The sequence below is a fragment of the Melospiza georgiana genome, chromosome 6 (assembly GCF_028018845.1).
Source record: "Melospiza georgiana isolate bMelGeo1 chromosome 6, bMelGeo1.pri, whole genome shotgun sequence".
Lineage (NCBI taxonomy): Eukaryota > Metazoa > Chordata > Aves > Passeriformes > Passerellidae > Melospiza > Melospiza georgiana.
The window spans coordinates 11,334,894-11,395,841 of NC_080435.1; the positions used below are offsets into that span (position 1 = coordinate 11,334,894).

The window sequence follows — 60,948 nt, forward strand, 5'->3', positions numbered from 1 at the left end:
AGTGATTAGTAAGATTTAATACTTTTATTTTTTCATATGCAAGTTAAGAACATCTTAATTTTATCACAGCCATTGTAGTAGTCTTTTCCAAAAGGGGTTTTTGAGAATATTATCTGACAAGACAGCCTGCATTTGAATGGCTAAGTATGAGATTTCACTCTAAATAGAAATTGTGGAGATAAAACTATAAGCAAAGACCCTGTGAGGAATCCTTTCTTGACTTCTCATCACTGCTTCCAGCTACCGTGTGATGATTTCTGTTCCAAATTCCAACGGAGAGAAGTTAAGTCAAACAAGACTGCATTATATTTTTCCTTGCCCCTAAAATCACAGTATGTTTTCAATTACTTATTTTAGACTCATATGAACTTTCAACACTTTCAGAACAATGTAGTGAGCATTTCAGTGTAGCAGGCAGCATATGTTCTGTCTCACAGAATGGCAGCTACCTCTGCAGACTGCCAAGTCCCATAAATTTAATGGTGCAGCCTACAGAAGGCAGGATCCTAATGGTTATATATATACATAGACAGAAATTCATGGTGCCAGAAAGGCCCATTCAATCATCTAGTTGGACTTCCTATATATTGAGGGGCTCTTAAATTTCGCAGTGTAACCCACTGTGTTGGAATAAATACACAGCTAGTCATCTTCATCACCCATGGCAGCTCGGATTGAGCTCCCAGCCTGCAGAGCCTGCAGTGTGCACGGGGCAGGACTGCCACAGCTCCTAGGACAGAGGCAGGGGGTCAACCACAATGGGTGCTTCCCTCTAAACCCGAGCCTTCCAGCCACTTTCTGTCACACCTTTGCTGCTCCCACATAAAGTCTGCACCTTGTGGGCCTGCAGCCACGAGAATATACAGACAGACTGGCTTCCTCTGCAGCCCAACAAGATGTAGCACTTGAAGGCAGAAGACTTGGGGTGAAAACAGTCAGGTGCTATAGGAAGAGAAAGTAAGATGGCAGGTTCACATTTCTGATGGTGGAATTTTTTGGGATTTTGATGGCCTCCACTGAGCCTAAAGTTACCACTGGTGTCTGCACAGGCTGAAATTCGTGTGTGCCAATCACAGCAAACAGTAAGGCAAGTGGTGTCAACACAGAACATTTCACAGAAAACACCTGACTTGAAGGTCAACACCTTTACAGTGTAAATTTGTGCTCATGGCTTTATGTGTGTGCGTGAGGAGATAAGGATGCCTTTCCCAAAGAGCCAACATGCAGCAATTCATTAGGAATGCACAGACTCAAAGACACTGAGTTCCTTCACCTTTTCTACTAATCCATATTGCAGAAATGGGATTTAGCACGATGAGACATGGACACTTGATTTAAAATGTGATAGAAACTCACTTTGTAATACTATACTTTGATGTGTGACACCTCTAACATAGGAACAGACTAAGATTTGCTGAACTCGGCCTCCCATGCTGTTTTTGATTGTAGGCATAACTGGCCTGTTCTGATTTATACAACTGTCCCTACAAAGACAAGTACATGTACACCTGACTCAGAGACAAGCTATGAATGCATAGGGGTTCCTATATTAAATACATTTGCTATATGCTGTTTTCTGTCACTACAATGCCTTTTTCTTCATATTTTGCATTCATTTCCCTCTTTCATTAAGCTTGCTTTCCAGATAGTTGGTTAAGTTAATGTATTTGCACTTGACTCATGCATTAATCTCTGCAAACTACACGACATTTTGCATACTGCACACCTTGTCATAAATTATTGCTTGTAGTATGTATAACTCTATTTCCAGCCACCATATATAAAGGTAAACCAATGCCTCAGCCACTGCTGCCTCACAAAATAACGTTGACAGAAGGAAGCCGCTCACAAACAGAGGAATAATGAAGATTTCTTTTCAATCTAATGGGCATTATGGAAAATATTTTAAAGTTCAGCAAGTAGTTGGAATTTTAATATATAAGTTTACTAACCCAAGTCCTAGAGCTGGCCACGATTTCTAAGAAGGATAAGAAAATGTCACTGTGCTATGAGATAAGGAGTCACTTAATCTTCCCTCTCTTATTCCTTCCTTTGTTCAGTTTTCTTTTATTAACACAAGAACAACAGGTTCCTATAGGTTTTGAATTATTCTTATTTATCTCTCTTTGCTGAAGTTCAGTTCTGTAGTTGAAAAACTAACTAGCTGGGGGTTCACACAGTGTCTGTCACTCCTTGCAAACCGCAGCAGCAATATGAAACAAAACGAGGAGTTTTTAATATATGCAGTGAGGAAAGTTAGATAGAATTTCCCTACCCTTCAAACTGGAGGCACAGCACACCACTCCTTGGATACAGATTACCCCAGCCTCACTGATCCTCCCTCTGGAGTTGTGGGATCTCAGAGTCTGTCCTCATCAGCAAGACAAATTTTCTAGAATCACACCATGTTCCAGTAGAAAAATTAAATTACTCAAAAAAAGCTATTTTCTGGCTAATATGAAACCCTTCCATCATCAAGCAAACAAGAAAATTTAATTAATCCTGACACTCTTTCATTCAGGCATACAGTGGTTAAAGGCAAGAGTTGCAAGCAAAGCTATAAAGTCTTCCGGACAGCAACAAAAGCCTTTTCTTCTCATCATAGCTGCAATAAGATCTGAAATATTCTTAAGGTTCAAATGGCTCTTCTCCTGTCTGATTTCTTGCGTACTACACTTGCACCACTGTCTGAAGGTTGCTGTTTCTCTTTCCCATTTTTTTTGAACTAACACAAAAATGTAGCATGAATATAGCTCTCGTAGAAATCTGCAGCTGTGAGCCCAGAGATGCCCAGGTGAAAGATGCTCAAAGGAAGTTATAAGAGTTTGCTGGGAGTGGTGCTCAGAGCTTTCACTGCGGATTCAAGTTGCAGTAACAGTAACAAAAACCTGTTCAACACATCAGGCAGTAAAAGAAGGTCGTGGGAGAGCTGCAGTTTGAATGCAAGTTTGTGTGTTCACATCCACTGTATATTTTCAAGAAGCCTTTTTTTTTTTAACATGAGGAACATATCTGCAAAGCAGGTGTAGTAAGACTGATGTAGTATAGAGTGACACTGCTAAGCTTGATACTCCAGCAATGAAAATCTAGTCCAAACAATAAGGAGGAGCCAGTCTTTCCTAGGGGCAGAAGACTTCTTGCCAAGTTGGAGAATGCTACCTACCTGCTGTGACCTCCTTGATGTCTGCTCTGTATTTTCCTGCATTCTGTGTGATACATTGATCTGCCACGCTGCCAAGGTGTGGGATAAATTTGGCACGCCCTTGCTCCTCACCAGTATTGATGCAGTGGCTTTTCTTACACTCGCTTTCCTGAAGGAATGCCTGTCCTCAGCAAAGATCTACTTCCTCCCTTTCTTGGTTCAGCTTTGGAATACAATCAAAACTTTGTTTGATTCTGTGGATTCTCCCACATAAATTTCTTTTTATTTCAGAAGTCAATTATATCCGTTAATCATAAAGAATCTGGCAATATTATGTGATGTATGTGTGGGGCAATATATAAATGTCAAATCTTGTTGCTGCAGGTTAGAAAGGAAATGCTGTTAATGAAATATGTTTTAGGAACTGAAAAGACCAGAGCATTTCTAGGCTGGAGTTTACCAGCAACTTAAGTACTCCTGTGCCTGAAATTCAGGTGACACATAGGCTTAAATCAGAGTTATGCCATTTGCAATTATTTTCAAGCAAATACATGTGCCTTCAGACATAACATTTAAAGAAAACAAATACTTAGACAATAGACTACTCTTTCTGTTTTTCAAATATTTGGAATGGCAAAAATCTTCTATTGCAAAGACACCAACAAGGCATTAATAAATTAAATTAAGAAATTAAGTGGGTTTATAAATTAAGAGGTTTTATATTATCATGGAAAAAAATACATTATTTCTTTGTTATTGTTGAAGATGTTTTTTGTTAAGGAAGTCTACATTTTAAAGGGACGGGATAGAAGGCTTGACTTCAAGCTGGGCTGAATTTCTGTTATGTTGATAATGTCAAAGTCCCCATTTTTGACAGAAGTCTGGTGAACACCCAGGAGAGCTGGTTACTGGCAAATCCCTCCTCATGTGAATTTCCTTTCCCTCTATATTTCTGAATTTCATCTAACTGATGATTATTCTATTTTCAAGGGAAAACATTGTCCTCTGAGTGGTGTTCTGGCCCTTTTCTACATTTAAAGCATTTCCCAGCATTGCCACCAGTAAATGTCACTATCAGACACATTCTTTTGTATTAGATATTAATTAAAGAAAAAATGGGATCATCATGTGGTAGGCAAGGAATCTGGCAGGGAGATCGAAAACACTGGTTTTTTAGCCCACAGAGTAAAACCTAATATTTTTTTCAGTAGCAACAACAATGTTGAACATGAGGGCAAAAGCATGATTGCTCCTGGAACTGAGAATCTCAAAACAACGGCTTCTGGAGAAGAAACAAACCCCCAGTGATTGCAGTAAAGTGAACCAGATACACTTAATCCCAGAACAGCAAGAAACAAAACAGACTGAGTCACAAGCTGAGCAGTAAGGATTTTTAATAAATTTTCAATTTGGAAAATATTATATGACTGCAAACAGAAAGATAATACCTTTATGGAAGGAGTAAAATTACCACATGCTGCAGCTGCTTCACTACTCTGACCTCAATAGCACACTAGAACAGATTTTTGAAGTAAGGAGGGGGAAATGAGGTCTGCATTTTCTTTAATATGAACTTATTTTCAAGATAATAGGTTAATATGACTGGACAAAACATCTGTCATAGAACAGCATGGAAAATGTGGAAATACACTTTAAGCATCTTGCAGGTCTCCTGTACTGCTGCAGAAGCCCAGACCACCCAAAACAAGTTGCTTCCACTGAGAAGTAATAAAACATGAAAAGGAACTTCCCCAAAGACAATGAGATCTCAAATGGTGTTTGCTACAAAACAGATTGCCCAGTGATTGCAGAGAAGAATAAAGTGAGATAATCAGGATAGCAGAGCCATTGTCCCCACTAACCATTTTCTAGCCTGTGTCACTCCCTATGAGGACAAACTGGGTTTAGTTCCTGGGCAGGCTGGACAATTGTATTTCCATGGTCCTGTCTAAACTACTCTGTGTTTTTGCTTCTAGAGGAGCTTATATCACATCTGAAACCCACACAATTAATCCCTTCTAGGGTGCACTTCATGGAAGCAGGACTTATTTCAACATGTAAATACGATGTTCACACTTTTTCCACGTGTTGCTCCCACAGAAGAGAAAATATATGATGTACTATGGACTTCATTGCTTGTTACCATCAAACCTTGACTAAGTAAAATATTGGGGTTTACTCTCCTATCAGGGTAGGAGAGTAAAGGTTTACCATCTCTGAACTAGTGATGAGCATTAAATATCACAATCTCTGTAACTTTCTAACCCTCAGTCAGTACCCCACAGCATCTGCCTTTACTATCTATAGCTACTGCATTTCTCTTCAGCATCTTTCCCTTGCTGAAATACTTCTGGCTGCTCAGTGGAAATAAATCTGCACACCAATGAAGCCTTGCTGAGACTCCCAGGGACTTAAGGCCTTGACTGCAAAAATAACACTTGTACTGGCTTTTAAAAAAGATTGGCAGAAGATGATGCAGAAGATCACCACGCCATTAATGCAAAGTGGCAAAAGCACAAATTTTTTAGAGCAACTGGCAAATGCTTGGGCTTTTAGCACTTGTTTGAGATTAGCAGATATTTTACTTATATGTGAGAAAACAAGCAAAAGCCAGCAAGACTTTTTAAAGGATGTTAATATCCTTCTTCCTAAATTACAAATGTTTAGCTTAGCTATTTCTCTGCACTTTGCAGATGACAATTTTTACAGAGGGATTTATCATTTTCCTACTAGTAGTGTTTGAATTTGTTTCTGGCATTTTCAAACTCGATTTAAAACCAAAGCAGAAAGATGAAGGTAAACTAAATCTCTGAGGGAAACAGGGTGGTGCATTTCTTTGCCCTGTAACTGCAGGCAGCTGGGCCAAGGGCTCCTAATGAAATTTCACTGCATTGTTAATCTCCAGCAGTGTGGGTTAAAAAGCAAAGAGCACAGAAAATCACACAAAGTAGTACAACCCCGACACACTATTGACCGGTGTTGGCAAGTGGGGACCTGGCAGAGGCTGAATAGGGAGAAATTAAATGAAATAAAATAGGCACAGGCTATGGGAGCTATCATAGCATTTCTGAGTCAGGGAGCATGGCAAGTCACAAGAATCTTCACCAGCAACAGAAAGAGGGAGGGTAATAGGATTGAAAGATTAGGAACTGTGTCAGTCTGGCCCAGGGAGTCAGTGGCACAGGCAGCAGGTCTGGTTTGAGTGCACAGTTTGAATTGGGACCTCTACAGTTCCTGCTGAATCATTCAAGGACAACACATTTTGAGAAAATTCATTACCATGGATATTTCTTCTTATTTATTTCTCTTTCTAAGAAACACTGACAGTAGAAATAATAATCAGAACATATGGGCTATGTTACACATTTGAAAAATAGTTGTATGGCACTTTAGTTTCCTCCCTCTATACGTGTCTGAAGGTTTCCAACTCGGTTTTTGGATGCAGGGAGAAGCAAGTCATACCAAAATCCTGATTAGCTGTTGTTCATTTCTCTGCTATTGCTGCATCAATTACCTCAACATATTTTCAGTGGTTTAGGTGGTTTTTATTTACAATAACATTAACAGCAACATGATACAAATACTTGTTTTATTCTAAATATTTTGGTTTTGCTGGTCTTTGTGAATATGTGTTCCTCACAAAAATCAAGCTGTACCAACCAGTTTGAATGCACTTGTCTCCCAAGAATTGAATCTAAGGAGTTGATTGAACGTGGCTTACTTGGAGTGCTTGCTCCCACACTTGGATATTTGCTTTTTTAAATTTTAGTTTATGGTTTTGCCTGATAGAATTAGGAGAAGGGAACAAAGCACAATGTTGCCTGTTAGCTGAAATAACCTGTATTTTCCTTCTTGCTCTATAAGAAGGCATCTTGGCATCCTGCAGCTTTGTTTTTCCTCTTGGCCTCTCCCACTCAGAGAGCAAGAAAGCAGTGTGGAAACGGTCTGGGGATACCTGCTGACTTCATTGCTGCTGCCATCAAGATCTAGAGTTAAATCCAGACCCTTTAAGGAGAATTAGAATAACCAGGCAGTGGCTGATACCATGCCTACATCTAAAAAGCCGAAACAACAGAAGCAGAAAAAAACGGATTCATCTTGTGTTGGTGGGATGGAAATCAGATTAGCCACGACAGACACAGTGAAAGATTTGTCTGCCAGGGCATAGAGATCATTAAAAGCAGAGGAACACCAGGGAAGGCTGTGGCTTGGGAACTGAGTTGCTAGAGCTGCAGCAGCTCACCAAAAGCAGGACAAATGTGAAAGACAACAGCCCCAGGGACTGAAATACTCGGCAGTGTTGCCTTTGTAATGCAAGTACGCTCCTACTCGGTCTGCCTCTGAAGGGCCCTCCTGTCAGGCTGAACAGAGAAGAAAGCCAGAGGTACATGAATCCTTGGCTGCTCTGCTGCAGTGATCACTGAAGAGTTCAGCCAAACCACACAGGCTCTCAGGGGTTTGTGCTAAGAGCCATCCACGGCCACTGAACCCAGGAACTCACATGTGCCTGGGATTTCTCCAGCTAAGGAAAAGTTTCCTTCCTCTTCTTTGAAGACATTTAGGAAATCTTATATTTAGGCTAGAGATGTTTTTGAAAGAGAGAGTTCAAGGCTAGCTTGTTTAAATAGCAAAGCCTTCTTTTGAAAGCGAAAAACCTTCAGTTTCCGATTTCTGTGCGTGCCTGATGGGCAGAGGGTTTTATTATCCTAAGTGCTCCTCTAAGGCAGGTGTACTTGGTTTATGGAACAAAACTAAATTGTCATATCTTTTTCCAATATCAGCTACATTATTTCTGCAAAACTTAAACTCTGTATCTCTGTGCCTAGGATGCATGCAAATAATACAGAAGCAGTAAAAAAAAAGGAAGAAAAATTATTTTTTCTATACCTTACTCTTTATTTTACCAGAAAACACAATCAGTGCTACCATGTATGAGTATGATATTCCCTGGGTAAAGCAGCACTCTACTGCATCTATCTATTTATTACACAGTAAATGAATATGGGTTGGGTAAGTGCCACATGAGAGCTGCTCAGAAGCAGTGCAACATTGCCACCGTGTGCTCTGCACCGAGAACTGGTTTTATGGAGTCAATAGAGTTACCCTCCTTTCTGAGTCAGAGAAAAAGCAAAAAAAAAAAAAAAAAAAAAAAAAAAAAAAAAAAAAAAAAAAATTAAGGGTAAGTAATTTCTCCTCAACAAAAATTTTTGTTTTACTGTGGGCTGAGGCACTAGGAAACTATGTCTGGAGCATTGGCCATCAGCCACCAGTCTCTCTACAGAGTCAGCCAGCAGGCAGCACACCTGGGAGTCTCCTTTTGGTCTGTTGTTCTCGTGGGGCACACGAATTGCATTAGGAATTAATGATCCCAGGCTTAAGTGGAAAATTCAAGGACTGAAATAGATCAGGAGGGAGTGTTTTTTTCTAAAAATAACATAGTTCTTTAACATTTTTGCTGAAACTGCCAAGCAGCATCTTTCCTAGAGTAATCCAATGAAAATCACATTCTAGTTACACTAGGAATGATTAGCCATACATGATTGCCTTTCAGGATCACTGACATTTTCAATCACCTTTGACACAACCTTGTTCTTGTTCAGAGGGACTAGGTCTTGAGTAAGTGTGATGCTGATCCCAGCACGAATAGAATTCACAAACAATCTTTGCCTGAATCTTTGCTAGAATGTATTTTTATTCCTCTTGATGAAAAAGGCTTAACATTAAACATAGAACCTTAGTGCAATCAAGCTACAGTAGAGTGAAGGTATGATATGTTTTTGGTATTTTTCACTTGGGAGAACTGGAGGAGTACATAAATGTATAATGTCTGCGATGGTGGGAAAGGCAAATTTAAATAACAAAGAAGAAACAAGATGTTTTTCTTTCATAATCTCAGTTGATGGGGAGGTGGAGGGCTACATTGAACCATTCATGCCACAGTTGGAAAAGGTCAATATGTGATTGTATCAGCAGTGTGGATACATTTACTGACTACACACAGTCAATTAAGCTTGACCACCATGTTCAAGGTCACTGAAGCCACAGTCCTCAGCTGCTCCAGAGGATGGGCAGCAAACCTGCTGGAACCAGGAAGGGACAGGTACTGAGCTGGCCCTTTCACCCTGTGGGAGGCCCTGAGGACACCCTCAGTGAGCAACAAGCAAATTTGAAATGTATCCTCCAGGAAGTGAATTTTTACTGAATTAACTGGCACAAATTGCACCTCTCTACCTAATGCCAGGCATGTCATGCAGCCATAGTGGTTCCTGGCTTTGCCATTCTGGTCAACACTAAATATTTTATTGGTACACAAGACTAGAAAATGCATCTGACAGCATTCCTTGCTTAATATTGTTTTCCAGCCCAATTCTGTCACAATTCAAAATGTTAATTATGAAATCTAAGACTTCTAATTAAATTAAATCTCCAAATAATGAAGAACATTCTAAATCAGAACTTACCAGTCCCGTGGTACAGTGCTCACAGCCACAATTTTGCACCTCTGAAATTAATTTCTAGTAGAGATTCTCCTTCACACTGCTGCTGGAAGTCTTCGTATCTTGTCTCAAGTCTTTCCATAACCACAGTTACTAGCTTCCTTTTATAAACAAATCCCTCATCAGCTGGCCCTTCTCTAAGAACACAGAAAGATCAGAGAGCATGCAATGACAGTACTGTTCCTCTTTTGTGCAGCTTTATATTTTTCATTGTTTATGGCCTTGAGACATCAGAAAAATCTGTGATAATATTTTATCTGAGTTTAGACAGTTATGAGTTAATTCATGAGACAGTCTCGGGTGATGGAGTCTTTCATTTATTACTCAGCTCTTGGATATTTGATTCTACAGCTCACCAGAAAAGACCTAGCCCACCTCAGCATGAAAAGCAGGATGCAGGCAAATACATTTCCAGCAGATAAGATCCATCAGGGAAAGTGATGTGACCCTGCTGTACTAGTCCAGCAAGACAAGAACATGTCCAATATCAAACAGACATATGAAAAGATTCCTAATGTTATTTTCTTTCAATAATATAATGTAACATCATTACAAGAACATGCACAATTTGCAAAAAAAAAACATGTTTGTTGTTTCGTGTCATATTTAGAACATTTAAATTAAAATTGTCACTTAAAAATCCTATTCTCAGCACATACAACAAATGTAATTTTTTTCAGCTTGAGGCAAAATTTGGTTGCAGAAGCAGCTAGTGCAGCAACCACTCTAGATGCTACTACAAATTTGCTATCAATTGTTCTTAGCTGCACATGATTTTGAGGATTATGTCAGTACATGGCTAACAGACAATCATTTCCACTCCTCATTTCAGAGAAGACAAATAGATAGAAAATAAGACAGAAAATACATCTAAAGCACTCCTAAAGTGGAAGCTGTCTTAGGGCTTGAGGGTTTGGGTTCAGCTTCCAGTACAGGCTCTGAACTTTCCCTGACTCTTCACTGAAATGGATTTTTGTTTACTCCATTCAGCCTCTCTCCTGTATAAAAGGGCCTAATAACTTTTTAGTCACATGCTCTGCGATGAATGGATAATTGCGTCAACCCAGCAAGAGCATGACTCACTAAGTGAGCAATATCCATTTTCAACAGGGAAAAAATATCAGTGTAGATCCACTTAATTGTTCCATGATACAATTTAGCACTGCTATAGCATGTATTAAATTAATTAAAAGACTTTCCTTCCCGTCAAAGGTATAATCAAGGCAATTTTCTTCCAAACATAATCAGAAAACTATGCAAGGAAAGCTTTGCAATATGAGCTATTTTTTCATGTGGAAATTTAATTGATTTTCTATAATTTTTCCCCTTTGGGATTCAAATGAAGCTTTACAGAAGTTGTTGCTCTTTTACATGTAATTGGTCCACTTGAACTTTTAGAGCTTACCTGAAACTAGGCCAGCAAAGTACTTCTTTTCTCCCCTTCTTCTGAGACATTGTATCAACAATCATTAAAAAAAATGCCTAGAGGTCACAGAAAACTCCAGAGTGCTTAAAACAATTAACATTTATAACAGAGAAATTTTACTGTGAGGTAGCAATCAGTTTCCTCTCCTGTTGAATACATCAGCAAACATCTTTCTGAATCTTAATAATAGAGGGGTGGCTTGAAGAAACATTTTTTGTTTCCAAAACACTTGGCACCAGAGGAAAAATTCTATCTGGAAAGGAAAGGTTGGGGAAGGTGAACGGAAAAACAAAATTGAGCACTGTTACACCAACAAATAGTAATCAATCCAGATGCTGGTATTCTCCTCTAGTCATTCCTTCAGGGAAGGCAGGGTGAAGCAGGATTACATGGAAGATTTTTGAAACAGAAAATAAATGAAAACTTCATGCTCCTCTGGGGAGTGTCTTGGTAAGCTGCAGCTCCCAGAGAATTGGCAGCATTATACAAGAGCCCAACTGGAACAGACAGGGAGTGTCCATGTGTTTGCTGTGTTGATTCTGATAGAACTAGAGTGGCATGGGAGTACTAAGAGGAATTTGTAACGGCCTAAAGACAATTTTGAAGCTGACGGACCTGAATTTTGCTCTTAATTATTCCAACCAGCAGCACCTCCCTGATTTGGGCAGAGCAAATGCTTCACACAAATACCAGCTTAGCCCAATATGCATCTATTCAAATTTACAGATGGTCAGCCAAAGGGTTTCAACAGCTTCTTCAGCTCTCAATATGGAGAAGATTCCCTTTTCCTACTGAAAAATGTAGCAATGCCATGGCTGGTTCTCTGTACCCTATATTATACTGATTGCTGTATAGTAGCAGCTGAGGCCAATAAAGGCAAGGAGAGAAAACAGTAAAAGAAGAATGCCCTGCAAATAGAGATTGGACAGACCTTTTGGATTCTGGAAAAAAAAACCAAACTTCACTTATTCCAAAGTAAGATCAAATGTGATGTCATTTACTTCAGCAAAGAGCTCAAGGCTGAGCCATGCAGTCATGAACCAAAGATTACATATAGACACAGGTTTTCACGAAGCCCTGATGGGGTTGTGATCCAGCATTCCATTTCCAAATTCTAATCTAAGTTACCTTTTTAAGAACATAAATAAAAAGGCCATCTCCTATCTTACTGTGCAATTGTAATGCAGTGAGACTGTTCAAAAAAAGCAGAATATTTAAATAATATATCATTGCTCGTTTTTGCAAATGCTGGCAGTGATGCTTCACAAATGGGCTGCCAGCCTGTGTACAAATCAAGAGTTGGTAGAGATGCTCCAGAACTAAAACAATCAGACTGAACCTGCTTCACTAAATTGAACCATCCTTTTTCCATTACAGGAATTGGAACTCAAGACAAAACAACCTTAACAAGCAAAATTCTTCAAACCTCAACCATTCATTCTCATGTACCTTAATCTTAGATGAAAAATGTTACTGAAATCCAGCTCCTCTCTGATGCACCACTGTGTCCCTATAGCACATTCTCCAATGTTTATTTCCAGATTTCATTTAATCGACCTTAGCAAAACAGCTCCAGCAACTTCTCTTTGTGGTACTTGCAGAGTCTAGTGAATCTGAATTTCAGCATGATGTTTTTCCTAAATTTAACATTATTTAATTTTATTTCATTTTTAATTTCATCACTTCAGAACACTCGAAGTCATGATTTTTTAGTATCATCTTTGAAGGATGTCCTTGATCTGTTGACTCTCAAGCAGTGAGTTAAAAGCATCAAAAAAATATACATTTCAAAAATTAAATTTAGGGAAGTATGGGATTACAAACAAAGCCAGATAAACACTCATTAGCACACTTGTGAGCAGAGCCCAATCCTGTCAGCTGGGAAATGGTATCAGTCGGCAGCACCTTGTAAAACACACCTTGTAATGTATGCAACCCTATTTCTCTTGAAACAGTTGCCAGCTGAATTTGGTTAGCCTGCTTTCCAGCACCTTCATACCAGGGGGCTTGGGGGTGCAGTGGGGAGGGTGTTATTCAGCTGGCTTTTGACAACCAAGCTTCTCACACACACATTGCAAAAGAATCAAAAGCAAAACATCGAGCATCGCATTCGGAGCACAAGCAACGTTTGGCTGCTCAGCTAACCCCTCTTCCCACTGCATCTCTTCTCCCTGCTGTCAGCAGAAGGATATCCACTGGGCCACTGGGGGTTTGTACAGTTCACAGCACTAATGTTCATGAATGGGGAATAAATCCGTGGGATTCAGGCAATGTGTCACAACCCGAAGCAAAGAGCCTTAAACGGATCACAATTTTGTTGTGGGAAATGTTGTTCAGCCATTGAAAGCTGTCAGTATTTTTGGCAGTCTGGATTTTGAAATATATTAGTTAACAGAATCCTTGGTGAGCAGAGGAGACAAAGTGTGAGCAGCTGATTTAAACAAAGGCAATTTGGAATTAAACTTTCATCCAATAAGTAAGCTGACCATTATTTGTATTTTCCTGATTGTTTTGACAGCTTTGCAAATTCCAAGCATGAGCATGAAATGCTAACCATGCTTTGATGTTTCCTGGCCCACACACCAGCCTTCCATCTTTTTTACTTTAAAATTTTATCCAGCAGGAAAGTAGCTCATTGGATTAATGTAGTGTCAACTTCTGGAAAGCTAGTAGCAAAACTGACATAGAAAAGACAAAATCAAATATAAGGAAAAGAGGATGAAAAATGCACTCCAGCATTTTTCTCTCAAACGCCAAATGTACAGTCTGCAGCAAATCTAAATGGCAGAATCAAGACTTTAGGTAATCAGTAGAATTTTTCCTCTTGCTAAGTTATTCTGAGGAGCATAAGCAAGATCATAAATGACACTTGCTTCTTTCTAAGAAATAGGCACATCATATTGCACCTTTCAAGTTCTTATACACCTGGACATAAAAGCAGATGGATTCAAGAAAACAGAGCTTACTTGCTACAAGTTCACACCTGCTCTTCAGAAACTGCCACAAGAATCCTCAACCACAACAGCCACAGAAGAACAAACTTTGTTGTAAGATATGATAGAATGAGGCTAAAGCCTTAATTTATGGTGCCAACACTGCCACAAAATATACTGAAGAATCTCACACAAATTTTAATCTCATTTTAATGGCTCAAGAGATAACTGTTGTATATCCACACGAATTACAAAACGTTTACACTAATTTTTCAGTTGGGCATTGAAAGGCTTTCAAGAATTGCATGAAGTTAACAGAGTATTGCTCACTCTCCAGAAAAATAACATTTTTCATTTAATTCTACTATCTTTAGAGTCCTTTTATCCACGATCTTCATACAGAGTGCATTATGCCAATTTTCACATTTCATTGGTTCTTTTTATATAGGCAGGTCTCTCACTGCTTTGGGTTTTTTAGTCCAGATCAGTACTATGTGGTTGCTAGAGAAATGTTTGATTAGTGATTTTTAAAGTTAAGCATCTATTTCCCCAAAGTCTGGGAATATTCAGATCAAAGAGAGCTTTGAATATCGAGTTTCTACAATCTGAAATTCAGTGTGAAGTTAGATTCAGGAATGTTGTTCAGATCTATCTTTCCTCATTCTTTTGGAATGTTTATGTGGAGAGATGTACTGAACAAGATACCACAGAGTACATAAAATTTTAGATCATAAATCAGGAGAATTTTATTATCTGTCCTTTTTGGAAGTGCTGTAAATGAGACAAATATTTCTGCATTTTCATAAGGCATTAAAATTGATTTTCATTTTAACTGTGGGGCACTGCAATTGCAAATAAAGCAGCTTGTCTATAAAAATGACAGTACCTTTTAGCACTTGCTGTTCTTCTTAGAAACTTGTCACAGCCAAGCCCTAAAACCATTTTCAGTCCAATTTGCGGTATTTCACAGCCCGTACACCTGCAACGCTGGCTTCCAGTGTCTTGCCAGCAAAACACAAGGTGCCACCAGCAATCACAAACTCACCAAACTCGCCGTTTTTGAGATGATCTACAACTCAGCCCCACGGCAGAGAAAGCTGCGCGCCGTGTTTTCCCCAGGGATGAGCAGGCTGGGAGCACCTGGGGTGGGTGTGTGTGCCGGGACGGGCGGAGGCGGGCGGCTCCCAGCCGGGGCCCGGGACAGGCGCGGCCTGGGCCCGGGACAGCCGCGGCCTGGGCCCAGCTGCGCCAACCGACGGCCGCCACAAGAAAGCGCCGCGCGGTGGGAATGCCATTCGCGGCTGCCGGCAGCGCCGGCTCTGCGGGCAAGGAGCCCCGCACCGAGGCCAGCAGAACCCTGAGCACGGCTCTGCCCCGCTCGGGCGCTCGGAAAGGCAGGGGCTGAGCGGCAGCCCGGCTGCCTGCTCAGCACGGCCCAGAAAGGGAACGGAGCCCAAGGAATCCCTGAGCCAAGCCTTGTCCTCAGGAGCTGCAGCAATACACATCTCACACATCTGAGCAGGGGAGAACAGCCACGCCTGGCTGAAGTGTCCCGGAGTGTGCAGGGAGCCCCAGCACAAGGCTGTGCTTCAGCTGCTTCGGTCGGTGTGACTGACCTGTCTCACAGTGTCCTGTGAACACTCAGACCCTGCTGGGACCGAGATACTGCTGAGACTCCTAAGGAAAGTTCAAGGTAGAGGACAACAGGATATAAATCAGCCTGCTATCCAAGCAGACACTTTTGCACCAAATGTGTGTTTACCCACACTATGATGTAAATGAAGTTGCTGAGCAACCAGGAATTTGGTCCTATTTTTACTTCTGCATTTAGAGTAGCATCACTAACTCAGAGTCTACCTTTATACGAATGTGTATGTTTTCACAAAGGACATCAGATATTTCAAAAGCAATTCCAAGATAAAGCAAAGTCCACTTCCAATCCTTGTCAATATGCAGAGGGGAAAAAACCACGTTAATGGAGATCAGAATCTTTAGTAGTTAGGTGTGTAAACAAGTTTCATGATTTGCACAAGACTTCAAAATATATGAGATATTTTTGTTAAAGCAAAAAGCAATGTTCTAAGCACCCACAACTACAGAAACTTCAAAAGAACCTGTGTAGTATTTGAACAGTTACAAGATATGTTTTTTACATTTCATTTGCATTGGCTCTTCATTTAAATCTTTTTAATGATAATGGGTCGTATACATAACTATATATTCAGTGCAGTTAAATCAGGAATTGATTTGGCTCCATATTCTTTCAGCTAAGACTGTAAATACCAGACTCCTGTCTGCTCTGTATGAATACAAATGGCCTCAGTGGAGTTCTGCCAGTTTATAGCAGCAGAAAATGAAGGCCAGAGGATCAGTCTTTTCCATAAGTGCAAGGATTTGTTCCCACGCCATCTTCTTCATAAGGTTCTGAATTATCTGGTGGGTACTCTCCATACCAAAATTATTTTCCTTCAGTGGCATTGTGTGATACAAGTGTATGCCAGGATACCTCTGGGCATTAATAGAAATATACCCGTAACTGTCTGAGTCAGATTTGCCTGCATATCTTTTCATTTCTTCAGTCTTCATCTCATTCTTCCAAAACCATTACCTCAACAGATAATTACTGTTCCCTTCACAGTCATGAGAAGTGAACATTAACCCTGAACATCAGCAATATCCAAACTTTCACCTCAGTCAGCCAAGGAAACAACCCTTCCATTTCCATCCCCAGAGGAAGAACTATTTTACACCTCAGAAAACTCAAAGAGTTCCTAAAACAAATGGTCCCTCCCCATAACTGAGGATCCATCAAGACTGTGGAGAGAAACACTCAGCATCCTTCTGGCAACACCAAAGGCAGTCACAGGTTCAACACAGATAAGCTCACTGACTGATAAGGATGCACGTCTCTGCTGCACTTTGGACATCAATGAAATCATTAATACAAAGGGACTGGGGAGATGCATCACACAGACTTCATCTCCCATGGGTTCACTCAATGTCAGAGATTTGCAGTTCAAAATCATTGTCAGTGTGATAGGGAGAAAGCTGTTCCCTACTGCCGCAACCCCTAAGTCAATCCCAAGTAGCACTCCCGATTTCCTGCTTCATGTGAGCGTTTTACCTTTAATTCTTTGGGAAAACAGGAAAAATGTTTAGAAAAGGCCATAAATAGAAAAGATTAATGTCCCTTGCCAACCCCTGCTGAAAATATTAAATATTAAACAGAATACAAGCTACCAAGAGGAAAAGATATATATTATTCAGACTTCAAACCACCTCACAAACACTAAAACAATTCCAGGTAACTAACTCCATGAGCAAGTATAAAATTTAACATGCACATAAAGTATGTTCTTAAAAATGACAACCTGGTAATGGCTAAGAGGAAAATATGCCTCCTCTGTGAAAGGTAATCAAATGAAAGGTGCAAGCCAAAAACAACCACAGGGGCAGGCCAATAAAATGTCATGTACAGAAAATAGCCTATATTGCCTAATCTTCACTGTGATATTCATGCCTGTTAACAAAGACTAAAAATCTAACTCCTGAGTGGTGTAAATGTAAGTGAATTATTCCCATTTCTCTGTGTAAGATGAATGTCACTAAAGAGTTCCAATTTTGTTGGGTATTCTGCAGCAAAGTGTTTCTTTATATCAAAGGAAACCATATAATGACTATACTGAATGACACTTATGGAGCATAGAAGGCACCCTGAACATTTGGTAAGAATCATCTGCTTATGAGAGAAGGAACTGAATGGCTGGATGTATCCCTAATGTACAGTGAAAAATTGATAATGAAATGAATAGAAAAGGCACTTAAGAGATTCCAGAGCTGATGTGGCCTGAAGAAAATTATAAACCCCTCGACAAGTTTTCTCATCAACTCTACAGGCAATAGGATTCCCACAGGACTGATCTCTAGTTTGTGTGACTCATGCCTTTCTAAAAAAACCACACGCAAGAAGCACCTAATTCACCGTTCCACAAAGCCACAAATGCTCACCCTTAGGGCTGATTCTCTGCCTGCAGCATAGCACACCCTGTACAGAGAGGTCTCTCAGACAGAAGGCTCCTTACTTTATCTTTCCTATACATACATATGTTAATGAGGTTGTCTCCCTTATTTTTCTGTTGAGGCTTTCAAAGGCTGACCTTGCTATCACTATGCAGCACTTCTCCGTTTCTTTCTCCCAGATTTGTTATGGAGCTCTTCCAGAACTTACTTCTTATCCTTCTGATTTATACACATTATCTGTATCCTTCAGAAGAAGATGAATTAATAATCAGATCTGTTCAGAAATGTTTAACTTTAGGATTTCAGTGGAAAACTCCAGTTGGATCTAAACCATTTAATTTAAAATACCTTGGGTCCAACAAAACCGTTTATTGAATTAAAATAAATTCACATATAAAAAAGCTTCAGAAAACCCAGCAGAATTGCTACACAGCCAATTACATTTTAAAAAACATTTTAACTACAGCACAGGCATTTTTTTGAGTGTGGGTGTTAAAAAAAATTCTCATTACTTTCTACAAGCAAGGTCCTGTACAAACCAGTTTTTCTATAGGACATACTTGTAATTTTGTATCAGTCTCCTTAAATATCTTCTGTGAGAGCTCTTTCTTTTCTGGTGGTTTGGTTTTGTTGTTTTTTTTTTTCGAATCTCACTCTTAAATTATATCCCCTAATCAAGGTAAATGCCATTCCTCAAAACCAATGCTACTCAGATTTCAGTGGAGCATAATTATGGCTTACAAAATCACTAATCCTGAAAATCTCCTTTGGAACATCAGAAGACCTTTCTTTGCTTTTACAAATTACTGACAATGAAGCAGCCAACCAGCCACAGAAAATTCATCCACAACCTTTACACAAACCTATGGTTTGGTGCCCTGTCAGTCTGCTCAGGCAGATAAATTAGCATTTATCATGCTAATCACCCACTGCAGAAATAACAGAGAGAGGTCAAGGACAAAATGTTGGTCAGCAAGGTTTAGTGAATGCAGTTATACCAGAAAATGACCAAAAATACAATGCAGCATTGTGATGTTAAACCAAACCTCAATGGCAAAGCTTCTACAGTTACTGAAAACAAAAGATTCTGAACTCTTCAGAGAAGGTGTACGTACTACCTTGTATCAGAGGTGCACTCTCTTCTCTCCCACCCATATAGCTGACTTTTACTCAACTCCAGCTTGCTGTATTTCAGTGATGCAGAGTGTAAGCTATAAGCTGTTATTTGGAATCATCTCCTGTGAAAAAATCTAAAATCTGACAGCCTTTCAATGCCAATTCCTTTAATGGATGAGATTGCTATTTTTGCCTGTGTGGAAGGTGGGGGGGGGTGGTTTGAGCAGTTACTGTTTTAATTTTAGGAGTTGTACCACATCAATTTTGATCAACACAAGAAGTTTGTTGGAAACAGGAATATTTATTTTTTGCAGAAGTGAAGTAACTCAAAAGACAGAGAAAAAAAATATTCCCAGATTTATTCACTCATATCTCTATACATTTAAAGAGCTCATAGACTGATGTGTCAGCTGTTAAAAAGCTCTTAATTGCCTTACTGAAAGAACGAGGTAAAAGGCAGCTTTAGGACCAGCTTTGTACTACTCAGGAACCAAATCAGTACCAGATATAAGCACGAGTAGCCACGATGTTATTCTGAATTCCACCAGCTTGCTTTGCTCCTGTGGAGAAGTCACTCCAGCACACCTACCCTGAGCCAGTGCAGGATCCAAGGCACCTTGACAGAATAATGACAAATCTCAGGGATGCCACTCACTGGCCACGCAGGTAAGAACACTACATAAGGGTACAACAAGGAGTTACATGCATCCCATGAAAAGGTCATTCCAACAGCCCTGCACACAACACCTTTGACTCAGTCTTCAGCTGGTGCTGATTTGACATGTGTACCACTTTTCTGTTCAAACAACTCTGTAAGGGCCTTCAGCTCAGCTTCAGAGAACTTAGGGGTCAGTGCCACATTGTCATAATCAAATTCTTCATCAAGGGAGAATGGCTGAACATCATCACCCAGTAGCTGTAATGAGGAAAAACAGATACATAAATAATATTGCTGAAGGTGATAATAAGGAAGCTCAAAAATAAACTTCTAATTAATATTTAATTAAACTATTTTTTTCTGACTCTAACACTCTCAGCTGATTAAGCTCTTTTTAAGTAAAAGAATAAATTCAATTATTCAATTTGACCTAATTTAAGCCATTTAATGTGCCCCATTTGTACTGTACTGTATCTGAATGAATATCATTAACTAATTTTGCTCAAGGCAAGGAATCTAAAAACCTCCCTTGCACACATCTATTATATTCCTGCCACTTGCAGCAGCAAGGCTGGGGGGGATATGGACATGTTATATGCAGCTATGTTAAATTTCAAAGACAAATTCCATATTGTCAAAATTTGGGTTAGTATTACATAAAGGCACAGCATACATGCATCTGATACTAATGTAACATGCTTCCCAGAACTCAGTTTCAGTGAAGAAAAGGCCTGCAATGAGCAAAATGACACCTAATCAATTTTCATACTCCAATAATTTTTCCACCATCTCAGAGATATGTGAGCTTGCATTTCTTGCATGATGAACATAAGAATCTTACTGCATTTGCCAATAAGTGCTTTGTTGACATACTGTATTGTATTTCTGCATTGCTTCTGGTTGAAATATCTTAGAATAAACACTCTGCCTATAAAATAAAACAATGAAAACAACTATGGCAGGCTCCATGCTGATAAGAAACTGCAGGGGGCCATGACAAGAAAGGTTTATGCTAAGCAGTTACATAAAATGAATTCCAGGACAACACAGGAGACACATCTTCAGTATTAAACTATGTAGGAATGCTCCCTATCCCTTGAGAAGTTAATATAAATTGTCTAGAAATATATTTCAAATATTTAAGTACTTCAGCACCAAATAAGCAAAATATTTAAACACATGCTTATTTTTTCAAGCTTTTGACAAGTCCTCAATGAATCCCGTGACTACTGATATATATGAAATTAAGAATACACATGTACCTGCTGAAAAGCAGGAAGAACACTCAGCATCCCATGATCACTGCTCAGTTTAGAAGGCATAATCCTGCACAATTTGATGTGACATTTTGGTAAGAAGAAGCATTGACACAGTTAATGCCATCTAATAAGTCAGAGAATTGGTAGCTGGATTCCTCTCTGGTGGCCGAGTACTTGACAGACATGGGAGAAAGCATCTGGGTAGTATCTATATTCTTTCTTAATAAACTGTAATTTGCATGAATAATCAGGAAATAGTTTTTCTGGAGTTATGTAACTCTATTAATCATCTCTACTGCTCAGTTTTCTAGGGATCTGGCTTACATGCTGGAGCTGCCAAATAATCCTGGATACAGATGAGTAGACCATGGGCATTTATAAATGGGGAGAACTTTGTAGATAGAGTTGGTCTAGAAAGCATTATTCATTCTGCACACAAAGATTATCTTGCTTATGTCCATAGACTACGTCAGCTGAACCATCAGTAACCTTTATAAATTGCCCACTTGAAAGATGTTAACAGGAGACAAAGCCTGCACACAAACTCTCATTCCCATTAGAGATAAAGCCAACTCCTTGACCTCCTCAGCATATTCATGTTCATTTCCATCATTTTCACAACCAAAGCCTTGTAGAATTCCTCGTGAGTAAGATTACCAGCAACTGTGTAACAAATGGTAGCAGTAAACAGGGTTCTACTACCTGTCTTTCATTTGCAGAAATCCAAAGCACTGTTCTAAAATACAATTCAAGGCATGAATATTTTTCAGTTATTTTGGTTGTAACAATATTTTTTACAACCTTGTGCTAGTTTTGGCTGGAGTAGAATTAATTTCCTTCACAGCGACTGGTATAGAGCTGTGTTTTGGATTTGTGCTGAGCACAGGGTTGATAATGCAGAGATGTTTTTGTTATTGCTGAGCAGGGCTCACACAGAGCCAAGGCATTTTCTGCTTTCCATGCTGCCATGGTAGGGAGGGAGCTGGGGGTGCAGGGGAGGAGACACAGCTGGCACAGGTGACCCCAGCTGACCAAAGGGGCATTCCACACCACATGCGTGTGGAATCATCAGTGCATAAGGTGGGAGGAAGAAGGAGAAAGGGGGAGTTTGGAGGGATGTCCTTTGTCTTCCCAAGTGACTGCCACACGTGGTGGGGCCCTGCTCTCCTGGAGGTGGCTGAGCACCACCCGTAGGAAGCAATGAATTAACTCCTTTGCTTGTGTGTGAGGCTTTTACTTTCCCTATTAAACTGTCTTTATCTCAACCCATGAGTTATTCAGTTTACCCTTGTGATTCACTCCCAGCCCTGCTGGTGGAGAGCAAGTGAGTGGCTGTGGGGCTTGGTGTCTGCCAGGGTTAAACCACGACACACATCTAAGGTAACTGAGCTAAGAAGAGTTCAAACTACAGTAAGCCTTTATAGGGATTTTACAAAAGCAAATCTATTTTCCCCTGCCAAAAGAAAGTATACACATCCACTCTGACCTTGTCTTGGCATTCATGTCATTCCAGGAACATTTTATGCAGACACAGCATAATACTGGAAATTGTTTACTAAACTTGACCCCACAATGGTAACTGAAATAAGATGCCAAAATAAAACATACCCCACTTCACTCTGTTAACAATTTCTCTGTTACCCGCTTATTGCACATTTGAAAAGTTTATTCACACTGCATATTTATCAGTGTGCTTCATCTCTCAAATGAATACTCAAATTAGGGATTCCTTTTTATCTTCTTCCGTGAAGCCATTGACTTCAAACTTCGATGAAGACAAGCAATCTAAAACTTATAAACTGCAAACTGCAATTTTGTTCTGTGTCAAAAGGAAGACATTTTATGATAGAACACTGAATTCTCTGAGCTGATCAAGTTATTACCTTGTTATTTTTGCCTAAGGAACTGAGAGAAATATGTGAATTTCAGGTGTCTAATTTAACATCTAATTGAAATCTTTTTGAGAGCTCTCTGGGAATAGACTCCTGCTCTATTAGAAAACTGCCAGTTTGCTTAAGATTGCTTCTGTGATTTACTCTCTGAAGAAAAAAATCACTTTCATTTACAGTTCCTGCATATCCAAATTAAAGGAAGGAAAGAATGTAATATTCCTATTAACTGAAATATTTTGCTAGAGGTTGTTTTACCAAGTAATATTGTAAATAAAATACCTTGAAGTTGACATTTTCAGAAGTCTATTAATAATTGGCAACTCAGTTCTTTTATTAATCTGTGAGGAGTTAAACTTAGCAGAACATCTTGTCTCCGTCCTTCTAAAACTTGTATTTCTATGTAATTACGGCACTCTATGATTCACTTGTTCAAATTATGTAAAGCTTGCACGTACACTCACCAGTGATTTCATTGCATGCTAAAGGGAAAACTTACTAGTTCACAACATTAAATAAATAAAAAAAAGAAGTGGGGGGAAGGCATATGTGCTATGATCTCATATAAGCTTAGTACAGCCTGAAGTACCTGGGAGAAAAAAAGCTTGTTTGAGCTTGGGGCACTGGACTAGAAGTCAATAAATCTTGGCCAATTTTCCACTTCTGCTTCATCATTCTGGACAAGTCATTCAATCTCTGTGTCTTTACTGGCCTCTGAGAAGATATAACTCTTCCATCTTCTTTGACTTAGTCAATCCTGTCTTTAAGTTCTTCCGTGCTCCTGTTGCATTTATGCATAGCACGCAGCAGAAACAAACCTCAGCTGAGGCCGAGCAGTAAAACTTTAACCAATGGAACTCAGTGGAAGTTGTATTTTAGGGGATAAAAGCTGCCATGCCACAGATTAAGATGAAATGACAGCCATGCTAAGTACTTTTTTGAATGCTCAAACTACAGACAAATAAAGAAGAACAGAAGGGCAGACTTCTTCTTTCTTAATCCCAGCCTTACAAAAATTAGTTTTCTAAACTGAGGTAGTCAATTAGCCAAAAATAGCCCAGGCCAAGCTTGTGGATGGAAATATATTACATTTTGCAACAAATTCCTACAGCAAGGGGGATTAATCACTTTCTGCAGTTGCTTATTTCTGCCTCTTGGTGATTGGAGGACTAAAACTACATTTAAAACTCAAGTTAGGTGAGATGAATCCCACTTTGAATGCATAATTGTAGCAAGTGGATGAAAACTATGCAACTGCACTCATGTGTACCCAGAAAAGGAAATAAGAATTAATTAAGACACAAGGAAGCAGGAATTAAGACATAAAAATACATAAAGATATTAATAAAAATCCATACCTTATATGGAAAAATATATTAAGTAGAAATAAAGGAGAAAATAAATTTCTGGGTATTGGAGGGAAATGTTCTGTGATGATGTACTTCAAAGACATAATGAATGCTGGTTCAATTTGCAGTGGCCTGTGGGAGGTCATGTATGCTCCACTGTTGATACTGAAATCCTGAAATACATTTATGTCTAAAGGGAGGAAAGAAAGATGAAGCAACACTGGTGGACCATACAAATAATTTGCTATGTCATTCACTAAGCCACTTCCTAACACCTTTTGACAGAAAAACATTTTCAGGGAGACAAGATGTTCTTTAACAATTATCCAAGTTATAAACTGGGTCTTAGCTGAGCTTCTTTTTTTAAACTTTCCCTAGCAATATGTTGAGAGATGCACAATTTGCCCTAAAGTGCCTCACAAGTGTTTCCATAGCATAGACATTTCTCATCCTGTTATTTTTCATACAGAATGGTCTTCCATTCTCTAAGAAAACCAATTAGGCAGCCACATTATGTTGCCCTTCCCTAACAGATTTGTTTTGATGGACAGAGAACAGTCTCATTTTAAAGCAGAGATGTCTGCAGGGAAAATCTTTTTCTCTTTCTAAACTAGTCCTGCCATAAGCAATGCAAGACTTAATTTTCAAGGCAATGACAATTTGAAGCACTGAGGGACTTTAAAATGGACCTGTTCAGTCTTGACGGTTCTAAAAATCAGGCCACAGTTATATTATCTAAATGAAGGCAAAAATATGTTTATAATTTAGGGGAAAGGCTGCCTTCATTTTAAGTAGCCTGGCACCAACCAAATGGTTGTGGAAATTGTCTTTCTTCTTGAAAAATGCAGCAACTCATAGCCAATGTAATAATACTCAGTTTCTTTCATAACCCAAATTTCCCTCAAATGGAAATGAATTTTGCATGCAGTCAGATCTTTATCTATTTTTCATGAACTATAGTTTAAAGAATCATATGCAGTCCTTTATGAACACTGCAGGCTGCTACAACCCTCCATCTTCTCTACAGAAGTTATGAAATAAGAAAGTTATAAAGCCTCATTCTAGTTTTTTGGGTGTTATTTTGTGTCCAATGGATATATCTAAAGGCAAAACCTTGAATTATGTCAATCCTTAGGGAAAAGAGTGAGTATTTTTATTCACAGAATGGTAGGTATTAAAGCTTGAAAGGTCATTTTAGAACGTCTACTTTTTCCCAAAGCAGACTTGCTCCTTATAGTAAAGAGTTTATTGCAAGGAACTAAACACAACTGAGCCCAGGAAAGGAGGCACCATATGCAGTGCTGTAACACCAAACCTTCATTGGTCATGCGTCATTTATAAACTTGATTTAAGCCTCATGGGAGCATCAATAACCATATGAAGCTATCAAAACTGGCCCACTTTAGCTGGAAGCTAACTTCAGCTTCTATTGCAATGATCAGGCAGGGGAAAAGAGCAATGAGGAATTCTCTGCAAGAGAAACACCCCCAAAGTTAATGCTCACGCTGACTGTTTGGATCGGAAGCTTAATGACTTAAAATAAGCCTGTGAGCAATCCACACCTTCTGTTGCAGTTTGAGAAGAACTGAATTTCTGAAGGAAGACAGCAATTCTAAATTAGTCTGCACTGACTGTGTTTGACTAAAAGGCTCAGAGGCCATAAAGCAAACCTCTCCACACCAGACCCTGACAATGCAGTTTCTCAGCAGCATCTTGCTACTACTCAGTTCCAAGGGACCAGATCTTAATTCTGACCACAATATATTCTAAAATCTTTTTTTTCTTTTAAGTGTCATGTTCAAGGGATCATTTCCTACCTCCCTGCTACAAAAACTGGCTCCTATATTAAGCCAATGAGTATGCCATAAGATCATGAGATCACTGGAAAATTAAATGGTCCATCATTCTACATAAGCAAGGGTAGCTAAAAGGCTTAAAGGGCAAAGGCTTACTTGAATATTCTGTGAGTTACACAAATTAAATATTAAAAAGCCCACATACCACTTGAAGTATTGAAGTGCACATTTTGAAAATGTAAGATTATATAGCAGCAGTGTGCAAGATAAAATAGTGTTTATTTCAATTCTTAACATATTTAAGAATTCATTATTCATTTAAAAATTAATAATATGCCTTTTTAACTCACTGCAGTTTCACATACTACATCTACACCCCTCTGTTCTTGTGGAAATAACAGTAGAAGCCAACAGGAAAAATAAAAATACCCCAAACCCCGAAAGTCTGAATGAATACATCTGACCTCATACCTCTTGGGCTTTGCTGTCTGATGGCTGGGGAACTGACCAGGCTCTGAACTTTGGCTGAATAGGTTTATCAAAGAAGGGTGTACAGCAACTCACTGTCTCTTCCACCTCTCCAGGAAGAACTAATGACCCTGCTGAATAAAAAGGAGTCAACATTAACCTTCCACTCGATGCATAAATTAGCAAAATCCTGCTAGAATCCTTTAGTGCTCAGACATGGGCAGTAGCTTGTTAGCCAGAGTGTGATGCAGTTATTGTTGCATCATTAAAACAGAGCCTCGCAGTCCTGAGCTAAAATCTAGGTAGTAATACTGAACTAAGGAAAAATCAAACTTGTCTGAAAACAGATAGGTAGCTCTTCTTTCCTAAGGGTGCTGAATTAAAATCTGGATACAGATGCTCTTAAACTCAGAGAGCACCTGGCATTACACTCCTTTCTTTCAGAACAAAGATGAAGGTCCTCAGCAGAGACATCTGCAGTAGAAGTTATAAAACACATTGTCTGCCACTGGTGAGCTGAGCAGGGTCATTCATTTCTCTTTAGCTAGAGATTCACCAGCTGTACATTGGGCATAAAGAATCATTGTAAAGCATCTTAGTATGCTTCTCACAGAACATTAAGTAAAAATACCTAGTAGAACTACTAATATTCCCCACTGCAGTGCCAGATGACTCTCTTGTCTAAGGGTATTTCACAGATGTTTGTTTCTCCCTGAGCTTTCCAAAAAGAGGTACTTGAGAGGACTTCCCCCTATCTGGGATGGAGTGACATGTAACCTTTCCATACAGGCAGGATTTGTTCCACAGTTCACAAATGAACAGCTTTTCTGAATCACTTTTCTTTTGCAAATTTTAGCAAAACATTCATACCAGGACCAGTGGGTTTGCATTCTGTGACAGATCAGAAGGATATGCCTTAGGTTTAGAAATATCTTCTAACGTGAATCAATCTCAGCTCTGCCACAGCACAGATGTGTCCATCATGTCTCAGTAATGTTTTTATGAAAGAACTTAAGGGGACCATATGTCTTGCAATTTAGTCAAAGGATTATGTAAATCTACCTACTATTTTTTCAGCTGATATACAAGTTTTCTTTACAGTTATATACTACATTTACATTTATCTTGTAATCTCAGAATAAATTTTCAAAGCACTGCTTAAACGTTACTTAATGGAAGAAACAAGAGAGTACATAGATCCAGGGTGAAACGGATGAGTATCTACTTATCTCTACCTGCACAATTTTACCACAGTAGTGCAGTTCCAGACCTCTCATTCCCCTGTGAACCTGCATTTGGAAATAAAGATTTCCTAGGTCTCCATAAAAAATCCATGATCAAATTCTTCATTTAGTTTTCTTGTGGGAATAGTGTACTATCTAAAAGCCAGCAGGGCTTCAAATTGGAAAGTAGAACGTTCTTTTAGAAAGAGTTGCATTAATTCCCTTGGGTATTTCATTTCTGGATTTTCATCTCTTGTTTTGTGATAAGTGAGTTTGTTTTCACCCTATTCTTTCAGTTGCTTATGTCTATCTCCAGCCATGTAAGTGCTTTCAGTCCTTGTTCTCAGCATAGCATCTGTTCTGATTCTGCACCGGTTATATGAGAAAACTTTCTGAAAAGGACAGCACAGTCCACAGGTATCTAGGCTATGTCTACACATGCTCTGCAGCTGCTTTTATCATCATTTGGGTCAAAAGTATTTATAGGACAGAAGGAAGATGTGAATGCTCATTTAAAGACAATGGCATCTTCCACTATTGTTTCAAACTTGCAACCTAGCTCTATACCCTTACTAAAGTAAGGGAAGTCTGGACACCAGGAGGTTTTTATCACCTACTGATATAAACACTGATTATTTCTGCACTAAGAGCTTCTCCCCCTCAACAGACTAATCTGCAGAGAGAAGATGAGGAGGAAGCACTGTTATGCAACAGCCTGGCAATGGCTCAGAAAGATAACTCTTAAGAATTGGGACAACAGAAGGAAATTTATTTTTGCTTTTAGCAAGAAGTGCTTGTCATACTCAGAATGTCAATTCCACCTTTTAAGGCTTGTTAGTAATGCAAACAATGTTTCAATTTCCCTTCAATCACCCTGTAAGAATGTAATCAACCTTTGTTTGCCAGTAGACATGCCAGAAATGAGCTTTGTCTCTCTCTATCCTGGCTGTGTGACAGCATATGAAAGTCTAATTGGTAAACGCTGCTTTCCCTGATAATGTTTAATAAAGAAACCCCTTCAGAGAGGAAAAATTAGAGAGTTTTGACAGTCGTCCTTCTCAGTGGGAGCACCCAAAGGAACTCCAGGCCATTGTAAGTTCTAGCCAGTACCTCACAGCTTGTTTAAACTGCTGCTACAGCACTACTGGATGATGATCCTAATTAAGCTGCTAATTATGTTCTCTGTGGAGGTGATTAATTAGCAACAGGAAAGCCTTGGATACTGCCAACAGTACCATATATAGAGATAGCTGAACAGGCAGCGATACCAAAAAAACTGAGAAGACATTTTGAAATGCACCTCTCATACCATGAAGAATCAACTCCCTGGATGATATGGCTGACAATTTTACTGAAGTCCAGAATACTTTAATAACAGCACATTTGGAAAGTGAACAATAATACTCTTTAGTCCCTCCCTACTACATCCCAGAAAGTGATTACTAAATCTGTCAACACTGCTGAATTGGGAGTTTTTTGCTCATTCTGTATCATAGACATCAATTGTGAGTATAGAAAAAAATAATCTACTGGCACAAGTCTGCTTTTAACTTCCAAGAGTGAGGAAGTTCAAAGTTTTGTCTATAACTTTACTGTAGCCAAATGATGCCCATCTATATATACACTGACAGCTATATATACACTGACACAGGTTTTACCACTTTCAGACACTACATTTCACAAAAATGCTGTTGATGGGGAGTTGAGAAGAGAGTGATAACAAAAAAAGCTTAAAAGCTAAATTTTGCAGTCTCCTCTAATTCTCATGCTTCAGGCTGTTAGTCCCAAAGAGCTGCCTAGTGTGAAATCATCTCAAGGCAGTGTTAAATGGATTGCAGAGACTGGAGAAGAAAAACAAGAAAGGGATTCACCAGCTGGGGGGGAGCCCCATACTTTAAAAAATCCACCTCATTTAACTCTGAATCCTCTTTCTCAACATGATTTTTCTGGATGTAAGGATAGGCTCAAAACACAAATGGAGATGAACAGATTATGAAAAATAACAGATGTTGATTTAATTTGCCAAAAAAAAATTGAAATAATCAATAGTTATGCTTGGCCTCAGCTTCAAAGTAACGGAGTCAATCAGGTTCTCCTCAGCCTCTGCAGTGTTACAGACAACTGGGACGTTGAAAAGACAAGTTTGCAGCACTTCAGTGCTCCAAGCTGGATTAGGATGAGACAATTACATCCTTGCCTATGAAGCCTCACCCACACATTTAATTAGTCCTGTTTTAATTTTCTCTTGCATTTAAACAATAGCACTCAAAATCTCCAGATATTCTTTAACATGTTTGGTACTTTATTCAAATATTAGCTATTATTACCAAGATATGCCCCAAACTCCGCATCTAGAAGTTTGTAAGCAGTCCTGGAAGGTCCTGTTGCCAAAACATAGGCAGCATCCATCCATCCCTGGAGAGAGCCTGATCATCTCTATTGTTGCCTTAAGCTCCTTACAGTTAGAGATTAAATTCAGGGAGAAAGAGTGATTACAGTACACCGTGCCCATGCTGTCTCTACACAATGCAGTAAGGCTGTGGTTTAGGGCAGCAATTTCACTTTGTCAATCACGGTTTATGGTGCCAAAGTCCCACAATGCCAAGCATTGCCCCTGTTTCAAGCTTTCAGCCCAGTGCTGTCAAACAAAAGCAGCTACAATGAATTTGCATGCTGGCCAAATCTGTGGGCTGCTTTTCCTACTCCAAAGAAGAAGTCCCATTCATTCACACCTTAAAGGACACTGAACTTTGCCAGATAAATTGGTAAAAAAACAAAAAAAAAAAAAAAAAAAAAAACTTCACTAGAATTACTCTTCCAGGACATCCGCCAAACAGCACTGGTTACATGGGATGTTTTAACACCTATTTTCTATCGTGCTTCTCATACAGTCAGCTTTAAGCCAGTTGCCCTTAAATGTGAATATTTACTGTATTAATGTACAGTTGCTAACTCAGCTAACTGATCTGCCTTTTAAAGCTAAGTGAAACACAGAAATATTGAACTCCTGCCAATAACAAGGAGAGATAAAGGCTTGTTGCAATTACTAGCAAGGTATGGTATTTTTTACTGGGTAAAATAAGCTATGATATTTTTAAGCTTGTTTTGAAAATATGAAGTCTTCAATCAATCATTTGTTCTGATATAAGGTGGCAGCATTTAAAAAGGTCAACAACAGAATGTCTAATTTGTGCAACAATTTACCTCGTTTATAAACTAACTGTAATTCTACAGAATTAATCTTTCATTAAGGTATTCACTAGTGATATTATTCTAGATTACCTTATCATTACAAGCAATAGAAGGGACATAATTTTATACTTTAAATTGCATTTTGTTGCTATGGTTTCTACAGGACTAAGATTTTACCTGTCTTACTATGAAGCTATTGAGTGGATTTTGATGTGTAAGACAGCTATCAAACCATAAGTGTTATTTTCTGCACTTAGGAGTCAAGGAGAAATTTTTTAGCCTGACTCAACAACTATCTTCAAAGACCAGGGTTCCCCAGGTATAAATTTGGATGTTGTTCACTTTCCTTGCAGCATTTAGAAGGAACAATTAATTTCTGACTAGGCAGAGTTTCAATGCTGTAAAATACAATCTAAAAACCTAACATTAGTGAGCATTGTTGATACAGTCTCAATCTTCACTGAGGCAATCTGCCTGAAATGAAATGTGTTTTACCAGGGTTTTCCATATGTATGTGATAAACATTTACCCTTGGACACACACAAATACACAGAAATGACCCAAAAGATGGAGAGAGACAAGGTCTGTCACAGTACTGAATGCACTAAGTTTCAGCAGAGCTGTTCTTCCTCACCGTTCTGCTTGGTATTTTAGCATTGGGCTTAATTCTCATCAACCACTTTGTGGCCTGTTTGGAACAATGAATATCTAACAATACTTTAATGAACTGGCTACAGGCATTTCTCTTTTCATTATAACACAAGTGAAATGTGGGTTTGTGCTTCCACCAGTAAACTCCAGGGCCTTTTTAATAGATAATGCCAGAATTTAAGACATAAACATAGAACAATGCTCTACAAAGGGAAAATGGGCACATATGAACATTGCACTCAAAAAAAATCTTTGGCATTTGTACCTGATCTGGGACTGCTGTTTTACTCCCTCTTTTCTGAAAGGTTGGAGAAAGAATATTTGCTGTGAACCTGACTTACATTGGTTTATTATTTTCTTGTGAGATACTGGAAGTCTCTAAGCCCTCAGACTTCACAGGAATTCAGGACACACAGAAAGGAAAGACTAATCAAAACTTCACTGTAAGAGTGGAGAGATCAATCAAGTGGCAATAGCTAAGAAACCAAGCATCAAAGCCCTGCAGCTTCTGTCTGTGACCTAAGGCAAATCCCTTAATCTGTGTGGCCTGGTTTCCTTGTACAGTCACAGGTATAGATGAGGAAAATGAATTTAAACAATAAAAGGTTGTCACTTCTGTCTATAAAGACCAAAGAAGGACCTATGACAGACAACTAACTATAGACATTAGCATTCCATTTACTTTTTGGAGGTGGGAGAGTTAAAATTGTTATAAACATACAGAAGAGTTCAACGCAACTCAAAATGCTCCTAATTGGAATTTTTAAAGAAGTTCACTGTGAATTCAGAATTAGTCTAATCTATTTTAAGCCCAGGATGATATTGTTTTAATAGGTAGGGACAGCATTTTCATTAAATATTTCCACTTTACAGCACTGTCTCTTAGCACCCACATTACTTTACAAAAAAAACTTTTGTAATGACTGTAATTTCAATACACAATAGAAATGCATGAATATGGAGAGATTTTGCTAACAAGAAGCACTCTGCACTTCTAGAAAAGCTTGGAAAAAAAAATAAACTGCACCAGGACAAAGTACAATAAATATTCCTCTCAATTTATTATTTCATTACCTCTTAGAGTGGGGAAATTCGTACCTCAGTTTGGGGAACTGGGGCAACGTGGGGAATTTTCTAACAATAGAAGAACTGAGCAAGATCATCTCTTTTAGGGTAGAAGCAGTTCTTTAATCAATGTTCACACACTTGCATTCGAAGACAGAAAACAATGGTGAATACAAAGGGGCGAAACCTACCACTGCATGTCTCTTCATCTGTGTCTACATCTTCCAAGTGTAAGTACTTGTCCACCTGCCATGAAAACCCAAATCGGAAAACAGATAAAAATGTATCAATTTTATTCCTTAGAGTACAATCTAGAGCAAAGCAAAAATGCATTAAATTGTCTACTTCATCTTCTCCATTTTCCCCTGTGTTTTTCCAAGAAAGCGTATGAGTTTTCTTCGAAATGTGTAACCCAAAGGAAGTAGTTTTAGGTATAGTCAAAGATTTACTGCCAAAATTGCCACATAAGTGATGGAAAGGAAGCTCAATCTGTACAGTAAGTTTCTCAGGAACTTAGTGGGAAGATGGAGAAGTAAAATATTATCATAGGAAAATGATGCATGATAAGTTACTATGCAATTTTGCAAGCTCATTTCATATGACACAAAGAGAATACATGCTGTAGGCAAACTAGAGCTTGATCCTTCTGTTTTGACACTAATGGTAAATTGATTAGGAAAAAAAAAATACCTAAGAATTATTACATTTCTAGTATTTCACCTGGGGCTTTACTCTACTGTTTTCTCAGGCTAATGTCCCTTGAACAATCTAAACTATTTAAAACATACCCAAAGACAAGACATTTCTCATTTCAGGTACCACTCTGAATAGATGCACAGGGTGAGAATGAAAGGTTTTTGCCAGCCTATCTGCAAAGAGTGTTACCATGGAGGATTGACTACATGCCCTGGATTTTCTTCTGTGTTTCCATGAAGTAATTAAAGATGCTCTCAGATAATTTTTTTTTTTCAACCTGGTTTGAAGAGTCTCAAGACTTGCATAACCTGTACACTTTAAAAGTACATACTCACTAAGATCAGAAAAAAATATGGACTGGTGTCATTCTTCTTTCCCACAGATGGGAAATACATCAGCAAATTGCAAGTAATTTGTAAATTAATACATGAAAAATCAGTCATGTTCTGCTCATAATCCCCATTTTGAAGAAAACCTCACCTTCACTTTTTCAGACAGACTGAGATAATTTCCAACAGAGACACCAGCTGTTGAGCACTCACTCATCACTGCCTGTAGATAGATAGGCAGAAATACTTACATGCATGAAACAGAATCAAAATCACAAAGCTCCTACTGATTTATACACAGTTTACAGAATCACAGAATAGGTAAGGTTGGAAGGCACCACTGCAGGTCACCTTGAACAAGAAGGCTCCCCTAGAACACATTACTCAGCTTTAAAGATGTTGTATATAAAAACTTTTAAAAAGTGAATGGAATGCTGCTGAAAATAGAACAGGTACAGGTAATTCTCTGGAAACCTACATGGGACCAGACTGAATCAAATGGAACAACAGTGCAAGCAATTCATACCATGCCTAATAAGCAGCATTTAGAACAGTAGCACTGTTTTCAATAGCACTGTTTTCCCCATTTTCCTTTCCCAGGGCAGGCTTAAAGGTTACAGCAGTCAACTTAATGTACTACGGCCTCTTCCTGCTACTACATTGCATTTTTTCTGCCGCATTCTACTATTTTTGTATTTGTTTCTTAAACTGCTAATGTGACAAAAATGTGCAGGCATGTCTGAACCTTTTTCTTTTTTAGAAACAAAAACATACGTAAAGGTTTATGGAAGTTCCATTGCATAAAGGATAACGTAAGTTGTACACTGCTTTATGTGGCAGAAAGACAATTCAATGTGGCTAGAGTAAGAGACACAGGGACAAATTATACCAATGAGGAACCAATACTTCTTATGAAAAAAAATCGCAAAAAAATATTGTCGTTATTATTACACAATCAACTGACAGAACATCATTGTTTTAAAAGCCCTGCTTGATTCTACTTCAAAGACTTGTCCTAGCAAGGAGGAAAGTGGCAGCTTCTGCTATGAGGCCTGGCAGGCCCATCATTTGAAAGCACTTTAGTGTGTTACTCAACAGACACAAAAGGACCTGCTACTTATTTTTTAATAAAATTTAATGAAGGGCAATTTTGAGATTTTTACAGACTAGATCACAGCCTAATTATTTGTTATTCAGGCAGGAAGGCAGAAGTTCTTAACAAGTTGACTCTGATTCCCATCTCCCTTCCTTCCAGATGATGCCTGTTGTTTTCTTGTCCCTACACATTAAATCCCTAATCCCTTATGTTTCAGAAGATCAAAAATGCCCCTGGCCTGCCTACTGTTTACTTCAGGCAGTAACATAGTTTCAGGAACACAGAACTCTGTACTTCCTAAAATCTACAAGAAACAAAATGAATCTGGCCATGCTGGTGGCATCCATACTCTCAGGATTTTTTTTTTCCTTTTTGCCAGCCTCTGCCACAAGCTGCAGTCTCCAGTGAAAGCATTACTTAGCTCATTGCAGGGTGCCTTATTTGTTAGTCAGATTATGGCAGCTCTTCAGCAGGGCAAATGCCACTGCCAAACACGATCTCTGCAGGTGCCTCTCTAAGCATTTAGCACTTATGTAGTATTTTAAATATTTGCCTCACATAGGATAAATGCCACTAGCCTCTAACATTTGGACAGTGTATCTCTCCATATTTTCATCTGTTTAAATGTGGTGCTTGTCCACATGGACAAATGTTAACTCATTACCTCATTCTCATTTGGCATCCGTGGTGGAAATGACACCCACATTTCTTTGCTTCTTTCAGGTGAGCCATCCTGTTTATTTCTGTTTGGTAATTCAGAAGTAGAACATTTTTTTCTTACGGAGTCCACTTTACTTTCCTGAATTGTCTTTTCCTCTTTCTCTGCAAGCAGAATCACACCAGGTCAGATAACACAATGCGTTATCCAAGAAAAAGAAAAGTATGTGTTTAATTACATTTAATAGTGACTTTTTTACACATTCATTTTTCCTCTCATGAAAGCTTCCATGTATTTAAAATATAAAATAAAACTTTAGCATAAAACCTTACCAGACTTTACCATAAAACTGAATATGCAGTTTGAACTTCAATTGCAGAGAGTCCTACCTATTCCTCAATACTGAAGAATTCATTATCACAAAAGCTTATGCAAGATACAGAAAACTTCATAAAATCAACCAAGAATATAAATACCCCAAAAAGCAAGACAGTAAGGTTACACCTTACTGCATCTAGAAGCTGACTGCTATGTGCATGGAAGTATGAATTTCCAAACCCACACTGAATAGCTGGGCTTTTTTCCTTCAACCTGGCAAAAAATAAAGTAATCATAGCCAAAATAAAAATGGAGCACTTTTTATTTTAAAAGTACCATTATCAAATAAGGAGCAGTTATAGGTCAATCAATTAAAGTGAACTTCACACCACATGTTCCTAATGAAAAATAAATGCTCATTTAATTAAGCTTTTTGGGTTTAGTTTGAAAAATTTACTTTGCAACAATAAGAAACACTGCACTGCATTTCTAAAGCATAATTATGTATTATAAGCATTGAAGTAACTCTTGTGGAGAGTTTTAATGATGCCTTTGGGGTTGCTACGTTGAGCCATACAGCAAAGAATTATTAATCCCCTGGGACAGCTCTGTGCTGCAGTTACTGTGACATGCACTAAGGGCTGGCAGCCTGGGCATAACCTGAAGTCCACACTTACAAGAGTCAGGGTTCATACAAAGCAAACCACACCAGAGCAACCTAGTAAACAGGTTTCAATGTTTACAGAAATAACAGATGGATCCTGTGAATAATTCCTAAATCCCAGGTCTCTGTAACATCTTGCTTCTCCCTGCTTCTTTTGCAAGAACTTTCCTAAAACAGTATTTGGATACAGCAGTACATACGAGCCATCATGTTTTCCAACACATTCTCTTTTTAAGCCTTGGAAATGAAGCAGTATTAGACGTGAAACTCCATTTTAAACTCTTGACTGGTAAAATGGTCACCCACTATTTGAAGATAATTTTACTCTCACCTTACTTTACAGCAAGAACTAGATGGCTAGCTCAAAAAACTTCCTTCTTTTTTTACTTTAGCAGTAAAACAGGACAGGCTTCCTGTTTTATCCTAAGAACTTGCCAGTTTTATCTTAAAGACTGACAAGCCACAAAAGAATATTAATGTATTTTGGGGCAAATGTGTACTGGCAAATAATGCAGCTGAACATCTGCAGACCAGCAGAGTACCAGCAGAGCCTGAGGAGCAACCCAGGGTCCTCCCTCTGCACATCAGGAGCACTTCTGTATGAGACGTGATAAAAAGATTCTGGAAGCCATACACTTTTCTCACCAGACCAACAGAGAGACAAAAGAAATCATCACTGGAAAGATCAGAAGCATAATTCATAGAGCCAACAGACTCTGAGTAAACATGACATTCCTGCACTAGCCCATGCTTTTCTTGCATACCACTGTGGTCATTCTTCTGGGCTATAAATCGGATCATCCTTCTCAAAAATATAGGTTCTGAGTTCTCCAGAGAAAATAATACCACTTTTAGCATCAAAAGACCTATGACACATAGTTGGGCAGTTATAATTAGGCACACATATGAGCTGACAAATTTATTTTTATCAAGTTATATATTTTCTGGACACCTGAGCTATTGTCACAGCTAAAAAGCTAGAAAGATTAAATGAGCTAGTAAGAAATCAAGTGCATTCAGAGTATTTATGTGCCATTTACCAACCCCAGCCTAGAGCTTAGAAGCACTATCCCTTTTCCTAAGAGATCAGTCATAAACTTTTGACAGAAACCTTTTCCTGGTTAAGACCATTGCAAAGTTATTGGGTAAGAGAATATTAAACAATACATTTGATGAAACATTCAGCACTGCAATGTGATACTACATCCATGACTGCTTGTGAAGAAAAATTCAGAATAAAAATGTCTAAGCAAGCCAAAGCAGCTGTTAAATGCAATTCTGTGGACAGAGAATCTACTATGCAACCATGTGCATAATGAAGCCATGCCATATAAATTAAAGGGGGACAGGTGATTTAAACATTATGTTGCCAGCCTGGAGCACAGTCCCTCAGGACCAGTAAAAGCCAACTTCAGCTGCCCAAAGCAACTCCTGACACCTACAGCCTCCCAGTGCATGCACCACATAACTGGCCCCTCTGAAGCACTAACTGTAATGAACTTTAAAAAAATTATTAAAAAAAAAACCACACAGAAGTTGTTTTGAAGTTAAAAAAACTACAATCTGAAGACAAGCATCACAGGTGTATTTCTTTGATAGTGTTCTGAATTTCAACCATTTCTGTTCTTACTTTTTGAAGAGAAGGGGAAGAAGGAAGGATGGCATTCAAGCCAGCAAGAGGATCACTGCCTTTCCCCTGACTAAGTGATAATTGACTCATTATTCACAGTCACAGTTCTCAGCCTGCCAAGATCCTGTTGCAGAACACTGGCCTTCACAATATGTGATAAAAATCAAAAATAAGGGATACAAACACAACAAAATGTAGCAGAGGAAGAAAGTTGAAATTATATAAAGATTCACATATTTATTCTGCAGACAGATTCTGTCTCACTTTTTAGTAATTTCACTGTCAGTATCTTAAAAATGAAATAACAAACCAACTTAGATCTCTAGAAAAGTACATCTCAGTCTCTCAAGAGCTGTATCCATCATAATTGTGTGTCACTATGAGTATGGTGCAGACTTCAGAAACATGTTTCAATCAAAAAGGATATCCAACTTGATAAATTTTTTTCTCTCTTGCTATCTATCCTCTATATTGCCTACAATTCTCTTTGTCTTCCAATTTGGACAGGAATTTTTTGAGAATGTCTAGTGATTACCCACATATTTCAAAGAATAATGGAGTCACTTATCACAAAACCAGAGAAGAGAGCTACCTGTATTATCAGGAAAAACTTACTGTCAGTGAAATCTCTCAGATGACATAGTAGCCCCAGAAGAATGATAAAATTCTCATGGTCTGAAGCATTTCAAAGCCAGACCAGGCAGAACAATCAATAACACACCACAGAATACACTGGACAAAACAATTCAAACTAACAGGTACTTCCCACTTTTTTCAATTGGATTAATTAATTTCAAAAACAAAAACTTGTTGAGATTTAAAAACAGGCCCCTTCAGCTATAAAACAGCAACAACAACAAAAAATACTCATACAGCAAAGCTACTATTTTAGTTCCAATTTACTTTTTTGTCCTCAAATCCTGGACTGAGGGCCAGCAGAAGGCCTATGAATTCCTTAAATCTCTTCTAAGTTATGCTTTGATGGAAAACCTGGAATTCAAATATTACAGTGACTTTCTGCAGGACTCCTGAACAAAAAAAACCAAAAAAAACAATTTTACTCAGAGTACTATAATAACTGTCTTGAGCAGAGATAAGAAATACAAGTGTCATGTTCATTCACTTTCTCCATTCTTCAAACACACCATCAGCAAACATTTTAAAACAAGAAAAAAAGGCTGTCACCGAAATGTTTCCACAAAACACCATTTTGACATGTTCACAAAGTGGTAACACACTCTAGAACTACCTGTATTTAACTATTTGTAACTATGTAAACCATTGTGCAGCACTGCATTCGTTTACCCTAAATTACAAGCTGTAAGAGGAAAATAAGAAATTTCAAGGCTAAAAATCCAGTTTGCTGAGAAGATAACTTTAGAACCTTATCTTAACTTTTGTTAACTCAATCAAAGCAGCTCCCACATTTTCTGCAGTAACCCTATAACACAGTAACCATACCAAAATCTGTAGCCTTCTTGTGTTTGTATATTGTCCTGCTAGGAACAGAACATAGTGTTTTAAAGTTACTTAGCCTAAAAAAGCCATTCTGATTTATGTTAACCAGATACCTTTCAGTTTCCATGTATTTTTATGTATAAATTGCTGTATATCAATGCACTTTGACTGACTTTTCAACAGAAGAATTATCCCATATTGTATGTAGCTGGAGGATTTCAGTACTTGAGTCCAACATGCCTGTCTAAAATTAAGAGCAATTCAGGTGCAATTCAGGCACCTAAACATCATCATGTAGTGTTCCTTTATGAGCCTAAGGGCTTAGCCTCCTGATGCCACCCAAAAAGGCAGTGGATGTTTTACAGATATTGTGCCACATCTGCCCACACTCAGCATCTGCAGTGTCTATCCCATTACTATCTGAGCTCATGTAAGGTCCATTCCAATCTCACTCTATCAAAATCTGCACTAATTTCAATGGCAGTGATCTCACAGTAGTACTGAGCAAGCAAAACTCCTTTACAGCAAAGACCCTGCCTAAAACATTTACCTCAGTGTGCAAATTAATATTTGTAACACAAAAATTCAGCTGGTGCAGCCTTTTCCCCTAACGTCTTTGATCTTATCCTGATTAAATGACAAACCGTCAGCATAAAGTATTGTCTAGACTTTTTTTCTTCCTCCTTCAGAAAAGGTCAGGTTTTACTATAATCAGTAATATGGGCTTTATTTTTTAATTGCAATTTACCCATTTCTTAAGGAAATTCCACTGTATTATTTCCTCAGCTAGGATAATACCTATTCCATGGACTGGGACAAGTAATTTCAGTGGGACTAACTCTAACCTAAAAGGGTAAACTCTTCAGTCCTGATAGTTACTTTTGACTGCCATTTTTAGATACTTATTGTAATATGTTGAAAAGTAAGTAACGAAAGGACTTTTTTACGTGTTCCTTCAGGGGAAAGAAGAATGACTGCTACTATCAAGTATATTTTCAGCTGCTCTCACAGACCTGCTCTAGCTTAATGTACAGCAATACTTCTCTAAAACCAACTGAGCTCCTAATTTTCAAAAATTTAGCTGTTCTTTTATTGTATCAGTATCTCTCCCTTTATACTTAATGGAACATATGTGTTCTGCTTTTATGTAGTGTTTATCTGTATCAATATATATGTCTCTGTTGTGCTTTTGATAGTCTCAGTGTTAGAAAAAGGGCAGTATTTCCTGTTTATTCCTCATTCACCCCATCTGATCATTTAAAAATTCATATGATTCTTTCACAGCTCAGCAGTGATACCTTCTCCATTTGAATACTAATGCTGTCAGTTAAATAACAAGGCAAATGTGCCCTACACCATTTCAGTAGCTTGTACAAGCAAAATCCTATTTGTTTCAAGAGATGTACAAGAACTCCCGACTTCTTTCTGAGTTTGGGTTATACTAAGCCATACTTTGAACCTTTGAAGTTTATTTCTTAAATACTTGGGCTTTTTGGGTTTTTTTTTGTTTTTTTTTTACAGTCAAAGAAACTGCAAATTTGTTTAAAGATCTCCTCAGCACAAGGAAACTACATTAAATACATATGTTGGGAGTGCTTTAAAAGAACAGTGATGTACTTTTAAAGAATGTACTTTTAAAAGAATGTGATGTACTAATAAATCAGGGCAGGATCAATCTTGAAGTCTTTCAGTGTGCTTGCATCCTAGAACAATTCAGCACTAATAGGCGAATAGGTAAGTGCTGAAAGAAACAAGCAAATTGTATATAATTAAAAGCATCTGACATTTTCACACAAAGTATTCATTTCTTAACAAATAATATAAAAAAAGATGACAGCAGGTGGGAACAAAATAAAATGTCAGAAGGCCCAAGAGTTTTGAAAATGCTGGAATTTGGATATTATTATCACAACAATAAGGCATCCCTAAAAGGCCTGACTTATTTCTTTAAGGGAAAAGCCTACTTTCTTGAAATTAGGCACTTCTATTTAATTTTATACTGAACACTGAAAAGTACCCAATTCTACAAAGAGTTCAGCACTAAATTGGAAGTGAGGTCACTCGAATTCTGATTGTCCTGTTGAGTCACTCATACACAGCTCTGATCTCTGACATTATTTGCTTTGTGTCATTTCCACATGTTTCCACATAGGCTTCCTCAGCTCACTGCAATACATGAAACTAAGCCAACAGCTGCATTTACTGCACTTTGATGCCTTTCTAGAGAAGGTGATGAGGTACAGCAGAATTCACTCTGTGTTACTGCTTTTCATATTATCAGAATTCAATCACTGCCAATATGCCACTACAGGACAGAACCTCTACCAAAGTATCAACAGCAAAATTACTAAATATTTCCCTTTCTGTGTTCTAAAAAATCTCAGTTATGCAAGAGAATGAAAATATTTATTTTTTTTTAAATCTGAAATACTCTTCAGAAATTCTTTAGTAATAAAGGCACCACAGAAAACAAAGAATTGCTATTAGGGCAGCACTACTGTTCAAGAGCTGTTCAGGAGTCTGAGTGCCCCTGTACTTATCTGGTGCTGCCACTGAGTTACTGTGCAAATGCACAAGTCACCTCCCTTCTTTCAGCCTATTTTTTTCTGTCCATACAATTGAGATGAAGTATCTTTCAGAGCAAATACCAGGACAACAAATATTCATAAAACAGATCAGTTATTATTATTTCAAAAATAATCTATTACATTTGCATTTCTATGTCTAGTATTTTTTCTACATTTAGAGGCTCTGTATTGTATTTGGTTTTATACTATATTGAATAAAGGCTGCACAGAGATAGCTACTGAATTTATGATCAATAGAAAACTGCAAATTTTGTCTCCCAGCCAATTCTATCAAATGATCCAGCACAACACATCACTAAAAAGCTCTGAATTGACACTGTTTCCCTATTTCATGCCCTGTTTAAGTTCCCTGGGGATGACAGATTAATTTAATTTGTTTTACTGAACTGTCTAGTTGCTTTTATTGGCAAATCTACTCATAGGTTGAAATTTCTCTTGGGATTAGCATTGTCCTACTGGTCCATTTTTAAAATAAAAGTGCATTCACTGTCACTTCTCATATAGTTCTCCGCTATGCTTTCTGCTGTGAAGACTGACATTTGTAAAGTGCCCCCACTGACACTTACATGGGAAGTTTAAAGCTGTTGTTTTTCCTAAATGTGGTTAATGTAAAAAGGAAGCAGACAGCCACAGTCAAATGGACTGTGAATTGAATATCTTGCCCAGCTTTCACAGGGGAATTAAATTAATCTGAGCACAACACAGAATATGGCCCTGGCATGCCACCTGTAAGCACAGAAGTGATCAGTAACTTCCAAACTTCCTCCACTTGACAGTTTGTTCAGCACAGAAGCATCAAAACAACAGCACCAGGGCTAAGAAGCTTCAATCCAAGCAGTGGCTTGCTTAGATGGGTCTAATCAAGTTCCCTGGACTTCAACACACAGGCAGTGGGAAGTGTATGAAATACAGCAAAATTATCAGCAGGAATGAAATTAATTTAATCCTAGTGGTCAAATGCCCAGAACCATGGAAAAAATGCAAATCATAACTTGGATTTGGGTAAGAATTTTGTTCATGGCAGCATTTTCCAAACCAGCTGGATGACCCCTAATCCTGTGTTTTTAGAAGAGAGGAGTTAATTTAAAATCTATATGAAAATTTTGAAGCTTGGACCATTTGGGGGTTTTTTTCTGTATTTTTTGTACAAGGTCAAATGAGATATTTTATGCTCCAGTGAATTTCCCATTCTTCCTCAGAGTTTTAAAATATGAGCAGATGCTGCCTTCTGATTGTGAGCATCAAAGCTTTGCACCAGATTTCAAACACTCTCCCTAAGATTTGAAAGAGGCTTTTCTCCTCTGTGGCAATTTTTTCAAAAGTGGAGTTGGATGGATTTCCATGAGACTTTGCCCAAAGTTTTTCTAGAACGTGTGTAGCTTTGAACACACCACTCATTGACCACATCTGCAGAAATCTGTATCATCCACTCCTTTGTAAATTCAGCTCTTCTGAGGCTCCTGCAACTGCAAAGCTTTACAGTGAGTATGAAAGATTTCATCTTCCTGGACTCGTGCTCTAATTTACTAAATTACATTCCCATGGGTTCACCAGCACTTTTGCCCATATATTCATCTTGTTAATATTATCCCTGTGACAAAAAACACACTTTGGATGCTCTAAATAGGAAAAATAAAGTGACTTAACTAGAATCTTGACCTAGCCCTCAAATGCCCATCCATTACAGAACCAATAAAAAAGGTTTTAAAAAAAATCTACTTATGGAGGAAGTACTCCTATCATTTTAAAATTTTATTTATTTAAGCTATATAGGTCATGTTCTGTTGGAGCAGTATGTTTTATAGGCTGAGGTCAGGGTTTCAAAAATATATTTACATATGTTTATCCATTTTCCATCAGATTTGTAGATGTGGATAAATAGTCTTACTGTAGGATTTACTTGTCAATTAGTCTATAAACTTTCATTTTCTCACTGCACCAAACACATTTTAAAAAACAGAGCCACTGGGATTTTTAGGAATACTAAAATCTGGAAGATTAAATTTCCATATCAAACATGTAGTTTTATGGTCCAGCTAAGTTATAACATACCTCTGTGCTAGTTAAACCAAACACACATCATGAAACCAATTACACAGAATTTAGAAAGACTCCAGATCTTGTTCTATGTGAACTAAGAGAGTATCTTTCCAAATAGCAGAAGGAAGAAGAGAAGTAATCAAAGGTAGTATCTTACATTCAGATACAATAAAAAGACAACATTCTAAAAATGTGATTTTCTTGATTAGGATATAAGCAATTCTCAAAAAGCCAAATTGAAGTCAGGAATGTAAAAGTTCATTAATCCTGTTTCCCACATTTATAAGAATGAAACTATACTCAAAGCAGAAGGTCCTAATGTGTTCACAGGGAGTCACTCCAAGCTATTTATAGCCTCAAAAGTTCTTTTTAGCTAGGCTAGAACAGCCAAGGATGTTTGGGTCCTTCTACTCAAGGTATATTCTTTACAGCTTCACTGTGTGTAAACTTAACATATGAATGAAAATCTAAAAATCACTAGGGCATCAGATTCTTATGAGATGCTTTCAAGAATAACATAGAAACTTCAGCTGAAAATATCCTTGCAATGCCAGCCGCATACCTAGGATAAATTCATGCACAAGTGAAAATCACCTTCTGTAAATATGTTACTCTGTGAAATCAATGGGATCCAATTAGTTTTGTGTGTTTTCTGTTTCCAACGTTATGACAGACAAAAATCTATCAGATGACAATGTATGTTTTATGCTTTAAGTAGAATTTTTGCAGGTCACTAGTTTATAATGCAAACCAGCACGTTGGGTACTTTTAAAGGAAAATGAAAGTGGGAGGAAAACAAGTTGAGCTGTTCAGTTCATACCATCGTAAGAACCTGCATTTCTAAGCATTTGATTCAGGTAAAGCTCTACCTTTTATATGATTTTAGTGGCAAATGCCTACAGTGACAGTGCAAGTGACTGAAATACACGCTGAGGCTTTTTGCAAGTAGCATCATGATATGCAGCATGCTTCTATGATAGGAGCTATCCCCAGCGTATCAATCATACATAAGAAGACCAGAACTGGATTTTCAATCCTCTTATCTCATCCCCCAGTGTCTCCTTTCTCTTCTATATTTTATAGGTAGGAGAGACAGAAAGTTGCCACAAGATTATTCCTGTGGTAGCTTCAGCTCCCCCACTGGTTTCCTGCTCAATGCTTGTGACTGGCACTTAGTTCTGCCTGAAGGATAAGGACAGGACAGACTTCTGAGTACCAATCAATGGGGCATGCCACATGCTGTAATTGAAAAATACAGTGCTTCTGCAATAGTATGAGGACATCACTTCAAGTGCAAAGCAGTGGTAAAGAGAACTGTGAGTAACATGTAGCTTGCACTTATTTTTATGGCACCTGTCTGAACATGGTTAAAAAATGTGAACCTGAGCTACAGAATTGGAATTCTGTATCTCAGCAATGCTCAGACCAAGGTTAAGCTCCACTTTTTATTTCACCTGCAGAGCATGAGATCTTTTCAGCCTAATCATGAATCTGATGTCCTCTGCTGCACCTTCATGCAAGTTACCTGTTAGCTTGGCACAGGATGGGCCGGGTTGGAAGGTCACCTGGTAGGTCAGTAGGTCCAACCAGGTGACCAGTAGGTCACCTGGTCCAACCTCCCTTCCAAAGCAGTGTCATCCCAGAGCACCTTGCACAGGATTGTATCCAGAGAGATCTTGAGAATGTCCACTGAGGGAGACTCCACACCCTCTCTGGGCATCTCTTCCAGTGCTCAGTCACCTGCAAAGCAAAAATGTTCTTCCACATGTTCAGGTGGAACTTCTGTGCATCAGTTTCTGCCCATTGCCTCTTTTCCAATTGCTTGGCGCCACTGAGAAAGGCCTGGCTCCATCCTCCGACACCCTCCTGTCACACACCTACAGACATCGATAAGGTCCCCTCTCATTCATCTCTTCTCGAGGCTGAACAGGCCAGACTGCCTCAGCCTTTCCTCCTAACTGAGATGCTCCAGCTCCTCAATAATCTCTGTAGCTCTCTGCTGGACCCCCTTGAGGAGCTCCAAATCTCTTGTCCTGAGGAGCCCAGAACTGGACACAGAATTCCAGATGTGCCTCACCAGAGCTGAGCAGAGGGGCAGGATCGTTTCCCTCGGCCTGCTGGCAATGCTGCTCCAAATGCACCCCAGGATCCCATTGGCCTTCTTGGCCACTGCTGCTCATGGACAGCTTGTGTTCCACCAGGACCCCCAGGTCCTTCTCCACAGAGCTGCTTTCCAAGAGCTCAGCCCCCAGCCTGTGCTGCTGCAGGGGGTTGTTCCTCCCCAGGAGCAGGACCTGCACCTGCCTTTGTTCAATTTCAGAAGGTCCCTCTCTGCCCTTCTCTCCAGCCTGTCCAGGCCCTTCTGAAGGGTTGCACAGCTCTCTGGGGTATGGGCCACTGCTCCTGGCTTTGTGTCTGCAGGAATTTGCTGAGGAGGCCTCTGCCCCTTCCTCCAAGTCATTGATGAATTAGGTAAACCAGACTGTGCCCAGCATTGAACCCTGGGGGACACCACCAGTGACAGGGCCCCAACCAGACCCTGTGAGCTGATCATGACCCTCAGGGATTTGCCACTCAGCCAGTGCTCAACCCACCTCACTGTCCATTAATCCAGCTCACATTCCTGAGTTTGCCTACAAGGATGTTGTGAGAGACAGTGTTGAAAGCCTTGCTGAAATCAATTTAGACAATATCCACATCCCTCCAGGTAACTGTTCCATCACAGAATGCAATCACTTTTTAGCCGGCGCACGCACAGGCACAGCACAGTCATCTAGTGTCAGTAAAGCTCTAAAAGTACCCAAATTGCACACTCCTAATCTCAGGCCATCTCACACTATTAAGTACTTTCCTTAGGCTCTTCTTTTATGGAGACTTCTCAAGCAAAACAATGCAAGATGTACTTAGGAAACATCTATCCTTCCAGACAGTGCATGTTCCCCTCTCCTCCCCAAAGCAAGCATAAATGGCTAACCACCTGTAGAGACACAGCAGCCTGAGAAACAATCTGTAGAAAGTTGTTCTTAGGGTTCCCACTGCTGAGAGGAAAAACAAAAGCATCACAAGGATTTGCCTAAAGTCACAAATCAGGTGAGTAAATAGAACTGCTTGTCGTTTTTATCTTTCCTTCTGTCTGTGGTATCTAACAGATTTGGGAAATTACATACCTTTCAAAAGATATGTGAATGTATTTAGAAACTCCTCATATGACTGCTCATGGCTATTAATAAATTGATCAAGGATGCTGCTCTTTAACAGTTGTTCTCCCATGATCATCCACACCTTGAGAGTCCAGTAGGTATATCTGGTTTTGTAGGCTGCTCCTGCAATAGAAAGACAAGAGCTATATATACCTGGAGGCAGACAACAAATCAACAGAAAAGTCCCTAGTACACATAGATGGGCACTAGAAAATATACTTTTTTCTTCTCTCCTTGTGTAGTTCTATCTTGTCAGTGGAACTTTACTCAAAATTTCTCCCAAAATTCCATGGACATAGAAATTTATACTTAAAATTATACTTAAAAGGAGAAAATGTGATCATGTATGCTTGAAATTTATGACCTTGTGTAACATGGGCCACAGAAGAGCCAGCTCTTCTTGGTTGTTCACTCCCTTAAGTTGTTCAGTCTTTCAAACGCTGCCTTCTTTGCAGAAACAGTGACACAAACAGCATGTTGTATTTAACAACCAGGACACAGCTGTACATTTGAATTTTGGACTGAGCCCATCACCTTCAGGTGCACTGCTCACTGTACCATCAAAGCCACAAACTCAGATTTTGGACCACACGTTAAATGACAATTGCACACATCTGTGTGTGTGTGTGTATGCTGAGGCAGGACACAGGACAGGGACAGCATGCTGGAGCCAGACAGCCATGCAGGAACGTGAGGATCACTCTTGAGAAGGGAACAAATGCTGAGAGCTGAAGGAAGGGAGCTCCACTCTCCAGTCACACAGCAACAGCTTTGCAGCCCACTTTCATCACTTTACCAGACTCTGCGGGTCCTGAACAGCTCTTCGTAAAGCATGCTGAAGTTAACCTTGCTCCTAACTCAAAAAATCTGCGTAAATGCATTTTAACAGCTGCATGACGCTAAACACTCACCATATCACTCATTTTTCATACACATAGGTCCACACTAATAGAACCAGTTTGCACACATAAACCTGATCAAGGAACGCATTATACATAAAATGCTTGATTTACATGTGCTCCTCTGTCTCCTCTCCTGATTTACCACCACACTAAGAGGTGGATTTTGGGAAAGAAAGCTTAATTCTTTAGTAAAACTTCAATAATACTAAGGAAAGGCTGCCTACCTGATATTGAAGTTAAATAAGATTGAAAAATAATTGTTTGGAGACCAGAAAGAAAATAAAGCATGACTTCTATCATAAAGCTCTAATTTTGTTGCATTGCCTGCTTCCAAGGAAGACTAATGTTCTGAAGATATCAAAATACATGCACACCCACACGACCTAAAGTTTAAGTTTTCTAATGTTTTACAAAATCCAACCATTATTAATCTCTCTGTGGACTGACAAAGCAGAATATAACTCAGCAGACTCTCAAAGTTGTTTATGTCTATTACAGGGCTTTGAGAGGCAAGCAGTGCCTTCTATTCCTCATTATGGTTATTAAAATCATTACCTGAAATAGTGCTGTGATTTGTAAGGCTATTGTAAAAGAAAAAATGTATATATCTAATCAATAAAAAGTTAATAACTTTGTTCTTCTTTTAAGTCTGGTGTCTAGGATCTCCAGCTCCCTTACAAACACTAACAAAATAAACTTAAAAACATTCCCATAAGGAAGAGAAAACAAATACTATTCTCAATAACAGATTAAAAAACGAGTCACCAGGAATATAAATGATTTAAAAACAAGTTGGTGGAGGGCTGACAGCCAAGCTTACATTAATTCACTCTCAAATGCTCCAGGAAACTAGAAAATTAATATGCATTTTGGGGGCATAATCATATCCTTAACCACCTGCATGGCAGCTTTCTCTGTGAAAGCCATGCTCTGCAGCCACCAGATCATCAGCCTGAGATTCAGCACCCAGACCAGGTGGTACCAAAAATCATGTATTTCAATTCTTACTCTGCTGTGCAGCTTCTACTTCCTACAGAACGTGGGAAACTTCACTTCAGATATTCCCTTGCACAGCTGTTATTGAGGTCTACAGAATCATCTCCTCACAGAGAGCAAAAACCAGCCAGGTCCTAATGAAAGCCTGGGTTCTGTCAGAAAAAAACAGCCACTTTCCCAGACAACAGAGGAGAGACTGGCAGCCAGAACTACCTGTTCCCTGCTTGCAATCATTTTCCAGAACTGCTGGTGCTGTAGCATGGCCCTAAATAACAGCAAGTGCAGATGATGGTATGAGGGGAATATCTACTATCCCTGAAACCGAACATGTACTTGGGATGGATGGTACAAGAAGAGTGTTCAAAAATTTATCTCAACCCATCAAGGCTTTGGTATTTTTTTCATTTTCATTCCACTTTGTTTTCTGCTGCTTCCCACCTGCTTTATTCCAGAGTCTCTCTTAAATGATCACCACACTGTGTCAGCCACAGAAAACTTTTGTGAGGTGAACAGCTGAAACCAGGCTGACCAGAAGGCTCTCACCTTTGCTAAGGAGCCAACCAGTAGTTTCTACAAAATTAAAAGGCTTCAGCAAACACCCAATTCACAGCCTCAAGGCAATGACTCCTTTAAACTATCCTGAAAAAATGAAAAGATACATAGTAATGGATTGGAATCCTCCACAATTTAAAAAGTTGATACAATGACACTTCAAGGAATGAAATTACTGCATTGTTCTGGTAAAGAATAGATACTACTAAAATCAAAAACTTATCTTCTTTTTTCCCCAAAGGAATCAAACTAACTTGGAAGTGTCAAGGAAAGTAAAGCAAGGGTATCTGATCCTTTCCTTGTGCTGGCTTTGGACACTTTTAGAATCAAATATCAGTAAGTGATGCATTCAAGCAGCAACTATGCTTTCTTCTTTTTGCATTTCACTCCTGCTCATCCATCCAAATTACTTTAATGAGGTTTCTTGAGGCGATCACTCATTAAGCCTTGCTGATCATTAGCAGATTGTGCAAAATCAATTTTATTTCTCAAAACACAGTCTTCTTCCAAGCAGTTTAAGACAAATCAGAAATCTCTGCATTGAATCAAAGAGGCAGGTCAAGTGAGTATTAGCATGATTTCAATTATACCGTGATTAATTCTATTAACACAAAATGTGCTGGAATATAAACTTCCTGGTTTATGTTGCATTTTTAAGTGTTTTATGTTTGTTTAAAATACAATAGAGGCAATAAAAGAAAAATCGAGATTATGAATTTTTTAAGGAAAGAGCAGTAAAGCTAATTGTCTCTACAAACATAATAAAATCTTATGAAATGTAATTTTTCAGGGAAAAAGAACCAACTTCACTAGCACTTCTGGCATAGGTTCAAGTCAGATTTTCACAATATGGATTTGCCCTCCTAGAAGTCATTCTCAATTTCAAAAAAAGGCTGATTAATAAATGGGTTTTTTTAATAGTTCACCCATAGATTCAGAAAAAACATCCACTAAGTACATCTGTTATCAGGATTTTATAATTATGTCTACAAAAATCAGATTGAATATAAATACACTATTTTTAAATCTTATACTCTTTTGCCACTGGAAAATGACGTATCTTTTTTCCCTACAGAGCTATCACAGTAACTGCACTTTTAACAAAATTGTTGCAGCAATGAAGAATGAGGTGGCAGCATTGCAAAAAGAATGAGATTTCAGCAGACAAGTGCACTCAGAATCAATTTAAGTCTATCTAAGTTCTGGCTGCTCCCAAAAAGGCCACCACCACCTCCATTTCCTCTTCGCCTCCTGGTCTACCACTCCAGTCCATCTCTTGGGCAGACAAAACAAACCTCCAATCCAAAATAAACCACCAATCCAAAACCTGGGAGTAAACAGAGCAAATGCATATAATACTCTGTTTCAAAGATAAATTCTCTGCTCTGCCTTTCAGCTGTACGATCACAATTGCCTATACGAGGGGACAGCGAGAGCAAGGGAAGGATGCAGGACTGCCCCTTTGGCAGCCTGTCATAGCTGGTGATGCAACCCAGAAAGCACAGCCTCCTCAGGAACACCCTCACAAATGGCCCAGAAAGCTGTGTCCCCTCCATGCTGCAAAAGCAGCTGCCAGCAGGGCGCTCCTACACCCACCGCGCCGAGCTGGAGCCTGCAGTGCACATCATCAGCCCCCACGGTGCAAAGAGGCAGGCAAAGCTGGAACTCAAGCCTGTCCTTAACAAATGCTTGCTGTTAGCTATGTACCGTGCTTGCTGCCTTAACAAACATCCCAGGATGGTGCTTTAAAAGTAGGCCAGGTGAAAGGTGTGATTCTGGGAATTCCTGCTTGAGAAAGACATAAAACATTTTGAGTCAAGCAGTTACCCATTTTCCTGCAGGCAGAAAACTGCCTCCTTCTTGTCTAGACATCTGCAAACCTACATTTGCAGAAGAAAGCCCTCCCTACTCTACTGTCCTGCCCTACTTTTCTCCCTCCTCCTCCCCGCTACCACCACCTGTGGGGAGGCAGAGCTCCAGGAGCAAACACAGAGGCACCAAGTTCTGGCCACAAGCAGGTGCAGGTCAACCCAGCTGGAGGAAAAAACTGAAAGTTACGAAGGACAAAAACTTTGAGATGAAGTTCCTTCCAACACCTCTCAATTCAATGTGATCTACACAGCTAATCCTGTTAAAATCAACTGGATGTTTGCCATTGCCTTCAGCAGGAGGCCTTAAGGGCACACACTTAATGCATCAGCAATTTGTGGGGATGGGAGCTGCATCTGCTTGCCTGAGTGCATTACTGAGCCTGAGAGCTGACCTCTAGATGGACAAAAACATGTGCCTCTCGTGCCCAGCTCATATGAGCTTTTAAAGGATATATCCATGGGCTTTAATTGCAAGCAAGCATATTGATCCTTTTGGATTTCAGTGCGATTATGCCAGTGCCATACCTGAGCAGAATTTTTTTAATGAATTTCCAATGGCTTCAAGAGTACTGCTCCCTTTAAAGATAACCTGGAAGCCCATGGCAAGGGTAACACTTCAACCAGACTGCAGCAGCCACTGCCCCCTGGAATGTGATTGCTGAGGATCTGACAGTCAAAGCACAGCTGGGTTCAATCACATATTTTAGATAAGCCCTCCAAATAAAGCCCTCTCCCTCACAAGTTAAATACTGTTTACTGTCAGTTTTAGATGAGACAGAAAATTGAAGACTGTAGGATGCTGGACTCCCTGTGCCCTTTTTTTTTACAGGTTTCAGCCTGTGGGTCCTGGCTAAGTATCCAGCACATTTGCATTCTGGCTGGCAAACCCTACACAAATGAGTAAGGCAGCTTTCCCTTTCCCTGCTGAGCTGGAGTGCATTACTGCAACCCACAGGAAGCCAGCTACATTTCAGCTCAGAGATGACTGTGTTTTACTGGCAGAAAATATGCTGAAAAGCCTGGAAATATCTCAATGCAATTTGGAATGATTTGGGATGAAGAAGACACAAACAAGATATTATTTTAAGAAATTAATTGTAGAAGAAGAAAATCAAGTGAAATAAAGCATTTCCACAACAGTGAGCAATCTGCTGAAAATATAATAGCTCTGTCTACGTTATTAAAATAGAAATTGTGAAGGAAAAGTCTATTTATTCCTTTTCACATGGGTTCTCTGCCAGTTAAATTCAGAATGGAAGTCTTCTTGCTACGACCAGGACAGTTTTCAACATAATTTGCCTACCATGTAGATACATTAATCTGAAGCTATTTGCTGCAGCTTCTCCAAAGCACTTTGTCACCGACAGTCAGAGACCAGCTTGGACAGTCCATGTCCTCATCCAAAAATGACATGCTGTTGTTACCAAAAAATTTTAATTTCTCCATCTTCTCAACCACAGTAACTGGAAAAAGAATTTCTAAAGATAAGGCGTGTCAACTGGTAGAAAAAGTATAAAATTAATGTAAAATATTAAAGTGACACAACTGGGGACTAGATTTTTCACTTAAGTATTTGTTGGGTTTTGGGTTTTGTTTTTTTTTTTTTTGCTGATAGGTCTTTGACCACAGACCCAAAGAAGGGTCAAAATACATCAAACACTTAGATAACAAGCTGTTGAGTATTATCTAGGCCCTACTGAAAATACAAACAAATGTGATCGGAAAGCCCTCAACTTTGGGGAAAGTTCTTCAGCATTCAACTCTGCACTACAGTTTCCTTTTATCTTTGTTTCAGAAGAAAAGGCCCATATGGATGCTACAGGGCACAGTGCCTTAGCACTGCCTTAGCACTCCTATTTCAGATGAAAAACATTACCACATCCTATCTGCATTACAGTTATTCAGTGTCTCAAGACAATTTTCACAAACATTTGGTGTGTTTGCTTTGCTCTACTAATCAAATTCCATTTCAAGTTCCTTCTATTTCTATTCTCACAGCAGTTTCAAATGGGAGTTGAGATATTTCTAAAATACTGTGCAGCAGATGTTGTAACTCAGGAGTGGGTGAAGTAGGGCCAGGAAAACAAAAGCAGGGAGCTATGAAGAGTAAATTGTTTTTCAGGTTTTTCTGTTTATTTGTTGTGCTGTGTTATGCAAGTGGCATATCCTCTGTGCCCCAGCACTGCTAGCTGTTGAAAGGATATGTTCCCAATGGACTTCCCAGCCTCTCATTATTTATTTGGTGTTGGAGAAAAGCACTGTGAAACTGATGAAAATGCCACAGAAGGGTGCAAAGTTTTATTAGTCTTTCAAGGTCTGATCAGAAGGCCACCGAAGGAGAAAAAAAGACATTTCTAATTACTCTAGTGGACTTTGAGCTGGACTTTTTAGTCAGCCTTCCCTCAGTGAACTGCATGCATTTGTCATTTCCTTTGCTCTGTTTCAATGTCATTGCCTGCTTGCAGCAGAGCACTCCTGGGGAAAGTAGTATGCCAACCAGCAAGAACTGTTTTCTTTTACTACCTATTGAAATTATTTTTTAACTCAACATTTATTTAAAATTACATTTTAAAATAGCACTGAAAAATTCTGAAGATGATCACAAGGTTGACAGGTGTAACAGAATAAAAAAACTCAACCCTAAACAAGCGTATGCTGCAGATATTTACAACCTAAGAGGCACCTGCTGTCACTCTGAGCTTCTTCCACAGCAAAGAGTTAAAGCTTCTGGAGACTGGTGGGTTTCTTGTTGTGCCATCTGAAGACAGGAGAGGAAAGGAAACAACACAGTCACAGCCAGTTAGCCACAGTAGATCGAGTTCTCAGAGCACATCTGCAAATTAAGCAGATAGAATCCCCTCCATCAGGCTGTCTCTCCATGCCACGAGCCCCCTGGGCTAGCACAGAAGATTCCTCACACTGCTCACATTTGAATCCCAATTACACAGAAAGATTACGGAGGACGCAAAAAACTGCTATCAGCCAGGTACGTCTGAATTACCGCTTTGCTCAAAGCAAACTTGGTTGATACACTTAGAAAATGTTTTGAGAAATACTATATAAAAATTTTCCTTCCTTAAGCTTCTTTATGGAGGACTTCCAACTTCTGTGTGTGTCTGGATATGATTTTGATTGTGGACAATTTGGAAACAGCACTTGTTTTTCAGGGGTACGCTTTTCCATTTTGGAAATGAAAAAACAGATCTATCAAAGGGAAAAAACCACAACACTGCAAAATCAATTTAATTCTATACTAGGTACCTGTGTTCTCATCAAAATAACTGCAAACTAATTAATGGTCAGCAATGGGTGTTTACCAGCTAAGACTCCATTATATCCTGCATTTCATTCTCTCACTGTCCAATCAGTACATCTCAAACATCTTATTTTTGTATAAATGAAAAAAGGTTCTTTGTGTTTGCTACAGTTCATAAGATCAACTCATTAGTCATTCATTATTTTGCAGCATTCAAATTACTGTGAAATTACTATAAATAATACTTTCAATGCTGAAAAATATGAGATGTCACACTAAACAGCAGCACTGATTAGTCATTGTTCTCCTGATTAGAATGTTTTTGTTGCCTAACTAACAGGTAACAGGCAAAGCCCATAGGTGAACAAACCATTTCTGGGTAGGGTCAAAGAGGACAGTAACTAATAAACACAGTCTGTGAGTGACTCAGTGCCTAAACACTGTTATCTAGAGACATTTCATAAACCCTAGATTTACTAGGATCTAGGACACAGAACAATGGCAGACTTGCTTCCATAGGAGAAGCATGAAGACAAGGAAGACTATCCAAAGGTATATGAAATGTCAGCTGCTGTTTAGGTCACTCATGCTACCCCTTGCCTCTAAAAGATGTTCTTCCTGTACTTCTCTGTGACTACCTAATAGGGTTTATGAAATGGTACATCACCCAAAATTGTAACTATGTCCATCTATTTCCATAGTAAGCACATTTCAAACTACATTAGCTACTGTTTTTAAAAAACACCTTCTGTCTTCATCTCATTCTTCTATAAATGTATTTCCCAATGCATCCATCAACATCTGAATTCCTTACGATCTCTTCTTGCCATATAAACAACTCTTATTGGAAAAGTCTGCTCAAAATACTGTTTGATTTTAAAATAAACAGGGAGAATATTAGTTTTTCTCTTTCTGTTCACTTAGTTTCTAGCTTGGGTGTCTACTGCTTCCCAAACAGGGGGCTTATAAAAGTAATGCTGAGATTCTCATTTATTTGTATAATCCTTACAGCTTAACCTTCTATAAAAACACCAAATATGACGAAGTGTGACTCAAGTCATCGTAACTGGCAATTGTTTATTAACTCCCACTCCTTTCTTATTTGTCTTTACTCATTGTAGGGTCTCTCTCTCAGTACCCTGTGTTGTACCACAACAAAGGCATTTGTCTGTTTATCTCTGCACCAGCTGTAATGCTAATCCAACTTCAGTTTTGAGCATAAAGCCACAAAAAAAGCACTTTAAACTCTTTGTTTATAAGGTTAGATCTTTTGGGTTCCCCAAAGCTGTTCAGGGTTAGATGAGCCATGGCCCAAAGGAATCAGTGGTATTGGAAGGTTAGAGTTGGAGGTCAGCATAGCCAGAGAGCAACCACACTGTATTGACACACTGTAATTAGCAGGAAAATACATGGAAAGCCAAAGCAATTCCAGGCAGTGTCTAAGAGCTACTTCTGTCCAAAAATCTCAGATAAACCTTCCTTCCATTACATACTGAACTGTTTGCTCATGTAAAGTTCAAGAAATATGAGAGAAAAGGAAATGTGTTTGTGTTCTTAACCAGTATGTTCTGTATGTCTATCAATCAAATAATTTTCACTGATCTTTTCTCCACTCTGTATCTGCAGACTCTTTAGACAGAGAACTCTTCAGAAGTGAGTACTGCTCAATATCTGGGAAATAGTTTGTGACATTGTGGACACTAACAATTGCCCTATATGGAGATTCTTAAAAGTATATGTAAAAATTTAATATGTGTACCAATATGTCAATTAAATTGTTGGCCACTTTTGATACTCTCGTTAGACTTCAAATATAAACCAGCAGTCAAATGTAGAACAGGAGAGGTAGAAAATAAAGAAGTCTAATTTTCTCATATAGAACAGAAATTTTCTTATGGCATCTTCGGTATGGAAGACATTTTACTTTTCTAAAGATCCTGTAAAACCAAAGAAGCTAAGTAACCAGGCAGCATGGAAGAAGAGACAAATGACATCTAATCAAGTAAACCTAGCTTAGTGCAAGCTCCTCTGATGATGCCATTTTTGAATGCTTGTAAGAAACAAGCAGCAGATTCCTGTTTAGCATATCACCTGAAGGTAAATAAATTCATAAGTCTTTCTTTATGCATAATAAGGACACAACCTGCTGTGTATACCCACATGCTCAGAAAAGGGTTCACTAATTTAATTAACTTATAACCGAACCTCACCCACAGTGCAGTACTTCTGAAAAGAAATCTAAATGTAGAAAAATCTAGCACCTTCAGGGCAGAGGCATTAGGCTATGCAGTGAACAGAACTCAACCACAATCTCTGGATGATTCCACAAGGTAAGACAGCCATTCCATTGATTGTTTTTCAAACAGACACAGGAATGGCTGTGCCTACCCTGTCTGTGTGCTCTGGCCTGAAAACACCTCACCTTTGAAAAACATTCCATGGCAGGTCCCTATTTTAGCACAGCAGTTCCCATACCAGGGAATGAAGGCAGGCAGTGCAGCAATATGGTACAACATGGCAATTGATGTAGTGTCATCAGTTCCTGTGTTTTTACAGCAATTCTTCTTCTACACAACGTTGTCCAGATCCCCCCAGGTTTTGATGTCATGTAACTAGAAGATATCAATCCTTCCTTAAAAAAGAAAGCCTATGTGTCCTGTTTTTGTTGTCACAGAAAAATGAAAAGCAGCAAGGAAAATACAAATCCTTAAACTTTAAAAAAAAAAAGAGGAATTACATTTTTAAATGTAAGATTTAGTGGGGTTTTTTTTCTAATATTTTGCTCACATCTGTAAATTCTGGGGATTTGGCAAAGGCTGGGACAGAGAACTTGAATATAAACTTGAATACTAAAGAGCAGCAGTCTGCTGCCACCAAAGGCACTGCCAATGAATCAGCCAGTTATTTCCCTCCCTGGTGTCTGTGCTCTCCAAAGCTCTTTCACAGTCAATATCCAGGCTGATTACATAAACTCCTTTCAGTCTTCAAACAAACAGGTTTATGAGAGCAAGAGACACGCCTTGAAGCCCACTCATGAAAGCCTGAGCACAGGCAGAGGATTCGCGCCCCACGAAGCCCCAAGCGGGCCCCGCAAGCCCGAGACCCCGACCGGGCTGCTGAGCACAAGCTGAGATTCACCTCGGCCCTGCCGCCCCAGCCAGCCCTGCACGGCTGCACACACAGCGGGCACCTCCCCTTATAAATGCAATCAACAAATCCTGACGTTTCCCTCGTAAACAAAACATGCAGTCTCAAGTCTCCGTGCACGCCGCTCCTCCAGCCCGCTGGCTGCGGGGCCTGGGGCAGGCTCCCGGCCCGGAGCCTCCTGCCGCCCCGGGCGAGCCCGAGCCCCGCCGGACGAGGCTCCCGCACTCGGGGGCCCGGGGCTGCGGCAGCTGGGAGGCTCCAGCCCGGCATCCCCGGCCGCCTCGGGGCGACAGACGGCCAGGAAATCGCGGCTTGCGACATCTCCGGCGCCGCTCCCTCCGCCCCGGGCGTGCCCGGGCCGAGCCCCGCCGGCAGCACACCGGCCCGGCCCCGCGGCCGCACTCACCGCCCCCGCTCGCTGAGCCCGCCGGTCCCGATTCCCCACGGCCGCGACAAGGAAGCGGCGGCCGGGCCGGGCCGGGCCGGGCACCCGGCGGGAACTACCGGCCCGGGCACCCGGCGGGAACTACCGGCCCCAGCAGCCCGCGGGCCCGCGTTCCCCTGGGAGCGGCCGTGCCCGCCCCGGGAAGCCGCCCCAGTGCAGCGCCGTGTGCAGGCTCCGTGTGCCGACGGCCCGTGTTGAGCACAAAATCCCCAAAATTCCGCGGAAATGGTGCACGCCTCGTGCTTGACTCATGTTTTGAGACGCAGAAAAGTGTGTCTGTGTGCGTTTCAGAAGGGAACTGCAGCGCGACTTCCATAGGATTTATTCAAGCTGTGTTAAATAATTGTGATAGGATCTAATCACAGTAATTGTGATAGGATCTAATTGATCTGTTTTGTTTATTTTATTTTCTCAGCCACAGTATGGCCCAGTCAACAGACAGAATGTCCCTGCAGATGGTATCCACCGTCAGTAACTCATCCTTGCTTCAGCCGGGCTTCTCTCTCCTGAATTTTGAGGGGCATGTTTTCTTTTTTGGTCAGAAAGGATGGCCAAAGAGATCCTGCCCCACTGGTGTTTTCCTTCTCGATATAAAGCAGAATGAGCTCAAAATGAAACCTGTCTTCTTCTCCAAAGACTCATGTTACCTTCCCCCTCTCCGCTACCCTGCTCTTTGCTTGCTCAGAAGCGATGCAAGGGCTGATGAGTGCCAGTACATCATCCATGGTGGTAAAACACCTAACAATGATCTTTCTGATAAGATTTACTTTATAAGTTTGGTTAGCAAAACTAGCAAGAAAATGACATTCCAATGCATTGAGAAGGACCTGGGTGGAGATGTGCCTGAAGCTAGATATGGGCATACAATTAACGTAGTTCACAGCCGGGGGAAGAGCATGAGTGTTCTCTTTGGAGGGAGGTCATATACTCCTCTTGCACAGCGAACCACTGAAACATGGAACAGTGTAGTCGACTGTTTGCCATCTGTGTTTCTCATTGATTTTGAGTTTGGATGCTGTACATCATACATGCTTCCAGAGCTTCAAGATGGACTTTCTTTCCACGTTTCAATTGCCAAAGATGATACAATCTACATCTTGGGAGGCCACTCACTTCAAAATAACACCAGGCCCCCCAACTTGTACAAGCTAAAAATTGATCTGCCCCTGGGCAGCCCGGCTGTGACCTGCACCATCCTGCCAGGGGGGATATCGGTGTCAAGTGCTATAGTGACCCAGATCAGTGACACTGAATTTGTCCTTGTTGGTGGCTACCTCTCAGACAACCAGAAACGGCTGGCATGTAACACCGTAGTTCTAGAGGATAATAAGATAGAGATTGTTGAAAGTGTGGGCCCAGAGTGGACACCAGATATTAAACACTGCAGAATGTGGTTTGGCTGTGATATGGGTGAAGGGTCTGTTCTGCTGGGCATTCCAGGGGCCAACAAACAAATAATCCCAGATGCAAACTACTTCTACATTTTGAGATGCAAAGGAGCAGAAGAGGACAAGGAAGAAGAAGTGATGACACAAACTTGCAGTCAGACATCAAGTGAAGACCCTGGAGACTCCACTCCATTTGAAGATTCGGAGGAGTTCTGTTTTAGTGCTGAAGCCAATAGCTTTGATGCTGACGATGCTGATACTTACAATGAAGATGATGAAGAAGATGAGTCAGAAACAGGCTACTGGATCACCTGCTGTGCCAGTTGCAATATTGACATCAACACCTGGGTCCCTTTCTATTCAACAGAGCTCAACAAGCCTGCAATGATCCTGTGCTCCAGTGGGGCTGGCCACTGGGTCCACGCACAGTGTATGGATCTCTCAGAGACTATGCTTCTACGTCTCTCAGAAGCAAATGTCAAGTATTTCTGCAACGAGCACATTGACCTTAATAAAGGGCTACAAACTCCCCAAAAGGTGGCGTGCCTGAAAAAGCCACCCATGAAACCATTGCGCAAAAAGAAACCCATGAAGTTATCGACATCAGCGAAAAAGTCCTTCCTTCGGAGACTCTTTGAATAGATTTACACTGCTGATTTGTATTCACCAGGGAGGAAATGAAATCACAGGCAAAGGCAACAATGGTTGAAGCAATGTGGGTTATTGGAGCTTGAAGAGATCTTATTTCAGTTATCTCAATGTTTTTGTTACATTTCAAAGCACATGAAATTTTTTCTGTCTCTTATGTGTATTTTTGTAAAACCCAGACAAGGGACCCCCATCTTGGAGAGCACTGTGCAGACACACAGCCAGACACTGGTAAACTGTGTGCTGAATTTTGTGCTATAACTGAATTTTATGCTATAACTTACTCCCCAGTAAGTTTAATGGAATTGCTGGTAGGGTAGGACATTGTCCCATGTAGTCAGTGCTGTTACCATCTGTCCCTTAAGAACATTATATTGCCCAT

General features: G+C 39.5%; 2 protein-coding genes across 3 annotated transcripts; one reads left to right on the plus strand and one right to left on the minus strand.

Annotated features, from left to right (window-relative positions):
• Nucleotides 1-19,415: 19,415 nt before the first annotated feature.
• IFTAP (intraflagellar transport associated protein) lies at nucleotides 19,416-58,632 on the minus strand. Of its 2 annotated transcripts, XM_058027265.1 has the most exons (8): nucleotides 58,492-58,632; nucleotides 54,366-54,515; nucleotides 47,329-47,484; nucleotides 35,470-35,627; nucleotides 33,861-33,932; nucleotides 32,876-32,930; nucleotides 26,557-26,687; nucleotides 19,416-20,050 (listed from the first exon to the last, which is right to left on the minus strand). In XM_058027265.1, the coding sequence occupies exons 3-8, from the start codon at nucleotides 47,435-47,437 to the stop codon at nucleotides 19,889-19,891; spliced, it is 687 nt and encodes a 228-aa protein (XP_057883248.1). In that variant the 5' UTR covers nucleotides 47,438-47,484; nucleotides 54,366-54,515; nucleotides 58,492-58,632; the 3' UTR covers nucleotides 19,416-19,888. The 2 variants fall into 2 exon arrangements, with proteins under 2 accessions (XP_057883248.1, XP_057883247.1); XM_058027264.1 differs by lacking the exons at nucleotides 54,366-54,515; nucleotides 58,492-58,632 and adding an exon at nucleotides 57,361-57,622 and having other exon boundaries at nucleotides 26,557-26,684.
• A 320-nt stretch (nucleotides 58,633-58,952) lies between these two features.
• On the plus strand, nucleotides 58,953-60,560 carry RAG2 (recombination activating 2). The gene has a single exon (XM_058027053.1). The coding sequence runs from the start codon at nucleotides 58,953-58,955 to the stop codon at nucleotides 60,558-60,560; it is 1,608 nt and encodes a 535-aa protein (XP_057883036.1).
• The last annotated feature ends 388 nt before the right edge of the window (nucleotides 60,561-60,948 follow it).

Excerpts from the sequence above, each read along its gene's own strand:
- IFTAP (XM_058027264.1), bottom strand. The coding sequence starts at position 57,454 with ATGTTGTACCATATTGCTGCACTGCCTGCCTTCATTCCCTGGTATGGG. Across the intron at positions 47,485-57,360 it reads CCATGGAATGTTTTTCAAAG|GAGCAGCCTACAAAACCAGA; the intron begins GTGAGGTGTTTT and ends TTTCTATTGCAG. Across the intron at positions 35,628-47,328 it reads ATTCACATATCTTTTGAAAG|AGAAAGAGGAAAAGACAATT; the intron begins GTATGTAATTTC and ends TTCTGCTTGCAG.
- RAG2 (XM_058027053.1), top strand. The coding sequence starts at position 58,953 with ATGGCCCAGTCAACAGACAGAATGTCCCTGCAGATGGTATCCACCGTC.